This window comes from Muntiacus reevesi, chromosome 12 (genome assembly GCF_963930625.1).
Source record: "Muntiacus reevesi chromosome 12, mMunRee1.1, whole genome shotgun sequence".
Lineage (NCBI taxonomy): Eukaryota > Metazoa > Chordata > Mammalia > Artiodactyla > Cervidae > Muntiacus > Muntiacus reevesi.
Window position 1 is genome coordinate 58,630,211 of NC_089260.1, and position 71,606 is coordinate 58,701,816.

Sequence of the window (71,606 nt, forward strand, 5' to 3'; positions counted from 1 at the left end):
AGAGACACACGGGAGGAATTCAGGTGTAAAACCAATGACTAGACACCAGCACTCACGTCTACAGTCACGAGGGTGTTTACTCCGCGTGCAGTCACTCCCGCCTCCCACCCTGCATCTTCCTGCCACCACCGCCGCCCACCCTGCCCACTGTGAGAAGTGGTCCCCAGAGGAGGCTGAAATACCCACAGGGGCCGGGGGGCTAGAGAGGAGAGACTCTGCACACAGAACCCTCCTGGGAGTCAGTGCAGGCTCAGGGGTCACAGCCCACGTGGGCCAGGCACTGGAAGAAAGCCGGCATGGGGACAGAGGCACTCGAGGGATTCCTAGAGCCCCCGCACCTCATGTCTGATGGTTCCCCTGGGGATTCTATGGTAATAAGATGGAGATGCAGGGCGCCCTAGGTCAGCCTCCCCTGCACTCGTCACTGGTGAGGACATGAACCCCTCCAACCTGGGAATCCCCAGATGTTAACCACAAGATCAGAGATCAGGCCAGCAGTGTTCACGCAGGACAGGCTCGAACAGGAAAGCAGGTGCCTGGGCGGGCCCCCTACAGGGTGTGACCCTCTGGGCATGTGGTCACCACCAGGTGTGTGGTCACCACCAGGCTGATCAGGCTGAGAGCAGGGGTCCGTCTCCGTGCCCAGGAGCATAAGGGATGGGGATAGGGGCGTCCCCGCAAAGAAACCCACTCTCACTCACAGACTCACAGTAGGGTCCCAGAGAGGCTGTGTGACCTCCAGCAGAATGCCTGACTCCCCTGAGCGAACCCATGGTGGAGAACAGCCCCATAATAAAGAGCAGACGCCAGCACTCCCCTCCATCTGCAGGAGGGACCCAGACACCGGCATTCCTGCCCTCTGTTTCCTCTGCCTCCACTGCAATGTTTTGGGAACCTCTCCGCTGGCCACAAGTTTATATAACCTCTCATCTGCCAATTCTCGGAGAGAAAAACGCTTGAGGTTTTACAGAGCAGTTACGTTCACATAAAAACAACATCAAATCCTGCACTGTAATATGCGAAATAAATCCAATTTTCATCACTAATGATAATAGAAGGAAACACCATTGGAAAAAAGGCTGTTTCGTGCCTATAACCATAAAGAGCCTGGTAACTGTCAGAGAGCCTCTTGATGAAAGTGAAAGAGGAGAGTGAAAAAGCTGGCTTAAAATTCAACATTCAAAAAACAATGATCATGGCCTCTGGTCCCATCATGGCAAATAGATGGGGAAACAATGGAAACAGTGACAAACTTTATTTCCTTAGGCTCCAAAGTTACTGCAGATGGTGACTGCAGCCATGAAGTTAAAAGACATGTGCTCCTTGGAAGAAAAGCTATGACCAACCTAGATGGCATATTAAAAAGCAGAGACATTACTTTGCCAACAAAGGTCAGTCTAGTCAAAGCTATGGTTTTTCCAGTAGTCATGTATGAATGTGAGAGTTGGACCATAAAGAAAGCTGAGTGCTGGAAAATTGATGCTTTTGAACTGTGGTGTTGGAGAAGACACTTGAGAGTCCCTTGGACTGCAAGGAGATCAAACCTTGCAGTTCAATCTGCAGATCAAACCTGCAGCATGCCAGGCTTCCCTGTCCATTACCAACTCCTGTAGCTTGTTCAAACTCATGGCAATCGAGTTGGTGATGCAGTTCAAACATCTCATCCTCTGTCATCCCCTTCTCCTCCCACCTTCAATCTTTCCCAGAATCAGGGGCTCTAGTCAATCAAACCTCTAGTCAATCCTAGAGGAGATCAGTCCTGAATGTTCATTGGAAGAACAGACACTGAAGCTGAAGCTCTAATACTTGGGCCACCTGATGCAAAAAACTGACTCCTTAGAAAAGCCCCTGATTCTGGGAAAGACTGAAGGTGGGAGGAGAAGGGGATGACAGAGGATGAGATGTTTGAACTGCATCACCAACTCGATTGCCTTGAGTTTGAACAAGCTACAGGAGTTGGTAATGGACAGAGAAGCCTGGCGTGCTGCAGTCCATGGGGTCGCAAATAGTCGGACACAACTGAGGGATTGAACTGAACTGAACCGTCAAAGAACCTCCAGGGAGGACCAAGTAATATTCCTTTTCCAGTTGCCTTCCCATTAATTACCGTGTTGAACACGAGTCTGACTCTGGACCTCACACACTCCTGTTCCCCGGGCACCCTGTCCTGGAACGGCTCATGTGACTGCAGGGCCAGCACCCACATGTACAGGTGGATGCAGGGTGAGCACATGGCTGGTGCAGCTGAAGCCTGGGGTCAGCTGGTGAAAGACTGAGGCAGTGACAGTGGGAAATCTCCTGATAGAGCAAACACAGGAGCCCATGGGCTGCTGGTCACCCAACCTCAGCACCCAGGCTTCTTGAAGTGGGTGAGGGACCCGACCTGAAGTGGTGGGAAGAGTGTTTCAGGCAGAGGCAAATATTCATGTATACCAGCCTGTGTGCATGTGCATGCTCAGTCACATCCAACTCTGAGACCCCACGGACTGTAGCCCACCAGGTTCCTCTGTCCACAGGATCTTCCAGGCAAGAATACTGGAGCGGATTGTGATTTCCTCCTCCAGGAGATCTTCCTGACCCCTGCATCTCTTGCATTGGTAGATGGATAGTGTACCAGTAGCATCACCTGGGAAGGCCCAAGAAATGTGAGCACAAAGCATTGGCTGGGAATTAAACCCAGGTCTCCCAAGTAGGAGGCAAGATTTCTACCACTGAACCACTAATGCCACTCATTTCAAGCAGATGGAGCAGCAAACGTAAACCCTCAAAGTGAGGAGAGCATTTGTGGAAATGCACAGTGACCCAGGCCATGGTTGGAGAGGCGGGCAGTCAGGAGGCACGCAGAGGCCTCTGGACCCTATCTTCTCAAGGGCAATGGTGTCCCATCGACATGTGGCTGAACCACAGCGTGCAGGGTCCAGGAAACAAGGCAGGCAAGGGTCAGCACCTCCCAAGGCCACCGGAGGTCAAGCAGCAAAGCGAGCAGCTCCGGCCACTCGACAGACACCAGCAGAGTCACTGGACACGGTCAGGCAGCATCCGGCTCACCCCGTGCCCGAGCAGGCGCCCAGGAGCAGCCGCCCTTGCTGTGGTTCCTGAGGAGGAGGGCGCTTCCTCATGACAAGTGGTTTTAAGGTGCCTTCGAATCTCTGGGTTTGGAGAAGATTCTGCACAAGGGAGGCCACGGTAGCCTGTGACGGCCGCTGGCCAGGCTTCCAGGCTGGGTGACCAGCTCTCAGGCTGAGAAGCCACATTTATTTCTCTCAAGAGAAAGCAAAATGATTTCTAGAAATGTCACTGGTGTTCAAAACCCACCATGAGCAGGTAGAGGGAGCAAAAGGAAGCCCCGTGGTAGCTGAGGGCAGTCCACCTCCTCGGGTCTCTGGAAGAAGTTTCTCCCCCAGCACGTGCGGGCATCACAAAGGACTTACAGGGGGTCCTGGGTGAAGTCCGTTAGGTCTGGCTTGGTGGGGATTTTATTGTTGCTTTTGGTTGTGGGCTTTTAATCTAGTTGAACAAATAGAAGCACTTAAAGTGTAAGTGTATTATCGTAGGAAGAATTGTGACCAAGTCACTTTACATCTCTACAATCTCCAGGTCAGAAAATTGTAAAGATGAGAGATGATTTCCGAATGACAAAAACAGTAAAATTTCCAATTTATGTCGTCTAACTTAAAGATGATGATTATGCTGCATGTTGCAGGGAGGGTCGGGGCGAGGAGGGATGAGAGTGCTTGTGTTTTTTTAATCTAGGTAAAGTTTCAAAAACTAATGTAGATTAAGTGGGTCTGAGTGCAATTAAATTTATGAATACAGAGAAAAATATGAAGTTTTATTAACTGTGGAAGGAATGTGGGTCCTTAGCTGCCCAGCCAGTTCATGAAGACCAAGGAGATCAGCTTACAGGGGTTAAATAAACACACTACTTTTTATTATAGCTCAAATGAATCCGATTGCAGCAAAGCACCGAGTCTACAGTTGGCTTATGAGGTTTTCGTCTCCGGGGGCTCTGCATCTGCCCAGAGAGCAGGACCCACTCTGTTTGGGGCCTCAGGCTGGATTTTTCACATCCCTGGATGGCACTCGTCCTATGTCCTAAATGGAAACCACTGCATAAGAAGCAGGGAGCATGAAAGGACACATGTATGCAAAGAAAAAAAGTGCAGGGGGTGGATGGTGGGACCTGGTTGGGCCTCGAAGTTCTGTGCTCAGAGAGTAGAGAGTGCCCGGATGTGAGCTGACACGTGACATGTGATCATGGACAGAGCAACTTTCAGAAATCTTAGCAAATGCACTCGGGCTGATCCTGGAGACCAGGCAGAGTGGGACCAAGGCTGGGGGGAGGCCACCCTCCCAGTGGCTCAGCTGACCCCCACCCCCAGGACCTCCCCTCCTCAAGGCTGTGTGGCCAACCAGGAGCTTGTTAATTGTGCCAATGATTGGCTTGCCAGCAGCTCTTACAGATTAATATTTCAGGAGTTAGAGACCCAGCTGAGCGTGAAAAGAGCATCCACTCTGGGTTGGGAATCACATTTCAATTCTGCAGAGAAAGAGAAAAAAGTGTTTCTTGAGTGAAGAGGACGAGACTCATTCACCTCCTGCGGCTGCAGACTCCGGCCTAAATTGGCTCCGGAGCTCAGAGCAGGGCACTCATCTGTCTGCCAGGGCCCAGCGCCACGGGGTCCAACCCCACAGGGCCCAGCACCGGACCAGCCAGGGTTGCCTTGTTTAGAGAACTGCCCCCTGCACTTCAAGTATCTCTTAGTTTTTCTGCGGGAAAATGGCACATTGCTTAAACTTCCTGTGGTTAAAAAGTGCTTTTCAAGAATGTGTTTCCGAAACTAAAAAAAATGAGCTGAGACTGTGTGATGTTTTTCTTACAGGGACCAGAAAGGCCTGGATTCTCTGTGTCCACGATGGGCTGGTTCCGAGCTCACAGTGAGGGCAGGCTGGGGGCGCTGGGGGCTGCAAACACCCTACCCGGGGTCCCATCCAGACCTCCCTGGAGTCCAGGCCTCCCAAGTTCCCCTCAACCCTCGTTTCTCTCCGTACCCCACTCCCCCACCAGATCTCTGGCCCCCTCACCCACCCTGGCTCCCTCCCCCTCCCCGGGTGCCCTTCCCCCACCCGGGCCTCCCTCCCAGACCCCAGCTCCTTACACCCCAGGACGGTTCCGCACCCCACGGGCTCCCCCGGCACCCCTCCCCTGCAGGCTCCTCCTCCCTGGAGCGTTCTCGGGCCTGCCTATCATCTTCTCTAATTGTTTCCAGATTCGTGTGGGAGGTCAGGCCGCGAGCGCTGCTCCATGCCAAGTTTATAAACAGAGCAGTGTTTCCAGATGTCCGCTGGCTCCAGCCTGGCGAGCAGGTTGATTGGGACCAGAGCAGCAACAGGTGGAGCGCAGACAATGAATTCCTTGACACTTACTTACTCCCTCAACTCTCCTCCCCCCGGCCCTCAGCCCCATCTGCCACTGTCCCCACAGATCCCCAAACGTTCAAATGAACTCGGAGCCTGGAATGCAAGGAAAACAGTCATTTCCCTAATGAAGGCGGGGGTTGGTGGAGGGGGGCAGCATCCCCGTGGACATTAGAGCCCGGCTGGGCCCGCAGGAGGAGGGGTCCAGCGGGGTGCCCAGCCCCTCCCTTGCCCAGGCCTCCAAAGCTCTGCCCCCAGCTCATGGCCGCCCAAGTGGGGCAGCTCCTCTCAACAAGTGTTCTGGGAAACGCCCGGGCTTCTCAGGAAGAGGACAGACAACAGGGTCCAGGCCCGCTGCATGCTCAGGGATTCTGGAGTCTGGACCTTCAAACTGGACAAAGTGCACCCTGGGGACCCTGGGACCACAGCACAGTGTCCGGTCCATGGTGAAGTGGCTGGGCCAGGGGCTCAGTGAAGGCAGCACGTCAGACGCCTCTGCCCAGAGGGCCCAGCTCACAGGCCCTGCAGCAGCTCCCACAAGGATCCAAGTCGAGGGTCCTGGCCGTGGACCCAGAGCCCCTGAGGGCGGGAGGCCAAGCCTGTGACCGGATGGAATCCAGGCTGGCTCAGGCGAGAACCCTCCCAGGTTTAAGTCCCAACCTACAGAAAATGTTGTGAAAATACAGCACATAAATATCAAAAGCACGTCTGTGAGTGTCTCTGAGTTAAGACTAGATTATCTTCTGCCAGTCTTTGAATCTGACTTTCTTCTTATAAAACGTAACCCGACCCTGGGCTTTGAAGAGCCAGGATCTGGGCCCAGGACTGAGCAGTTCATCTGAACTGACAGGACACCGGTGCGGGGGTCCATCCACCCACCCAGGCCCAGCCCAGGCCCGACACCCTGAAGGCCCTGCAGCGCCACCGCTTACATCCCGCGTCACAGCCGAGCACACAGATCTAGAGCAGGGCCTGCAGGCCTCAGTCTTCAAAGGAAAGAGCACACACTCGTGTGTCTTTAATTACCTCCACTCCATTTCTACAGGGCGTCTCTGACTGCTGCTTTATCCAGAAAGCTCCAAGTACTATAGAAGGAATTCCTAAGGAAACAAATCATGCCTGAAATGAAAGAGCAAGAAAATGAGTTAGAGAGAATAAACTCCTGAATGGGAGGGTGAGGGGAAAAGGAGCGGGAGGGGAGGGAGGGGGAGGGAAAAGAGAGGGAGAGGAATATCAGAAGGAACCGGATTTGTCACAACTAACAATCCTGCCTGGCACCACCCACCCACCAGGGAGCAGGTTCTACTCCAAACTCAAAGGGCCAGTGGCTGGAGAGGACCCCCAACACAGCCGGGTTCACCCCAGCACCATGTCCCTGGGGACCACCCCCATGACAGGGAGAACGTCTCCACTTGTGCTCTGAGACCAGGTGTGGAGCTGTGTTCCCACCACAGCACAGAGACCCACGACCATGGCACCCCCCGAGCCCACCAGAACAGGGCACACAGCACTTCCTCTAACTGCAAGAACCTGGCTAAACCAAGAGCAACTTCTACAGCTTAAAATCTCAACATCCTCGCTAGGTGGTTAGTGGAGACTGGAACTTGTCCTGTCTACACGATTATAAATGTGCAGCAAAAAAAAAAAAAAAGTGAGCTAGTGAGAACATTAGAAAGTGTCATGGAATTTCCTAATTTCACTGATGAATGAAAACCCCTAACTATCAGATGCAGAGTGCCACACCACATGGGCAAGCTGGAGAGCCACGTGCCCACGTGACTGAGCCTCTCTTGAGGCCAAAGTGCAGAACCTACAGGAAAAGAAGCACCTTAGAGAACTTGAGTTTTCAAACTGGAATTTATTACACCTTTTCAAAATGTACACCAGGATATTCCAGCAAACACAATGTGTTTGTGATTTTTATAAACTGATGGTTCTTAGGCGGAACAATGAGCCTACGTGTGCGGAGGGCCCTTAAAGCAGGGTGTTTACTAGGGGTGCAGTCCTGGGGAGCGAGCTTAAATGCTTCCTGAGACGAAACCCAGGCAGAACTGAGCCAGTTAACCAGCCAAGTGCCTCTTTATGTAACGTTTGAAACACTTCTAACCAGAATTAAGGGATTTTTTTTTCCCCTTCGACTTGGCAAGCAACTGAAAAGACCAGTGCGGAGGAGGTGAGAAATGCCATTTCCAAGTCCTGAAGCCGAGTCAGCTGCCTGGGTGACTTAACCCAATCCTGGCACAATGGGCTGTTTGTCAGCCCCCGACTCAGACGCACGGATGCAGTCTGTACTGTGAGGGGGGCTGACAAGCACACCCTTCCTCCACATTTGGTCCTGAGCGCCTGCCTGCCACGCACTCCTTCTCTGCTCTGTCCAGCACGAATGGTGCAGTCACGCCCATCACTGTGTCCTCCCAGACAGAAGTCCCAGCCGCACCCGCCCGGCCGTCCTCAGGTTTCCGGGTGCCAGCCCCGCCCAGAGAGCCACTGGCCACCAATGGGGGACAGCGCCTTGGGTAGCCAGGTTGGCCTCTCTTGGGCTTTCTTCCCCTGGGCAGGGCACAGCCCAGGAGGTTCAGCCTCTGGTTCCCAGGGCGGGGGCAGGGGTGCCTCTCGATGGGAAGAGACCACGGCAGATCCCAGCACCCAGCATCATCAGACTTCCAACTCCGTGCTTTTGTGGCTCAGTTGGTAAAGAATCTGCCTGTAATGTTGGAGACCTGGGTTCAATCCCTGGGTTGGGAAGATCCCCTGGAGAAGGGAAAGGCTACCCACTCCATTATTCTGGCCTGGAGAATTTCATGGACTGCATAGTCCACGGGGTCGCAAAGAGTCAGACATGTCTGAGGGACTTTCAGTTTCACTGCCAAGGCTGCTCAGTCTCACTGCGTCTGACCCCATTCGTGTGCTGATGAAACAACTCTGCTGAGAGCCCCTCTGATCCCACGCGCCTGCTGATGAACCAGCCTCTGCTCTCAGCGGGGCATGTGGGGTGTGAGAGTCATGTTAAGTCCATTTAAATTTGCTGGGATGACCGCACACTTGGCGGTTAGTGCAAAGGCCCTATTGTTGGAGATTTCTAGCCAAGGATTTGGCCAGACACCAAATCTAATCTCCCAGGGGTGGGAGGAAAGCAGACAGGCCTCTGACCCTACCCTAAAGGGGTGAGCCCTGGGCACAGCAGGCCTGGGGGTTCTGCATCCTCCAACCCAGCTACGTAACTCAAGGTAGAAAGAATGTGCTTGTCAGGATAAGGGGCTTCCCAGGAGGCTCATGCCAACGCAGGAGGTACAAGAGGTGTGGATTCAATCCCTGGGTGGGGAAGATCCCCTGGAGTAGGAAATGGCAGCCCACTCCAGTACGCTTTCCTGGAGAATCCCATGAGTAGTAGATTCTTTAAAAGTCTATCAAATGCTATTTTGTTCTGTAACAAGGAAACTAGAACTCCTGGATCTGAAATGAAGATTCTTAGAAATTCTACAGAAATCAAAGCAATGATACCATGAACTGGCAGAACAGGATCCAGAGAAAACCACTAATTTTAAAAAATAAAGTTAATTACATCACAAAGAACAACCAGAACCAAAATGTTTAGATGATATCATGCAAGACATTATTTGGATGAAATATATTTCAGTTTCAGATTTTTAAAGAATGTTTATTCTCTTTCAATGTTGCAGGGCTTCTGTAACTTAGGATGTTCCCAAAACAAAGATGTGCTTTCGCTGGGTGGATGCACCCTCTGCGATGTAAGGTCACACCTGGTTTTACTCAAAGGGCCCCGAATCGCACCCCCTGGAGCCCAGTGAGGACCAATGGGGACACCCCATCTCCAAACTCTTGACTCTGACACCCAGAGTGTGGAAATCACCTCTGTCCCGAAACATGGGGACGTTTTCCATACATGACTTAGCAATACACCCCTCCCAGCCATCACTTGCAAATAAGTGAATCGTAAATAACACAATGAAAACTTGTTCTGATATTAAAATAAATTCTTGCTACACCTGGACAAAGTTATTTTATTTAGAAAAGACCAAAAGTTACCGGTGCCCACTTGCTTCTGATGAATCTTCTGATGAAGATTCTTAAATATCCAGAAGGATTAGGAAAGCAGTACTTAGCAGTAATAACTTATTCCCAATAAAAGTGATCTCTGGCCAAGACCCAACGAAAAGTTATGTGACCCAGATGAGCCTCTGGACAATTGAGAAGGGCCTGCTTTCCTAAGACTCAGATGTCCTTGAGCAGAGTTCCCGATAACTGCCTCCAGGGCACACAGCTCTGGAAGCAAGGACACAGAGATGAACGGGGAGACAGAGACAGACAGAAAGACAGAGACAGAGAGACAGAGAGAGGCAGGAAGGGCACGTGGATGCCTTCACGGTTGTAAGAAAGGCCACTTGAGTGGGAGCTGAATGTGTTTCCCGAAACCAGGTCACCTCAGGTGGACACCCAGGATCCCAGTCCTCCGTCCCCGGGGGATCCAGAGGAACCAGCAGAGGTTCTCTGGCACCAAAATGTAGCATTTCCCTAAGAGAAGCCACGAGGAGAAGCACTGGGCGACCTCACTGAGAACCTCCTGAGGGAAACTTCCTGACTCCAGGCTAGGGTGGACAGGACACCTGCACACCCTGCCTGAGGCCACCCACCCGAGAAAGGGCCGCAGCCCTGGTGCTTCCTGAGAAACCCTCGCGAAGCCTGAGAACGCTCACAAAGAGGAGAGGGTGCCCTCCCTCCCTTCGGGGGCTGAGGCTCACAGCCTGTCACTGCCACCAGCAAGACGGGGCGCCAGCAATAGGGCCGTTGGAGACCAGGAGAGGAGACCCCGACCGGTCCACAGAGATTCTGACTGCCTAGGGCTGGCAGCCCATGGCCCCTGGAGACCTGGGCCCGGAACGCGTCTGTGGAGGAGGCAGAGGAGACGGGAGGGCTGGCCCGTCCTGTCCAGGGAGGCCTTTGTCTGGAGGGCGGGTGTCCAGGTACGACTGAAGACAACACCCTGTCAGGGGCCGTGAGGACTACAGACCATGAGGGATTCATCCGTCAGTGGTCAGTCAATGGCCAGAGGTTACTTCTTAGAAAACAGGATAGGTGTATGTTGAACTTTGAAAAAAAATGCTGCACTTACTTTAGAAGGAGCTCGGGAAGCTGGAATATTTTCAAATATATAAATCTTAATCCAGAACTGAAACAACAGTTTAAGATGTAAAACGCAAAATGCAAACTTTTTCAGATTCTAGATCTTGCAACTTCTCTGAACCACCCAGCATGTGGAGAGTACAACAAACCTGCTTCAAATGCCACAGACTCAACAGGCAGACAGACTGGAGCTGAGGTTGGGGGATCAGGGCCGGTGAGGACCCTGACTGCACAGCCCAGAGAACCCGACTTTTCAGTGAGCAATGCTTGACTCTTGGGTATGAGTGTGGACACCACGGAAGTTCCTGGGAAGAACAGTCAGGCCATTTGCTTGAGCAAGACTTTCCTAGAAAAATAAAATCAGAAGGAGCACAAAGTCGTGCCGGCTCCAGCTCTGTGTCTGGGCAGAGCTCAGGCAAGGGTTCTCAAGGAAAAGCTGGTTGTAAGTAATTTACAAATAATATTATAGGTGAGATGGCTGAATGGCATCACCAATGCAATGGACATGAACTTGGGCAAACTCCGGGAGATGGTGGGGGACAGGGAAGCCTGGCATGCTGCAGTCCATGGGGTCACAAAGAGTTGGACACGACTGGGCAACTGAACAACAATACAATAGATAAAGATGATAAACATACTATTTATTAGGAATTCAGAATTGAATTTCTAGAAGAACTCACATCAACACTAGGCATTGGCAAAGTCAAAAAAAATTAATTCATTTTCATTGAGCACTTGCTCAGTGCCAGATAATTTCAAAAATTTCCCCCCTAATTCCTTATTTCGGTGACTGAGGCTGGAGTTTGCGAGGTGGGACTCAGGCAGTGAGGGGCTCGGTTCACACCCAGGACTCGTGCTCACCAGGCTCTAGTCCCTGTCTCAGCTATTGTTGTTGTTGCTCAGTCACTAAGTCATGTCCAACCCTTTGCGACCCCATGGACTGCAGCATGCTAGGCTCCTCTCTTCTCCACTGTCTCCAGGAGTTTGTTCAAATTCATGTTCATTGAGTTAGCGATGCTATCTAAGCATCTCACACTCTGCCACCCGCTTCTTCTTTTGCCTTCAGTCTTTCCCAATGTCAATCCCCTCCACACACGAGGAAACGGCAGAGAGAAGGGCCGAGCATGCAGGGCAGGGTTCACTAGAAAGGACACCCAAGCAGATGGCCACAGCTGGACCTTGGTCCCCGAGTTTAAATCAAGGGTTGCCTTGCTGTGTCCGCCCTCCTCCCAGACAGACACAGGGTTCTGCCTGCCCCGCCAGCCCAGGCACCCCCACTCTCCCATCAGCCCTCAGCCCAAGGTCACCAGGTCCAGAAACCACGGCTGTGTGTCCTTCACACCAGGAGCAGCATCTCTGACCACAGGCTGGGCTGCAGCCCAAAGGGGAGAAGCACTTCCTCATCGGGTTTGACCCCAAGCCTTGGGGGGACACATGGAAACAGGGGTGTTGCCAACTCCCCAGGGACACCCCGAGGACCAGCTGCCCTTCTGCCTCCCCCCAAGCTCGCCAAGCCAGGCCAGGGGATGAGTGGGCGGCTTGTTCTCAGTCGCCCAGGGCTTCTCCGAGCTTGGCCACGAGACTCTACCCTGAGTCCTGTGGACACAGGGAAGCCAGGGTTGCCCCACTCACCTTTCCACCAGCCTGAAGGCCCTGAATGCTCTGCTCAGTCTCCTTAGGAAGAGTCTGAAATGAAACCGACATGTCACCTCATCGTGACAACAAGGGAGGCTCCAGGAGTCACACGCTCCCCCATCTCTTGGGCTGCAGGAGTGTTTACAAGGCTTCGGTCACCAACAGGCAGGCCACATCTTCCTCCAGTGAATGGTCCCGAACAGACCCCCAAGGGCCCTTTCCCGTCCCCCACTCAGGCGCAGCGGGGCACCCGCAGGAGGGGCGGGATGAGCGTCCTCTCTCCTCCCGGCCGCAGGGCCCGTGGGAAGCCGCTGAGTCACCAGTAACAACAGTAATCGGGAGGCCCTGACATCATCTACCGGGCATCTCATGTCCGAGCTTTACATCTGTTGCCTTGTTTAGTTCTCACTGGTGCTTAGGAAACACATTCTGAATCCTCACCAGAGGGGCAAAACATGCCCCGCTTTCAGAGATGACCCATCTGACCTGTCTTTATCGAGCTGCCAGTTGCCCAGACTCGTGGCTTGTTGGCAGCAAAGCCAGGTGTGAAGTCCCTTCCTCCTCTGTAGGCATCCACCTCCCTCACCGTCCACATGGGCCAGCAGGACGCAGTTCTGAGAGGAGGCAGGAAGACTCTGCAATCAGAAGGCGAGTGAAAAGATGCTGCGGCCCATTCTCGTCTTCTGCAGGATGTGATGTTGTGACTATTTTACCTACTGCTGTTACTTTCTTTTATCTACTTCTTTGTTACTTTCTGAGTGGTGGATTCTGATTTTCCTGCACCAGGCAGGATTCATTCAGTAACTCACGGGGCTTGAAAGAGTCTCGCTGGCAGAGCGATAAAATGGCATAACTGAGAACGGAATGCCCACTCCACTGTAACTCACATTCCAATGTAATATGTATATTCACTTGTTTGGTTTGTTCCCAGGGAACTGAAGGATGGCACGAGCAAGACTTTTGTCTTGTGCTCCTTCTCTGGTTCAGTTCACTCTTTTGGAGGGGTGGGGGGGTGGCAGTGATGACTGTAGAGCAGCAGAAGGAACCCAGACAGGAAAGGGAAAAATGTCCTTTGATGACAATGTTGCAAGTCCACAGCAACTCCCCCCAAAACAGCCTGACTTTTCACCTGGCTTGCTGTCAGCCAGCTATTTTACATCTCTTCATAAACTGCGGAGAAGGATGGGTATGCAAACTGCAGTTGTCCTGTGGAATTTCAGTAGAGTTCACTGTTCCTGTAGAAAAATCAGGTTTGCCTACACAAACTTACTCCAAGTAAACTTGTGCTTTTCACCATTCCTTTGGACCATTTTTAACACCTGCCTGGTCCCCTCAGTGGTTAAAGAGTAAGACAAAATCTTCAACACTGGTACATGTTTACATCACTATGAGAATCTCGCTTTCACCTTTTCATGAAAAATATCTTTTGACAGAGATACACCCAGAAATTGACCCATGGGACTTCTTCCTCATTGTCTGGGGCCTCAAGTCCAAGGTAACACACATCTTCCATCTCTAATCTGACCTTAGGCCTCTTGTCTGGCCGACTAAGCCTCTCACAACAGCCCCCATCCAGAATCATTAGACGGCCAGCTCTAAATCACTTTTCTTGGTTCTCCTGGGTCCCTTTGAAATTCACGGCAGTGTGTCGGCACCATTGGGATAGAATGTCCAGGTCATGGGCGTGTCCCACCTGGATGAAAGGAGCACAAGTGCACTTTTTTTGTGCCTCAAAGGAAGATACTACTTTTTTTTTTACAAATTGAAGATTCATAGCCACTCTATATTGTCAACTGATGGTGAGCATTTTTTAGTAAGAAGGTATGTTTAAATTAAGCTACACACATTGTTCTTTCAGATGTACTAGTGTTGCACAGTTAATAGACTATAATATAGAATAAACAACTTTTATTTTCACTGGGAAACCGAAACACATGCGTGCCTCATTGTATTGTGGTATTTGCTTCATTGCGATCCCTGGAACCAAACCGATGAGATCTCTGAGGTGTCTCTCTATAGGATCAATGGCCTTGATTTTTCTAGGGGGAAAAAAAGGCAGGTAAAGAAATATTGTAAAATATTTTGAGTTATTTGGGAAGTTATCTAAATTAGTAATATAGTTCCAGCATTAGTTTTCCAAGAAATGCCTTACTCTGAATTTTCTTTAAATAATAACATAGAAACAACTCCATAAGTGAAATAGTCTCCAGCTTTTTAAAAATAAAACATGTTTATAGAGACAGTGTCTGGAGTCTTGTGCATGCGAGCAGAATATCACATTGTGGATGCCAGTTGAGGGTTTTAAGGCAGGTTCAATTCACATGAGTAAAAAAGCAACATTCATTTACAGCAATTTTAAATCTGATAGTTCAGAGAAGAACTAACTGGTTTAAATAGCCTTCTCAGAATAGGTAGAAATGTTACTGAAGTAACCGAAGATTCAAAGACAAATTACTTAACAGGTTACTGACCCACAAATTGCTTAACAGAAAGCATCATCTACTTCAATAGTCTTGTATAAATGAAAATTAATACTAAAGTAAAAACTGGGGAGGCAAAATGAATTCTATCCTAAAAGCTGTTCAGTAGACACCGCAAAGGGTAATTCTTAACACAATATACTAATTTTTCTTCAGTTCTTTCCCTGAATGGCAAAGAGGAGTTTCCTCAGTGACTTTTTAAAAGCAATTTGCTGTAAACATGTATTTCTTTTGAAACAAAAGATTGACACTCACAGCAAATTTCCAGTTAATCTTCTCTGAACATCGATATTGTTGGGAAGTACAGGTAACACAGCCAGCAGAATCCCAGGGTGTTGGGTCATTAAATTAAAACAAAACTGTAATATGAAAGTGAAGGAACCCACCCAGAAGCATGTTTTTGCCACCATGAAAAATGCCTGGATGCTAAACAAGCAAGCATGGTACCAAGTTCAAACAAACTTCACAGAAAGGGAAACATTCACGAATCAGTTAATAGCAGTCCGTGGGGTCGAAAAGAGTCAGACATGACTTAGCAACTGAACCTCAGGCCTACCCTTAAAGATCTTCTAAACAAGTTCCTTCAAGCAGACAGGGAATGATAGAAGAAAGAACTGGGAAGGAAGAAGGAGCAACAGAAAGATTAGAACTGGGAACACACAACAGACTATCCTTTTCTCAAGTTTTATCAATTATATTCAATGATAAAACAAAAATCATAACATGTTCTAATTCATAAGAAAAAATTATTTAAAAGCAAGGAAGGAAAAAGCAACTAAATGGATGTGAAGTTTTCACTCCTGAAAATAGTAAAATATTGATACCAGTTAAGTGTTACAAGTCACATATGTCCATCTGGGTACCCAGAGCAGCCACTACAAAACCTGTACACAGAGACACACTAAAATAATGATAAATCACTTTGGGAATCCTAAAATAGTGCTAATGTACCAGGAAAAATGCAAAGAAATACAGGATCAAGAGTTGGAGAAAACAAATAATAAAACAGTCCTTTTAAGCACTAACATACCTGGAAATCACCTTAAATACAAATTGTCCAAATACACTAATCAAAAGATACTGATTAACAGGCTGGAAAAATAAACATGCTCCAAATGTACACTGCTTTTACCAAAACAACCTCTCTTCTTATGTAATGACACAAACAGGTTGAAAGCAAAAAATATGGAAATAAATATATAAACATGATTTTTTTTAAAAAGCAGTAATAACTCTATTAATAGCTAATAATGTAGACTTCAGAGCAAAGAAAATTATAAGAGAAAAGTTTAAAACTAATCTTATATAATCTCTTCCAGATAATGAAAAAGGAAGAAACACTTTCCAACTCATTTTCTGATGGCAGTATTATCCTGAAACCAAAACTAGACAAAGACAATAAAAGAAAACTATAGATCAATATAACTAATGAACCTACACACAAAATCCTCATAAAATATCAGCAAATTGAATCCAATAGCGTATAGAAAGAATGGTACAAAGTGACCAACTGGGACTATTCCAAATATGCAAAGCTACTCAGTATGAAAATCAATCAATATATTCTACCTTATCAACAAGCAAAAGAAAGCAATCCTATTATTTGATGCAGAGAAAGCATTTGACAAAACATAACACTCGTTTAGGGCTTCCCTGGTGGCTCAGATGGTAAAAAATCTGCCTGCAATGCAGGAGACCCACTTCTGATCCCTGGCTCGGGAAGATCCCCTGGAGAAGGGAATGGCAACCCACTCCAGTATCTTTGCCTGGAGAAGCCCATGGACAGAGGAGTTTGGTAGGCTACAGTCCATGGCATCACAAAGAGCTAGACACAACAAAGCAACTAACACACTACACTCATTTATGATTTTTAAAAAAGGGGGGGGGAATCAGCAAGAGAGGGAAATGATCTCAATTTGACAAAGAGCATCTAGCATCTACAGCTACAATCATTCTTCATGGTGAAAGAATGTGTGCTTTCCCACTAAAATCAAGAATAAGGCAAGGTTCTACCCTTGTCATTCAATATGGCACTGAAAGTTCTGCCACTGCAGTGACAAGAAAAAAAAAAGATATTAGGAAGAAGTTAAACTATATTTGTAGCTGACATGATTGTCTGTTGTAAAAGTCCAAGAGGATCTACAAACGAAAATCCTAGAAATAAAAAGTAAGTATAGCAAGGTCACAAGATACAAGATCAGCTCACAAAAATCAATAACATTTCTACATACAACAATGAACATGAAATTACTAAATTTAAAACAAATAATCATTTGTAATCACTGCAAAGAAAACACAATACTTTGATATACACATAACAAAACATGTACAGAAAGTGTACGCTAAAAATTACAAAGTCAATGCTAATGAAACAAAGTGCTAATGAAAGAAGACAAACATTGAGGCATACCACATTCATGCATTGGAAAATTCAACATCATAAAAATGTCAAGTCCCAAATGAATCTATAGGTTTAATTCAATTCCTATCCAAATTTAGCAACACTTTTTGTAGATAGACAAGTTAATTCTAAAATTGTTATGGAAAGACACAGGCAAAGGTAAAATCACTTGAAAAAGAAGAGTAAGGTGGGAGGAAACAGTCTGATGACAAGTTATATAACACTGCTACAGTAATCACAAAGAGTTGTAGTGGGAGACAGTGGGACAGATACACGGATCTAAGGAACAGAAGAGCCCAGAAGCAGAGCCAGATAAATATTCTCAGCGGAGGTCTGACAAAGGTGCAGAAGTGACTCTGAGAAGGAAAGCTAGCCTTCTCCAGAAGCGGTTCTGATGAAACTGGGCAGGAGGGGAGGGGACTCACCCTACACATCTTATATATATAAGTTCATTCAAACTAGATCATAGACTTGAGTGTAAAATGTACAACTACAAACCTTTTATAAAAAGGACGCAGGAGAAATCCTCAGGCTCTAAGGTGAAACGACGAGTTCTTAGACTTGACACCAAAAGCACTGCCATACAAGAAAAATTCAATACACTGGACCTCATCAAAATCTAAAACCTTTTGCTCTGTGAAAGTTCATGTGAAGAGAATGAAAAGATGGAGAAGAGGTGTTGGCGAATCCAGCATGTGACAAAGGACCAGTATCTAGAATACGGAAAGAACTTTCAAAACTTAACAGTAAAAAAAAAAAAAATATCAATGCAATCGGAAAATGAGCACAAAGCATAGTGATATTTCACTGAAGAACACACATACATGGCAAACGAGCGCGAGGGGAAAATAGTTAACATCATTAAGCATTAGGGAAATGAACATTTAAGCCTCAATGAGGCCACTACACACTTATCAGAACACTTAAGGGTTGGCCAGGGTGCGGAGAAACTGGGTCATTCATACATCGCTGGTTGGAAGGTAAAATGGCACAGCCAGTCTTGAGGACAATTGGGCAGTTTCTTTGAAACTAAGCATTAAACTACCATACAAATCATCAATGGTCCTTTTGGACATTTATACCAGAGAAGTGAAAACTAACATTCACACAGAAACCTGTGTACAAATATTATGGCAGTTTTACTTGTAATAGCCTAAAACTAGAATCAGCCCAGATATCATTCAGCATGGATAAAACTTAACAGTAATGGATAAAAACTACAAACAGTCATACCACGGAATATTTTTCAGCAATAAAAAGGAACAAACTACTAATACATGTAACAATTTGGATGAATCTCCAAAGAATTATGCTAAGCAAGAAAAACAGTCCCCAAAGGATCTACGCAGAGCGTAGAATTTTAGAAACAGGACAGATTGGTGGTTGCCAAGAACTGGGACAGGAGGAGGGGGGCATGTGGTCACAAAAGGCCACAGAGAGACCCTGTGTCGGTGGAACTGTTTTAGTTAGGGTCTGGACTGCAGTGGTGTCCACACGACCCACAATGGATACAGCTATGTGGAACAAATAGACACACGCTGAGTGCAAGTCACCGGAGTGAGGTGAGTGAGTTGTGTCAATATCAATGTCCTGGCTGAGCATCCTTCTGTGGCTTTGCGAAATGTTACCGTCGGGGGAAAGTGGGTAAAGAGTACACAGCCCTCTCAACCACATGTGAATCTGCAGCCTCCTTAATAAAAGTTTCAATTACAGTTAAACAGCTGTGATAGGGCCAGTGTTGAGCACACACACACACACACACACACACACTCAGGTTCCTGCTGGACCCTGAGCACAGCAGGAAAATGTGGTGAGCTCCTGATTTCAAATGCTTTGTCCCATCATTAAATCAAGGAGCTCCTGGAAAACACAAGGTGAGTGTGTGGAATGGAGGGCATGATGTCAGAACTATCCTTGTGTCTGTAATAGATAGGAACTAACAAAAATTCAGAACCACTAAACCCAACTGCAGCATAAACCCCTGTGTAGTAACCCTGGTTAACAGGCGGTGACCTCACACGCATCACCAGGTGTAACGTCCGCTAACCTGGAGAAGGAGAGTTTCTTATCCGTTAGAGATGAGCAAACTGAGGCTGGAATAAGTAAGCAAGGGGCCATGCTGGTCTGGTCTCTTTGGAACCTCCTGCTTGTCCCCTGAAACTTTGGTAAAAATCTAACGGTGTGAAAAGGGAGACGCGATTGTTTTATGAATAAACTGAGAGGTCCCGCACTTGAGGCCAGACCTCTTGAAAGGCAGGACCCCTCCATCACAGGAAGCCACTGCAGAATCCTGCCATCAACGTTTCAACAGGTAAAGAGAGCACAGGGTGGGGGGAATCAGGCGAACCTTACGTCTGCCTTTGGCGGCTCTAAAGGAACCTCATTTTCACTCTGGGTTTTGGCTCCCTCTTCTTAACCAAACCACCAAGCGGAGCCACTAACAGCCAACTCGCCAAATTGGACCTCGGTCCTCTCTGTGAGTCTTGGCCCAATTTCTGGCAAATTCATCAAGATACAGTCTGTGGGAGGAAACAGTGCCCTGGTAGCCTATTCAAAGCACTGTGATGCATCCGAGGCTCCTCAACATTCCAGCGCCCTGACGTCCAGCCACCGCCTGGGCCCATTGACCTCAAACGTTTAGACAAAACTCCCCAGGAAGCTGATCAGCGGAAACGCTACCGGCCCCAGTCAGCCTGCCCCATCCCCACCGCCAAGCCTGCCCTCAGACAAGCGCAGCTCCTTCTCAGTTCCACTTAAGGACTTTTGCAAAAAAAAAAAAAAAGCAAGTCCCGAGTTCGGGTTCGGGGCCAGGGAACCCTGGCCAGGACAACGCCCCCGGCCAGATCTCCAGACCGGGCGGCTGAAACACTTTGGGACTGAGGTGGAAACCGCCTACACTTCGTGTTAATTGGTGAAGACAACCCAAGCTCCGCCATCATTTTCTATTGTCCCTCTTTACCATCTTTTCCAAATGACTTTGTCATGGTTTATAGCTGGATGTTTCTAGCTAATGAATATTCAGACCCCAAATCCTTAAGCTCTCATCCCCTGCCAGAGGAGAGAAGGAACCACCAGCTCCAGGGAAAGACGGGGGCCAGCCAGGCACCCGGGCGCAGACGACGGGGCCAGAACCGGCCAAGGAAGCACATACACCCGCCGAGCGGGGTCGGAGGTCTACCCTCCAGCCCCGGCCTGGGCCCCCCGGGAACCCAGGAAGGAAAGGCGCTCCTGGCCGGCGCTCCGTGACAGAGAGCGATGCGGCCCTCTCAGAAACGTGGCAGGAGGCTTCCGGCTGCGAGAATCAGCGTCATAACGCGCTTTGAGAGCGGTGGGGGCGGCTGGGGGCGGCGGGGGCGGGTGGTAGGTTCTACCCACTGCACAGAAACTCACACACGCCGTCAGCACCATTAGCAGAAACAGCATCTTGTTCCCAATTCGGCTGCAGATAATGAAATTAGCCCCCAAATTACCATAAAGTGGAACAAGTAGGCACAAAAGCGGGAGGTGGGTCTGGAGGCCTTCGCCCTCCCCCCTGCAGGACCAGTCTCGGCTCTGGCTCTTAGCTGTTTAAATTCAAAGCAACGCTTCTGTTTTTCTAAGTCGCCGTCTTGACCCCAAGCAGATAAAGAGCGCCGCGTGACACATTCAGCAGAGTTGCAGTGTTCTTGCTCTGTTTACATCAGGAAATCCAGCGGGTGGGGACTGGCTGGGCGCCGGCCCGGGCGCTGGGCCTGACTCCATCCAGATGTGCGCCGGCTCCAGAGTGGCTGCCGCGCGCAGTAAACGGGCACCGAGGCGGCCCCGCGGGCGCACAGAGGCGGCGAGAGGAGGAGGGACCGCGGGCGCGCGGAGGAGGGACCGCGGGGGCGCACGGGGAGGGGCGCTTGGAGGGAGCCGCACGGGGAGGGGGCGCACGGGGAGGGGGCGCTAGGAGGTGGTTGCATGGGGAAGGAGAGCGCGGGGAGGGGCCGTGGGGGAGAGGTCGCAGGACAGGGGCTGCGCAGAAAGGGGGAGCTGGGGGAGGCACAGGGAGGGGGCGCGAAGGGAGGGGCTGTGAGCGGAGGGGGCGCACCCAGGGGGCGTAGAGCAGGGACCTCGAGCGCAGCGCCAGCGACCCCGGGAGTGGGCCCCCGCGCCGTGTGCATTTCCCTGTAAATGTGCTACACTTTAAAGAACAGGGAGCGCAGTATATCACTGGGAATGTTGGCCGTCTATTGGTCCCTGTGGATACTGCTGGGTTAGTACGACTTGTAACCAGAGCAAGAGAAACATAAAAAAAAGCCGGGAAACACTGCCAATTAGTCATTACAGGGAGATTGTAAAAACAAGAGAAAGAAAGAGGGGAAACAGAAGGAATAAAAGAATAAAATGCCCCAGGAAAGAAAAAGAAACTAGGTGCGCTTTTGTTCTGGAATACAGTGAACAGGCAGCAAGAGAGGCTTCTGGCTAACCAGGGGTCCTGCAAACCAGCAGGTTCCCAGGGTAGCCCTGGAGGGACCCCACAGCCATCTCCGGTCCGCACCCCTCTGCTGTGCTTGCAGGACTCGGGCTAGCCAGTGGGCAGGCAGTGTGCTGTGGAGCAGGGCCCAATTGTGCAAAATCCAAGTTATACATTTATTTCTGCTCGCCGGAGGCCTACATGGTCCTCGCTGGTGAGTTATAAGAAAAAGAAGACAGGAACCAGTTTCTTTTTCTCCTAAGTTTCCTACCAGCCACCGACTTCAAGTACACTGTGGCCATACTTGCTGAACATTGTTTTTAACTTGATGGTAATTCTGATTGAAATCTCTTCCCCCACCCTGACTTTTGCTGGATTCATGGCTCCAAGAACGTGGGATATCACAGCTGAGATGGGTCTGCGGGTGCCTCCCCGGCCTCCGTCAGTCCTTTTGTCCCTTCTCCAGATTGAAGCCCCAGTGTTTTTTGCAGCAGAAGCCCAGGGTGGACAAGAGCTTCTTCCAGGGGACAGCCTTCAAGCAACGGGGCGGAGGAGGGGGGCTGCTGGAGAGGAAGTTGGGCCCCCTCCCCAGGGACTAGGGACACATGTTGCCAGTCAGAGAGGAACTGCTTATCTCAGCAGCGGAGAGTCGGCATCCCGCCAGCCCCTCCGCCCACAAGCGTCGAGTCCCACCTCCTCTGAGTCATGAGGATGGCCACATGGCCTGAGATCCAGGCCCTGGCAAGGGTGCAACTTTGCTCATCAGCTGGGGTCCTTCTTGGTGCCTGGCCCCAAGTCAGCAGATACACAGCTCAGCTTCACCAGCACAAAATGTCTTGCATAAGATCTGTTTCAAAAACAATTACATGAGCAAATTATCTTGGCTCCTAGCAGCAGATTTTTAAATCTGGTAGCAAGATCTCAAGAAAAAGAATGATTAAACCACAAGCACTATTTTAAAATAACATTAAACTAGACAAGAAATGAAGAATTCTCGTAGAATCATGAAGAACATGTTCTCCCCCGCCTCAGTTCAGAGCATCCCCCATGTGGGTGTACAGGAGCACCCAGAGACTTCCCCAGAAGTTAAAGTAAGAAACTTGCTTCTACCTATGCCTTGATGGAAACCAAAGGAGTAAAGATCATTCAGCAGGACTTTCCCTTCCTATCCCAGAGCTCTGACATCCATCAGCGGAAAGGTTACAGGAGAGCCTATGGGAGAAGCCATGAGCTGGGCTCTGCCTGCCCTGCCATCTCAGCTGGCTTTGCCCACAGCCCGTGGTCCCTAGGGGATGACTGCATCCTCTTTGATCTCAGGACTCAAATGTGACACCAGCTATGGCTGGAAGCCCGTGCCAGCTCCTGTTGTGTCTCCCTGTGTGTCTGTGTGTGGAACTCGCTGTCACCCCACCTTTGTCTCTGCCCGACAGCCCTTCATTTAAAGCACTGCGTCCCCCTCTTTGCGGATGTTGGTGAGACGGTGTCTTGAGACCTCGGCCTCTACCCCCTCACACTGCCCTATTCCACGTCATCATGTGTAATGGCTCGTACTGGAGATTTTAAACAAGAAGCTGTGCTCTTGGCGTTTCTTCCGGCCCGAGTGCTTTCCTCCAGCTGCAGAGACAGGCTCATCATCACTGGAAACGCAGGGCTTCGACAGCCCTCTCCTTGGACGCAGGCCCGAGGCTCAGAGCCACTTGCCTCCTTCCTGTTCTCAGGGGTCTGCCCTGACTTCCACCACAGACCTCTGGGCGGCAGCCCTGCCCACACTTGAGACGCGGCCACCGCAGCCCCAGTACCACGCCGACCCGCAGCCTGCTGCCCCTCCAGGGGAGACTCTGTCAGGGGTCAACCGGGGGCTGTGTGTCCTAGCGGGGACTCTGTGTCCTGGGGGACTCTGGGTTCTGGGCAGACTCTGTGTCCTGGGGGACTCTATATCCTGGTAGGGGGACTCTGTGATCTAGGGGGGAGACTCTGTGATCTGGGGGGGGGGGGGGTGCTCTGTGTCCTGGGGGTGGACTGTGTGATCTGGGGAAGTACTCTGTGTCCTGGCTGGGGGGGGACTCTGTGTCCTGGGGGAGAATCTCTCTGTCCTGGGGGGAGGACTCTGTGTCCTGGGAGGGGGAGGGAAATCTGTGTCCTGTGGGGGACTCTGTGATCTAGGCGGGAGACTGTGATCTGGGGGGTCCTCTGTGTCCTGGGGAGGACTCTGTGATCTAGGGGGAGACTATGATCTGGGAGGGGCCTCTGTGTCCTGGGGGGCACTCTGTGATCTAGGGGGGAGACTGTATTCTGGGGGGGGCTCTGTGTCCTGGGGATGGACTCTGTGTCCTGGGGGGAGTCTCAGTGTCCTGTGTCCTGAGGGGGTGACTCTTTTTTCCTGGGGGGGGGGGGGGCTCTGTGTCCTGGGGGTGGACTCTGTGTCCTGGGGGAGAGGTATCTGTGTCCTGGGAGGGGGAGGGAAATCTGTGTCCTGGGGGGGACTCTGTGATCTAGGGGGGAGACTGTGATCTGGGGAGGCGCCTCTGTGTCCTGGGGATGGACTCTGTGTCGTGGGGGGAGTCTCTGTGTCCTGGGGGGAGGACTGTGTCCTGGGAGGAGAACTCTTGTGTCCTGAGGGGGTGACTCTTGTGTCCTGCGTTGGGGCAGGACTCTGTGTCCTGGGGGAGAGGTCTCTGTGTCCTGGGGGGAAATTTGTGTCCTAGGGGACTCTGTGTCCTTGGGGGAATCTCTGTGTCCTGGGGGGAGGACTCTGTGTCCTGAGGGGTACTCTATCCCCTGGGGTGGGAGGACTCTGTGCTCTGAGGACAGCCTCTCTGAGGTCTTGTCCTGCATGGTGATCCTTCTGTGGATGCTGACTCCCAGATGGAAGCTTAAGCTCCTCCTTGGTCTCTGGTTGGTAAATTCTAGGCAAGCTTTAAAATCCAAGCAAATTTATTACTCTTCCCAGGAACCGCCCGCCCCCACTGCCAGCCTCTCCAAGGATGCCTAGCATCCAGAGACCCCTAGGCTCCCCAGAGGTACCCGGCCCACTCCCAATCATTGGTGAGCAGCTGGTCTTCATTCCAAGGACCCCAGCCTCATCCTGCTGCCAGAGCTCTTGTATCTCGGGGGCTCTGCATAGTCCAGATCTGCCCTCAGGCTCTCTGCCCTTGTCTCTGCCATCACTTTTAGTCTCTTCTCAGCCCAGTGAAACCCATGGACACCCCTGCAGACTCTTCTCCTTTCCCTCCCACCTCCTCTGCCTCCAGGGTCACCAGGGCAGGACCACACTAGCCAGTGTGCGTCTCCAGGATGGTCACCCCACTCCCCTGACCAGAGTGTGTTCCAAAGGCACCCCCCAACTCCCAGAGCCAGGCCTTGTCCTCCCACCAGCGGGGGAGCTGCAGATGAGGGTCATCTTCCCCTTCCTCCCGTGGCCCCCATCATTGCTTGCTGCTCTCACAACAGGCCCAACCGTGCAAACAGTCCTTGCTGGACGCTGCTTGGCCTCTCAGGCAGAGAGAGAAGACTTTCTACTTGGAAAACAAACGAACAGGTTCCCAGAGCCCCCAGGTCTTGGCATTGTGTGTCCTCAGGGCTGTGACTACCAGCTCCAGGCCCGGGGGCGGCTGACGCCCGGCATCAGATATATGAGGGGCCACACAATGTCAGGCATGGAGGAGTACACACGTGACTTTGTCACAGACTGCATGGTGTTCAGAGAGGACCTCTCAGGGACCATGGTGTGCTCCGTACAGGAGCCCAGCAGCTGTCCCTTAAATAAAGCTGAGCTCTCAGCAGGTTGAGCACCATCTCTTCTGCTGGATGAGGCTGGAAAATAGGAGTCAGGGAGAAAGAGGAGACAGAGGATGCACTCTGGTTGGACTTCGCGTTGTCATCCGGAGTGTGGGCTTGTGTTCTGAAGTCCTCCCCGCCCCACCCCAGGTCCACCATGCCCGGTACTCTGGCCAGTCTCCATAGCTCTTGAAACAGACAGTCAGAAGCAGTCAGGACGGCTCTCTCTCCAGAGGGACTCATCCTCGTTTGTTTCTTCACTCTTCTCAACAGAACTTCACAAGCACGTCTTCCAGTCTGTCATCAGTGTTGAGAACTGTGTGTGGAGGTACAGCCCAGGGAGTCACGAATCCAGGAGGTCGTGCTGAGGGGAGGACGGTGTGCCCTTCCTGTAGCAAAACGGCCTGAGACCCAGACGGCCTCCCAGACCAACTTCCCTTACATCCTTGCTTTAGCCACCTCCGATGCCGATGCTGGGCCACTAAAATCAAGCCCCATCCACAGTGATGGGAAGAGGCCTATCATCCATGGGGTGGACCAGGCCGGGATGGGGGTGGGAGGAGGCTCTCACAGTGGACAGAGACCTTCTGCACCCCGCCCCTGCTGCACCCCCGTGGGCTCAGAAAGTCTTTAGAACCATAGCGATGAGCCAGGTCACTGAGTTCCTGCTGTACCCACCCCCCCCAACCGCCGCTGCCACCCCCAGACAATGTGGATGTGTCTGCAATCGGAAGGAGACATTCCCTTTTAGTGTGAAAATAAATTCGTGTTATCAGTGTGAGAAGCAGTCATGGAGGGCTGCCTTGGGTGCAAGGGCTGCTAAATAAAGAAGAACTGTCCAGGGAGTTGAAGCTCAATGCGGAGCCCCAGCCCAGGCCGAGAGCAGAGCCAGGAAGCTGGTGGGAGGGGTTTCCTGGAGCCAGAAGTGTGTCTGGCAGAAAGCATACCCACAGCCCTTTTTTGGTTTTAATTCACATGACATCACAATCTATGAATTTGCTGTGATTGGATCTGAATGAACTTGTAGATTCAAAACAACCCATTTGAAATGAGCTTCCCAAAGCAGCTCCATCTCTCTCCAGAGGCCGTTACATTTTGTGTGGTTCCCTAATGCTGTCTCTCTTCTGGATCCCAGAGGCCACGGGAGGAGGGAGGAGGGAGGAGGGAGGGGAGGGAGGAGGGAGGAGGGAGGAGGGAGGAGGGAGGACGGAGGGCCCACCCAGGACCCACCCAGGACCCACCCAGGACCCACCCAGGACCAACACAACCAAGTCCAGACCATGCACACGCGCATACACACATGGAGACACACATGGACATGGACACACAGAACCGCAGGTACACACATGAACATGCAGGCACACACATAGACACAGACACACGTGGACACAGACACATGGAATCACAGACAGACACATGGAACACGTACACACACGTGGACACACAGACACACACACAGACACAGACACACAGAACCACAGACACACACATGAACATGCAGACACATGGACACAGACACACATGGACACACAGACACATGGAACCACAGACATACATGGACACAGACACATGGAACACAGACACACATGTGGACACACAGACACACACATGGACACAGACACACGGAACACATACACACGTGGACACAGACACACACACAGACACACAGAACCGCAGACACACACATGAACATGCAGACACATGGACACAGACACACACGACACACAGATACATGGAACCACATACACACATGGACACAGATACATGGAACACATACACACACGGACACAGATACATGGAACACATACACACACGTGGACACACAGACACACACATGAACACATACACACAGAACCGCAGACACACACATGAACATGCAGACACATGGACACAGACACACACAGACACACATATATGGACACAGACACACAGAACCACATACATGCACATGGACACAGACACGTGGACACAGACACACATGTGAACACAGACACACACATGGACACAGACACACACATGGACACAGACATACGGAATCACAGACACACACGTGGACACACAGACATACGCATGGACACGTCATCCTCTTCTTTCTTTCTGGGGGTTGGGGGCGACTCGGGAAGGGATTTACCCACATTTGTACACACCAGGGAAAACAGCGTCCCACAGGCCTGTGTGTACACAAGATCACTGTCGAAGCACTGGGTTAGCTGTCTTTCAGACGTGGACAACCGTGCAATCAGCACAGGGCCATGGATTCTGTTTGTGATAAAATACAGGCCTGCGCCCTCCCCACCCCTGCACACATAAACTGGCCCCAACCCCAAACCTGGAGATGCCAAGGACCCCAGACTCTGGACACAGGCTCTCAGTTGTGGATGACTTGGCCCTGGGCATGTTAGCGAAGCATGGGGATGTCTGTGGTCCCACCAGGGCTGGGGTGCTGCCAGCACCCGGCAGGCCAAGACCAGGGTGCTCCCAGCACAGGGACGAGCCGCCCATCCCTCCTCACCTTCCCTGGCCTCACAGCTCCCGGGGTGGGACCAGTGTGGTGGCCAAGACTGCAAGACCAAGAACCAGCCACTGGGCCATCTGACTGGGACAGGAGCCTGGTGCTCCCTCATTGCGGGGGCCAGGCCCTCCAGACAGGAGCCCAGGAAACTGTGAACTCACCCTCAGACCACGGTCACCTCTGCCAGTGCTCATTGAGAGTTACAGGTGTGTGATTTTCATAGATGTGTTTTATCTTGATGGGAGGGGGTGGTTTATGTGGGGGAGGAAAGGAAGTGTTTCTCCTGTCACCAAGTCCATCTGTGTTTGCATTGCACTTGCAGGGCAAGGTGGTGGGGGCCCAGGGCTGCGTCTGCCTCTGAGCTCAAGGTTACAGACCAGAGCACAGCCCCCAAGCCCTTTGGGCACCAAGAAGGAAGGCAGACCTGACCATCCTCTCCCCACCCCAACCCCCAATCCTGGGCCCACTTAGGCTCCCGGGGAGGGTCCCAGCTCTGCTATCAGCATTGACTGCCCAGCCATGCTCCCCCCAAGCAGAGCCTCCACATGGGTCTCAGGTCCACGGCTGGCCTTGCAGGGTTAGCAAGGAGATCAGTGCTGGAAGGGCCACTGAGGGGCCACAGTGATCCTGCCCTCCCCCAGCCCTGTTGAACTTTGGTCTCTCCCAAAGCTGAGACCCTCACCAAGCCCAGTCAGACCCCAACTGCCACCATCTGGCCTCCTCTACAGGACTCCCACCCAGCCTGCCCAGCCCTCCAGTCATGCAGTGGCCTCTCTGAGGCTGGGCTTGCCCCCTCCCTTCATCTCTAACCACGTTTCTGCTCAAAGGGGATGAAGGCTGAGACTGGAGCCGGGTGGGCCAGCACCCCCTGGGACACGGGGGCTCCTGAGCCGGCCCTTGGGCAGAAGCACGTGTGCCCTGCCCAGCCCCTCCCCCAGTGTGTCCACGATGCCAGATCCTCCAGGACCCCCCGCAGACACACTGCTGTCACCTGGGTCAGAGGACAGCCTCCCAGCATGAACCGCGGGGGAGGTGTGGAGGTCCATGCCTCCCTATGAGCTGGCCCTGATCCTCAGGCAGTCTGAGCCCGGCAGAGTGGCCAGTCCTGGCCGTACCCCAGTACGTGCAGGGCAGCCTCACAGGATCAGCATCAGCCTTCTGATCACCAATACTTTCTATCCGCTGACCGCTATGTTGTTTGGCAGCAAGAACACAGAAACTCACAACTGAGAGGAATATTCTTAAAGGTTGTATTTATAAATGAAACTTCCTCTGCACATATCGTGTGTGTGCTGGGGGGTTGGGGCTCCCCTTGGGCTTGAAGTATGTGAGATGAAGCAGGAAATTCTAGTGCAAAGCTCCCGCTATGTGACTTCAGGAACATTCTTTTAGTCTCTCCCTGACTCACTGCCCCATTTATAATAGTTTCATAGGAATGCAACTTGCTACCCACACTTCAGGGGGCTTGAGATGGTCAGTTGGAATAAGGTTGCATTGCATATAAAAACCTTTCAAAGATACAATATTGGGTTTTTTTTCTTTTGGTTCAACATAGCACTTCTGAGCACTTTACAATCGTGGTAAATAAGATAGCTAGGTGAATTCCTGGGAGCAATGTTTTAATCACCACCCTTCGAGAGAAAGAAGTCATATTTTTTTACATTGTTTACAAGCAGCTTAACAGTATCAAATTCCTTCATTGTTGATTGAGAACATATCTGTTGAATTTGAGGCCTGGAATTATATTAAAACATTCTTCATTTTCAAGGACCACGAAATGAAAATATTGAACATGGAAGAAATTGCTTCATGAGCTGTGAATGAAGGCTGTGCCAGGTAGGGCTCAGGCATCAGATGGCCTCAGCCATGAATGGGGGTCCCCAGTTTCCCCCCGTCTCTGCAGAGAAGAGGGCTGGTATCCGGCCAAGATAAATATGGGAGGAAGCAGGCTCAGAACTCTCATGAACTGGGCTGTTTTCCTGCAATGGGGCTTGGGAACAGGACTTCATGCTAGAATCTCCTGTTCATTTTCCTTTCATCTCAGCCTCTCCCAGCCCCGCATCACCCATGCTCATCCCATGAAGCCTGAGCTCTGTATCTCCCGAGAGTTGAGGAACTGAGGGTGCGAGTCGTTTTCAATGAAATGTAGTTGATGTGCAATATTATGCAAGTTACAGGTGTACAAGATAGTGATTCACAATGTTTAATGATTTTACTCCATTTATAGTTATTATAAAATACTGGCTGTATTCCCCATGTTGTACCACTTGTCCATGTAGCTCGTTTATGGTATTCACAGTTGTCTGTACTTCTTAATCCCCCACCCTTGGATCACCCAGCCCAACCTCCCTGCTGAGAACCACGAGTTTATTCTCTGTGTCTGAGAGTCTGCTTGTTTTGTTATGTTGTCTTGTTTGCTGTATGTTTTAGAGTCCATGTACATGTGAGATCACACGGTGCTTTTTTTCTCTGATTGACTTTGCACATGCAGAGTCAGTGCTCACGGCCAGCAGGCACCTCGGGGCTGTTATCCTTGGGAGGGGGGACCTTAGTAGGGACACCCCTGGGTTTTCCAGGAAATCATGAGAGATCTAAGCATCTCACGTGTGTGATGGATCCACAGGGACAAGGGGCGTGAGAAGGATTCAGGGCTCAGCTACTTTCTGAATCTGGAAGCTTCCTCCCTACGTTCTCCCCTTCTCCCTTTCTTTCTTTCTTTCCTTGCTTCTTCCTCTCTCTTTCACTCTAAGATGCTTCCCCATCTGCACAATATAAAGCAGCAAGGACACACGCTGAGTGACCTGGAGATCCTTCTGGCGAAGGAAACCAGAGTGAGTAACAACAACCCAAGAGGGCACCAGGGAACAGCTGCTTTGTTTTTAAGTCATTCAAGACAGAAAGGTAAATTCTGTAGATATTATGTGTAAACACTAAAAGAAAAAGATTGTGTATCTCATTTCTGTTTAAAAAAAAAAAAGGAAGAAAGAAAAAGGAACTGAGCAGATGCCCAGGCTGAAGGTGGATGGGGGCTAAGGAAGCCAGGGGTAGGGGGAGCAGCCAGGTGTCACCCCCATAAACGGGGCTGTGACCATCAAGGCCCCTCCTGGGCCCCCAGTCCTCCGGCTGCAAGAGGCCCATCAGGTTGACCCGGTGTGTGTTCACACCAACAGGTGCCTAGGACTCGGGAATGGTCAGAGGGCAGAGGCAGGCATCAGGGACCATCTTGGACTCGGAGGGACATGGGAGTCACAGGGAAGGAACATTGCTCGTTTTAATTCCCTGTGTAAATCCTTACTTGTGCTTCCCTGAGGTGTCTTCCTGCCTGAGATGCTGCCAGAGATGGTTTAGGGACCTGGTCTCAAGTTTAGGGTCCAAACAAGCGGGTGCCCCGACATCCTTGGGTTTGCACCTTCATGTCCTTTATCGTTGCTTTGTTCCCCAGAACACCCCCACTGGATCCACGTTCTCGGACACATTCTCTCCCCGAGAACTTCCCAGCACCTATGCCCCGGTCAACTCAGTTACTCACAGGCCAGAGGCGGGTGGGAGGCCATGAGGGGAGGGGAGACTCCCAAACAGGGGCCAAAATGAGCTGCAAGCCCACCCAGTCCCAAACCATGGCTTGAGCTCTGGTTGTTCCTCAAGACCTCGTGACAGGCCTCTTGTGACCTGGAGTCCACACGTCCAGGGACCCGAGATCTGGAGAGGCATAAGGCAGACCCAAGGGACTCTCCCTCATCCTTCCAGCAGATACCTGACTCGGTCACTCTACAGCTGTCTGTCTGTCTCCAGGTGTTTCTCTAAGAATCAGATCATAAAGTCAGAATACCAACTACAGAGGGGACGTCAGGCCTGAAGGGTCTCTCCATGATTTCTAAGCTAGAAATCTTTGACAACTAACATGATTTCAGTTCACAGATTTAGTCCAGGAAGAAATAGTTGTCATTGACACCATCTAGCAGTTGGATCAAATACACACCTGAAAAAATGAAGCCTATGGCATCTGTGAATTTCAGAGACCACTCCTCTTGAAACTATTCTTCTTCCCCCATCTTATCAAACTCCCCCAGGTGCACTGACGAAGGTAAATGAGAACAACCCACAGTCAGAGGCTCGCCCACCCAGTCCCTCCTCCTGGGATGTGGGCACCATGGAGACCCACTTTAATGCATTATTTAAAGCAAACTCATTTACCATAGAATAAACTATAAAACTCATTTATCATAGAATATTCAAAATCCCTTCTTGTTTCTCAAAGACTATTCTTTTTCTCCCTCTTCTATTTTAAAACATGAAGTCACCACCTCACTCTTCTCAGTTCTTTCCTTTGGTCTGGCCATCTCCAAAAGTGATAGGAGAGTCCTGTGGATTTCTCTGACCCTTGTCAAGTGCCCCTCCCCTAAAACCCAGGCTGACTCCAGCCACTGTGAGAGCTGAGTCGTCCTCAGTCCAGGCCCTCGTCCCCAGATTAGACAGTTCGAATCCTTTTATTCATTGGAGAGTCTGTATCCTTTGAGATAGGCTGGGCCTGACATGCTACTCTCAGCAAAAGAAACCCTCCCTGCAGCCCAGCCTGGACGGGAGCCCCAGCCAGCAAGCTAACCCTCCTGGTCACATTCCGTTCCCAGGCTGCTGATGAGGTGGTCTGGGAAGCCTGGCTGGGCGAGCTCACATTGCTCAGCGGGACCGAAAAGGAATGTGGTTTCCGGAAGGTTTCCAGCGAGGACATGGGAACGGGCTCTGAAGCCGGGCTGGAAGCACTTCCCTTCTGAGAAGCACTTCCAATCCCCCACGGAGCCCCGTGTAATAACAGGCTGACGTTTTCATCACAGAAGAAGAATCGGTCACTCAGACGTGGCTATCACTGGGGTGTTAATAAGCCCCGCCTACTTTGCAACCCTAAAGCTGCATGGTTTAAAACGGGGAGCCCCCAGGAAAGAGGGGTCTCCACCAAAGCCACAAGCAATTTCTGCTCAGTCTCTCCAAGGGTCAGGAACAGCTAGAGACTCATTAAGTGAACTGAGACACTTCTTAAAAATTGGCCTCTCTCTCCCTACGTTCAATCTCTATCCTCAAAGATTTAACAAAATTTTCCCCCATTGACCACAAGACAGAGTTCCAGACATGGGCAAAGGACTCTCGTAATAGGAGCTCAGAGTTCGGGGGAACTTAATACAATAATCGTGTGTTCAGGAAAATTTTCTGCCATTGCAGCTCATTTTTTCCCCTGAGTGAATCTGCTTTATTTAGAACAGCCGGCGGTTCCAAAAGCCTGGGGCCTCCCCCAGCCCGAGTGCCCAGCTCCATGCGGACCCACTTCCCAGCAGTCCTGCAGTTCCCATGCAGGGACAAGACAATTTCTTTCTAATTGTGGTGAAATACACATCACATCAGACTTACGGTTTCTAAGTGCACAGCTCGGTGGTATCAGGCATATTCACACTGGTGCAGCCATCCCTGCCATCCTTGGCAGAACTTCCTCAGCTTCCCAAACTGAAGCTCTTTCCCTGTTAAACACAAGCTCCCCACTTCCTTCTCTAGCCTCGGGCATTCACCCTGCACTTTCTATCTTTGGAGTTTTTCTTTCCTACATATCTCCTGTGTGTGTTAGTTGTGTCCGACTCTTGTGACCCCATGGACTGTAGCCTCCCAGGCTTCTCTGTCCATGAAATTCTCCAAGCAAGAATACTGGAGTGGATTTTCATTCCCTCCTCACTTATCTCCTATAAATGAAGTCATATAATACTTGTGCTTTTATACAAGTATCAGTTTATTTCATCCAACAAAATGTCTTCAAGCTTCATCTATGGCATAGTACAGGTCAGGATTTCATTACTTTTTATGGCTATATAATAGTTTAGCAAATATATAAACCACATTTTGTTTCTTCATTCTGCAAAGTTGTTAAGAGTTTGAAGAGATTGCATTATATACTTTGGGTAGAATTGACATATTTTATTCAACTGGTTAATAATAAATTGCTACTATAATAATATTGTCTCCTGATTCATGAACATAGAATCTTTCCACTTATTTCCAACTTCTTTAACTTCCACCAGTGATATTTTGTAGTTTTCAAAGGACAAATCTTTCATCCCCTTGGTTAAGTTTTTCCACAAGTAGTTGTATTCTTGCTGATGCTTTTATACATGGAACTTCCTTAACTTCCTTTTCAGATTGTTTATTGTTAGTGTACAGAGACACAGTTGAATTTTGTGTGATGGGAATGCTTTTTAGCATGTGTTGAGAGGTTAGGAAATACCCATAAAAAGAGAAGGTTCCAAAGCTTTGTTACATTCATCTTCTTTTTTCTGATTTTAGGACTGACATGCAACACTCAATTAACTAAGGTTAAGGTACACAGTGTAATGACATGAGGAACATATATTATGAAACAATTGACAATTGTTTAATGTCTGTCATTTCATATAGATACAAAGAGAAAGAAGAAATACTTTCTCCTTGTGACTAGCACCCTCAGGATGCACTCTTACCTTTCCTGTAAACCCCAGAGCAGCGTTAACTGCAGTCTCTAGATCACATGCCTAGTCCTTATTCTTCTCATAACTGGAAGCTTATACTTTTTGACCACTTTCCTCCACCTCCACACCCCCCACCCACCTCTGATAACCACAAATCTCAGCTCTTTTTCTATCAGCTTGGTTTTTCGGGTTTTTTATTTATTTGCGGGGGATTGGAGTTTGTTTTTGATATCTTTTAGATTCCACATGTAAGTGAAGTCATACAGTCTTTGTCTTTCTCTGACCTATTTCACTGAGCACAATGCCTTCCTAGTCCAACCATGTTGTTGCAAATAGCAAGGTTTCACAATTTTTTTGTGGCTGAGTACTATCCCATTGCTTACATATCACATTTTCTGTATTGACACACCACCTGTGACACACCTATGGCACTTAGGCTGTTTCCTGGTCTCGACTTTTAATTGATGCTACAATGACCGTGGAGGTACTGATACAGTTACAAGTGTTTTCATTTCCTTTGGGTAGATACCCATGAGTGGAATTGCTGGGTCACATGTGGCTCTAGTTTTAGTTTTGGAGGATCCTCCATAGTCTGCACAGGGGCTGTACCAGTTGCATCCTCACCAGCTGCGCACAGGGCTTCCCTCTCCAGCTCGCTGACTCTTATCTCTGAGATAACAGCACTCTGACTCCTGCGCTCCCCTTCTTTGCTGGTGAACTGAGATCAAAGGCCTACTAAAAGTCAAAGAAAGAAGAGACAAAGACTACATAGGAAGCTAATCTCTAGGGGAAAAGCCTGGAGGTTTGCTTTTTTCTTTAAAAAAAAAAAAAAAAGAAAAGAGGCTTTGGTCTCTGGTTTAGAGGAATTGCCATTCCAGATAATTCATTTAAATGCGGACACTTTGTAAGTAAGTGCTGGGCACTGCCTAGAGCCTGGGGATGGAGCAGTGAACAGGACAAGAATTCTGCCCTTGGATGGTGACACATGCCGTGACACTGAAGAAGCAAAGAGAGGAAGGCAGAGACCCCAGAGGGTGGGGGTACAGTCAGAGGCCGCCTGGAACAGACGACCCTGTGGGGCCAAAGCCCGAGAGGGGCCGAGCGCAGCACAGCCACCACGGGTGACCCAGAGGGCCCCTGGCTCCAGAACGTTGTAAAATAGCAGACTGTTTAACATCAGAGTCTGTAGGCATAAAAGTGCCTCCGGGTTCCTTGTGCCCAAAGCACTGCCTTTAGCGCACCCTCCTCAGGGCCAAATTTGAGTCTGAAATGTTAATGAAATAAGACAAAGAGGAAATTGCCTCCAATTTAGTTTCATAGCTCAGAAAATGTTCACTTTGTGTGGGCAGGGTAACCAAAATCAGCATGGTTAAATTAACTCATGACTTTTGCGAAGTTGCTGACTCACAGACACCCCATGTTTCCAGAGAACATGTGACTTACGGGGGAAGCAGCCTGCTTCTGACAAGGAAGACCCTTCTGGTCCTGACAAATGCCCCTCTAGGCCCAGCGCAGTGCTTTTCCACAAAGTCCAGGGTTCTGTTTGTAAAGCTAACAGGAGCTCCAAGTCAGGGCCTGAATAGCCAGCAAGTTTCAGAAGACCTGGGGTGAAGGTTCTCCAGGAGAAAATAATTCATGACCTCATATTCCTCAAGCGCCCTTCCGCTTTCAAATTCCAGTTTCACATTCAAATAGCTGTTACCCGAGATCAGGGGCTGGACATGCTGAGGGCCTGCCCACGTGAGCATTGCCAGCCTGTCCTAACCAGGGCCCCGCGGTGTCGGGTGAGCACACAGGGGCTCAGCAAAGATCTCGTCACCACGTCCCAGGAATTTTCTCAGCCCCCAGATGTAGGAGGTGAGGTCAAGAATCCAGAATTGGACATCGAGCACCCAAACTGAGTGTTAGTCATCTTATCATTCAATAAGGAAAATTCCCCGTAAACAAAGACGACATAGAATAAGTGGCTCATGTTAAGGACAATTATTTATATGTTATGAAATGTCTGAACTCCATCCCCTGAGAGCAAACTATCTTGATGTATTTCTTCAGCTTCGCTGAGAAAAATTCCACAATAATAAACATGAGATGTCGGCCCTTTTTATTCTCTGGCAAAAAAGAAGTGAGACTCTGCTCTGGCTGCCTTAGCACAGACCCGTGTGTGAAACTAAACAAAAGGCTTTAGAAAGCGAGGGGGTTCAGGCAGTGCCATTCCAACCCAGCCACCCCCAACCTGTGGACCCCAGCAACGTGGGAATGACAAGCAGGTCCAGGCTCACCCATTTAACCACAGACTCAAAATGAGACAGGCTGTGAGTCCATGTCAACAAGAGTCAGATGTCGTTCACCCTGACAGACAGTTATCCACCAAAACCTGTGGAGGGCCGTCCCCGGTGCCTCAACGGGAAAGAATCCGCCTGCCAAGGCAGGAGATGCCCGTTCAATCCCTGGGTCAGGAAGATCCCTTGGAGAAGGAGATGGCAACCCACTCCAGTATTCTTGCCTGGACAATCCCATGGCCAGAGGAGCCTGGCGGACTATGGTCCCTGGGGTCACAGAGTCGGACACGAGTGAGCCACTAAACAACAACAACCACCATCTCCAATGTGCCACAGCCCTGGCTCCGGACATTGTAACCTATCCTCGGGCAGGAAATGCTTCTCAGATCCACCTTCTATCCATAGCCAGGAACCCAGGACTGTGGGAAAGCCAGTGTCCCCCAGGAGGCAGTGAAGACCCCTGCCTCTGGTGCACCCCAGGTCCCCCCACATGCAGCGGGAACATGCCACCTGCCCTCCGCAGCAGCGCCATGCCTTCTAGAAGGCCAGCAGGCCCCTCTGGGGGCACCTGAGAAGGACCGGACCAGGCAGGGAAGACTCCAGGGAAATCTTTCCAAATTGCTTTATCTGATGCTGTATTAGAATGAGTGATACAAAGGCAGCACTGAGGACACCCAAGAAACAGCCAGAGGGCCTGCTGACCAGTTCTTGTCAACCATGAAAATCAGGGGAAGGTGAGGACAGGAAACAGGCAGGGACCCACCACAGGGCACAGAGCAAGCTCGTGGAAGAGAAAACAGGACAGGGGTCAGTTCACCCGAAGCCCTGTCCCTCTCGGTTCTCAGGGGCAGGAGGCCGAGCCCAGTGGAGCTTCTCTTCCTGGGGTCGCTTGCTCCCCTTCTGTAGTCCCCTGTCCCATGCATGGAACCAGGAGCTGGGACAGGGCCCAGGCAGAGCTGGTTGGGCCTGCGGTCAGTGGCCGGACACGCCGTCCTCTCTAGCTGTCCAGAGGTGCTGGGTCTCCAGGGAATCCACCTGGGTCCTGGGCCAGCCCTGTCACCCCTCACCTCCTAGAGAAGGGCCCCCAGCACCAATCTGGGAGCCACAACCAGGCCAAGCTTTCCCTTTCTCAGAATGAAAATAATCACTCAGAGATGGGAAGCAAAGGCACCCCCCCTCAACCAGCCCAGCCAGGAGCTTCAGGCCTGAGCTCCGACTTCCTCTCCAGAGCACCCCAGCTCCTGCACCAAGCACAGCCTCAGGACACAAGACAATAGGAAGTGAGCTTCATGACTTTTGCATCTTGGACTCAGACTTGGAAACATTAATCTGCGCTGACTCTTCCAGGAAGCGCCGAAAGCCTCAGGAGACAGGGAGCTGCTCAAGGTTCCCAGCCCAACCTAACCAGCCGTTTGAGACATTTTAGGCAGGTTTCAACCAAAGAGGCAAACGTGTGGGTGCTTATCTGAACCGAACCCAAACCTTTGGAATTTTACACCTCACTCTGGAAACCCTCGCTGCGTGCTGTGACCTGCAGGTCCCGGACAGGCCCTGTCTGCTGGGAGGCGGAGCCACCTATACATACACCTGTTCATTCAGCACGTTAGGCAGCCAACACAGCCAGGCAGCCTTCCTCCGACTTGGCCTGTGATCTTCTGAGCCCCTCTGTATGGTCTATGCAACCACCGAGCTTAAAGGCAAGGCCCGTGGAATGCCTCGCAGTTGGAGAATCACAGGACGGCTTTATCCTAAATCCACCTGGAGCGACTCAGAACAGGTATCAGCTAGAAGGACAATTAGGGGGCGTGTGATGCCAGGAACTTCTGCCAGTTTTTACCTGTTGGAGCTGTTGGGAAATAGACCTGTCTCTGCTGAAAACTGCACTTGTACCTGCACGCAGGATGTGGGAGGGCGAGCAGGTGTTTGTAAGCCTAGTTATGCTCCTGACAATGCTCCTGTCTCACTTACAAAGAATGCTTGCTGCTCAGACGCTTCCCGCGGGGGACACGCCCGGGGCTCAGAAGCCTGAGGGGTGATCCATCTCGGGGGTGGGGACAGTGCCCACTCGTAAGCGTGGATTTCCACAGCCAACGTGATCTGAATTCTCTTTATTAGGAAGCGAGCAGTTTGGGGTTTTCACACTTAACTGCTCTGTGCTGTAAAACAGTAGAAAAGGAAATGGATCTGGGAGCCAGGCTCAGGGAACCCCCTCACCAGCTTCTCCTCCCCCAGGGGCTGGAGTCTCCTCCCTTCCCAGGGCAGTGTTCTCAATGCTGAGAAAGGACCACCCCGCAACAGGAGCAGAGGCCGCTGAGAAGTGAGGTGAACCTGACGGCTACAGAGCCCCACATCAGTGCTCCGAGGTCTCAGGGCAGGAGCGCTCTGCTTCTGCTGCGCTTGAGGGCGCCCTTCTCCAGGTGTGCCGGGCACGCAGCAGACACCGGCAGAAAGCGGGCACAGCTCCTGTGTCCTCACACCCACTCACCATCCGAACAGAAAGGAACGGAGAGGAGACACGCATTCGTGACAAAGGAACAATCACTGAAGACTTCTTTACATGCACCCAGGCTGCCTCCTTCTTCACTGGAATGGGAGCTGCACAGTGTGGGTGAGAAAGTGTTAGTCGCTCAGTCGTATCCAATTCTTTGTGACCCCCATGGTCTGCAGCCCACCAGGCTCCTCTGTCCATGGGATTTCCCAGGCAAGAATACTGGATTGAGTAGCTATTCCCTCCTCCAGGAAATCTTCCCAACCCAGGGGTCGAACCTGAGCCTCCTGCAATGACAGGCGGATTTTTTACCATCTGAGCCATCACCAGGTAGGTGAGAAGGGGCCCTGGAATCTTCCTTCTTGCTGGGTGTGCAGAAATCTGAAACCCAGGTGTCAGCAAGTGTCCTGGGCAGGCTGAGGCCTGGGCGGATCCAGTCCTCTGTCTACATCTGCCCCCTGCTTGGCCCCAGCAGTCAAACCACCCTGTCAGGAAGTGGTCGGCGCTCTATTCTCGGTCTGCGGTCGGCGGCCACTGGTGCGATCAGTGCTGTGGTTTCCCCGGAGGTTCAGTTCACAAAGGTGCTGTCCAGAACAGTGCCACCTACTCCCTTTATCCCCCATCCAAAAGACCTTTCCAGACCCCTGAGAAGACTCATAAAAACAGAGCAGCCAACGTTCCCTCTGAAACTGGCACACAGAGGCCCAAAGCCCACTTTCTGCAAAGAAGGGAGTGAAAAATGTTGAAACTAAGTCAGGTGCAGGAAGGTCTCCCTTGCTTTTCCCAAGGATGCTCAGGGTTGTAGAAGCAAGTGGCAGAAAGATGGGAAATCAAGAGCCTGAGATAGACCGGGCTCACAAAGCACCTGGGAAAGTGCAGGTATGGATGCCATGCGCATTAGCACGTTTCCCCCACCACAGGACTTCCGCCCACCTGCCTGCAGTCCCTGGTGTTGTGAGCTGCTCCACGGAACCTCCCTCACATCCTCTGCCCTCACGGATGGACCCCTCGAGTAGGTGGGGGGTGGAGGTTTGAAGCCAAGAAACCAAGTCTGAACCAAGACTGGGTTTATCTGCAGACAGCACTTAACCCTAGAAATTCAGGGTCAGATGCATTACCCTTAATTAGGGCCTTGAGATATTGACAGCACTGGGACCGGCAGATGAGTTTGCAGGGATTCTAGCCACCCACCCCCAGCAGCCACGCCACCCGCCCCAGGGGCACAGGGCTGGGCAAAGGAAAACATCAGTTGCATTGTTCCCAGGCCTCCCCTCCATGCCCCCACCCACTGCCAGTGGCAGATACCCCGCTCCCAGACACTGGTGTTCAGGGTCCTCCGGAACTCCCGCAGGCAGGCTTGCTCTCCACAAGCAGTGAGCAGACGTGGCCCTGGGTTGGGGCTTCCGTCAGCATCTCTAGCCAACCGAGCGGCACCCAGGCAGTGATGCTCCACCTGCCATGCAGTCCTCTGCTGTGTCTCAAGACATATCCCCGGTCCTGAGCCCTCCAAGGCATCCCCATTAGGCCATCTGAAAGAGGCCTTGACCCGTCAGTGGGTCCTGAATGGCCTCAAGGTGCCCCGTGTGGGTGGGCAGGTCTCCTCCCTCCCCTCAGCTGGGCCGAGCCGCTTCAGGACCACAGCCCACTGGCTCATCACTGGTACCTGTGGCTGGACTCATGGTGTCTAGGGTGGTTTGTGGGCATCACCTCCTTAAGTCCATAGGGACCTTATGGAGCAGAGGACACTGTCACTCCTGACATTACAGGTGAGGACAGAGCGATAAGGTCGAGCACAGGTCACACAGCAAGAAAATGGCCAATCTGATGGCCAGGTCAGCAGGGGCAAAGACAGCAGGGCCTGAAAGTGTGAGAATCCTCTCTGTCACAGCATCGGCAGCCCTGCCTGGCGGGTCTCACGGGGACAACAGGCACTAGATCAGTGCTGACCATCCCAAGTGGTCACAGGACAATTAGAAAGTGCAAGCTGCCATGGAAGCGTGACAGGATGGTGGCACCTGGAGACCCAAGTGGCCTCCGTACACAAGACACACACAGACCCTCCTCCCATCTGGACAATGACCCCTGACCAGAACACATTACATTTTTAATAAGGAGCTGAACAAATACATCAAACACCTAAAATTCTTCATTGTTAATTTGCTCTCATCTACAACCTAAGAAAATGCTCACACAGAATTTCAATCTTTTGAGAAATTCTGCAAAGTGACCATCATTTAAAATTTTTTCCAAGACAGTATACATTTCTATGAGTTAAGGAAAAGAAAAATTTGCCCAGGATTTAGAAACTACACTGGAAATGAATAAATGCTGCTTCTGTGTCCTGTGTACATTTTTCATTAGAATTTGACTTGCAGAGGAAACTGAGCTTTCAGCAAATATTTTCTGTCCTATGAAGTGGGGCTGGAGTGAGGAGGTGTCGATGGCGAAGCAGAAGAGGGCACTTGGCTCGTTCGCTCTTTTACGGTGATTTTTTAAAATGATTTAGCGAAGCTACTGATCACACTGAAGTACTTTAATTCCTCTGTGAGTGCTGAACCGGGTTACGTGATAGTTGGGTATTTGCCATCGTGACCGCTTCCCAGAATCTGGTCCTGAGTCTCCATGATGACGCTACGTTCAGGGAGTTCCTACCATTGTTATCTTGCATGCCGAGGGTCCTGGTGGATGTCTTCCTCTGACTGGCAGCTCAATGTCTGGATCTTGCCCCAGTTCTGGGGTAAGTCCCATGTCCCCTGACCCACGCTGGCACCGGCATCCTCCACCCCAGCCAGGTCAAGGGGTCCACTTTCCTGGTTCCGGTCCCCCTGCCCCACTTACACCTACTGCCTGGCGAGCACATTCCCTGTGCAGCTGCACCTCTGCAGCTAGAGGCTGTCCGCGGTGTCTGCTGGCCAGAGCTGTAGCTCAGCTTACATCCTCTCATTTCATCATTGGAGTCAGTGTCACCCCTGCTCGTGCCAACAGCGAGTTTTGGACACTTCACAGCTGTTCAAATGTGCCTTGATGGGAGCTGGCTGCCCTTCGCCCGAGACACCAGCAGCCCCCCCCCAAGACCCGGGATTACGAGTTGGGGGGCTACACCCACAGCCCCAGACACGAGAGTCCATCGTTCACGCATACAAGCTGCTGACTCTGTGAGAAAATCTCGTTTTTACTTTACTGACAGTGGAATTGCTTGCATTTGAGAGAAACAGAAGATATTAACTCCTGTGGGAATAGGTTTATATGGAAAACTGAGTTAGGGAGTCTGCTTTGAGAGAGTAAACTGTTGAGTAAATTTATAGGGCCGATATCCTTCAAACTGTTCAGAATACTCAAAGGCCCTGTCTCCGTTAATGGATGGTCTAGAAGAATCTCCATTTTGAGGACAAAGGCATTTCTGAGCCACAGGAATTTCGAACAGCCCATCTAACTTTCCCATACTTTGGTTTGAGTTGTTACCCATGTAAGATTTAGTAGCAAAAGTGAAATCCAAACGAGAAAGTTTTCACAGGATTTCAGCTGAGTCTCCAATGTTAAGGACGGAATGTGTGTGCCCCCCCCACAAGTCCACTATTGAAGCCTCCCACAGTGTGCTGCGTCTGGAGGGACCATCTGCAGGGGGTAGTTACGTCCACACACCATCACCCGGGAGTTAGGGTTTGAATGTGTGTGTTTGGCGCAGGGCGGGTAGGGGAAGGGGCAGGTGGAACACTGGGGGGCTTCACAGTTCTGCCCCTGCAGCACCCCAGAACAATGCTGCTGCACCCGCTCCTGAGAGAACCAACCCGAGGCTTCAGGAGCAGCTGGAGGGGGCAGAGCTCTTTTCCCTCCAGGAACTAGCCTCCTCAATCAGGGCCCCAGGAAGAAATAAAGATCAATACAAAGGGGAACAAAATGTGCATCAATTACACCCAAAATGTACTTGTTGGAAATTTGTTTTATTTGATAGAGAAGGAGGCACCAGTCAAACAAGTCACCCCTTGGCTGCCTGCAGGCCCCCCTGCCCCGTTTATTGCCTGGCCCAGGCTCAGCCCGCAGAGCCCAGCCAGACGCCGGTCAGCCCCGACGAGCCGGCTCTGCAGCCTCAGGCCATCCCATCCCTCAGCATTGGTTTCTTCATCTGCAGAACAGGGAAATTAAAAAGTACTTATTCCAGGGGTTTCCTTATGAGATTTTAACAAGATAATGGCACTTTGTAGAAGTCCAGGATCTCAGTAAGTATCAACTTTTCTCACAAGCGCACAGCCATTAAAACCAGAACACAGCGTAACCAAAACAAACAAGACAAGGACCCAAGCCCCAAAATGCTTAATTTGTTTGAGGTGGAGCACCATCCCAGGCTATTTTTCCACTAGCTTGTTGGGACTCAGTCAGCTCACACAGATAACTGCAAGCATCACAAGAAATCGGGGAACCAAGGAATTCACATGCTACAAACCAAAAGGGCTTCAGCCCACGTTAACCTGAAAAGGCATCACATTGTCTCACTTGGGTCCTTTTCCCAACTCTAGTTCAAACATAATAAGCAAATGCACCAGCACCCGAGTTCCAGCATCCCGCAGGGCCCGGCGAGGTCCCTCCATCCCACCTGCAATCCTTAGCCCAGGGCCCCCACACGGCCGAAGCCCGGTGTGCCTGGGATGGGGCATGCTGGCTAATGCTGGTGTTGTCGTCTTTCTCAGAGACGTCCCAAAGCCCCAGAATTGTGGATTCTTGAGGCAAAGTCGAGTCCTCCCCAACACATGTCAGCTCAGAGGTCCCCACAACTCAGAGCTGACCCATTGTCCCAGAGACACAAGTCTGGAAGAGAGGAAAAGCATTCCCCCAAATGGGCATTTTCCAAACACACTTCTGCACTTTAACAACAGACGCCCCACGGGCCACATGCACAGCTGGGACCACCTGGGCCGGGGCGGGGGAGTCTCATCTCAGCCTTGCTCCATCCTCCACATGATGGCCTTAGAAGGTGTGAAACACACTGCTCAGATCTGTGAGTTTATTAAACAGTCACGGAGCCCAGAGCCTCCACGGCATCCGATTCCAGGTCAAGAGATCCCGGCCTCCCCAGTGATGGCACAGCCCTCAGGAAGCGAGAGTTCACAGCCTGGCAGGTGCAGGAGCCAAATTCAACTCTGTGAACTAGTTATCCACCTGCACAGACCGGCCAGCCTCCTGGGAAACACACGGTCCACACCTGCTCACACGCTCACCCGATGAACAGGTTCCCCCACCTCCGGAGCCGCCGTCCAGGTGACGTGCACAGGGCAGGCGATGGTCCTGCCCGCCCGACACCCTGCGAGATGTTCTCACGCTGTCAACAGGCTGGAAGCTGGCATAGCCTCGCGGTCTGGGTCTGTCCTGGGAAATGACATTTATTGGGGTTCCTGCCTGATTAATTGTGGCGCATAAAAGCAAGACACATTTAATAATCTTTTGTAAAATGAAAAAATACGTAGAAGCACAACAAAAAATTTGACATTGAGACTGTTCTATTTTCTTCAGAACATTTCTTTCTTTTTGAAAAATAGGAAGCTAGGAGCAGGGGTCTAAGCCTTGATATGTTTTTGAAGTAGCCAAGTCATTCACTTAGATCTTTTGATGAGCCTCAACTGCAGAGTCCAGGGCCTGAAAGAAGCCAGTCCTGGCCACTGGGGCCAACTGACTTCTCTTGTACCCCTCGTGGGGGGCTTTTCCAGGAAGAGATATGTCAATATGAAGTATTATTTCACTACATACATGTTATAAACATACACATATATGTATACGCTATTTAAAGAGAAAGAAACTAAGGTTGGCTGCCTTAGTGCCTTGAAATCTTCCCCTAGGGCAGCGCCCAGGGGTGGGGGTGGGGAGGGGGCTGGGGACAGAGACCACCGAGGCCTGAGCACCCCCCACCCCTGCCTGCTCCCTAAGCCTCTTTTCACAAACTTTCCAACTTCTTCATCAGCTGACTGATGACAGAATGAAGTCGTCACATGTTACATCTAGTCATACTACAAATATCACTGGCTGCCTGCTGTGAAGCGGGAGCTGCAGGCTGGTGGGTGGATGATGCAGGGGCCAAGTAGGTCCCCTGAGTCCACATGCTTCCCAAAACCTTAGCATAGAAAATACTCTGTGCTTTAAATATGCATATGAAGAGTCTGTGTGTGTGTATTAGTCGCTCAGTCATGTCCAACTCTTTTTGACCCCATGGACTGAAGCTGTCCAGGCTCCTTTGTCCATGGGATTTCCCAGGCAAGAATACTGAAGTGAGTTGCCATTCCTTTCTCCAGGGGATTTTCCTGATCCAGGGACTGAACCCACATCTCCTGCATTGCAGGCAGATTCTTTACCATCTGAGCCACCATGGGAGAGTCTGTTGCCACAAAGAAGACGTAAACAGACCTAGACATGAACTGAAATACGCATCCTTGGAATCAGGCTGAGACAAGACAAGATGGGAGATTCTGTGACCACTTTGACACGTCAGTTCCACTGGGATTGGCCCTCCAGTCAGTGTTATTTACAGGGTGTCAGCAAGTTGGATTCAGAACAGTAGACAGAGGAAAAATTTTAGATGTTTCCCACATAGCTCACAATCAAAATTAATTTGAAACAAAAGCCAGCCACACAAGAAAGATCCAAGAAGTGATCTCCACTGGCGATGAAGTATCATTATTTAAGTGCAGAGGCCTTTAAGTCACATTTTAATATCATTCTAAGCCTTTTAGAGAAAAGCAAAACCAGTTTAATTTCTTTTATAAAAATTAATCAACATCTATTATTTCTGCCAACCCATGGATTACAACCAAATCATCCCAAATCTGAAACTAGGGACTCACAAAATCATCTTTATTCAAAGAACTAACGTCTAGGTTTCCAAATTTCACATTAAAGACTAAATAGTTAAAATTTAACCGTAAACATATTTTAAAGTATAAAAGTGGGTAATACAAAAGAAGACAAATTTCCTCCACCATCAGTTTTCTGGCACATGCTGATGGCCAATTTAGAAATTTATTTTTAAAGTGCACATGCATGTGTGCATACTAAGTTGCTTTAGTCGTGTCTGACTCTTTGTGACCCTGTGGACTGTAGCCCTCCAGGCTCCTCTGTCCATGGGAATCTCCAGGCAAGAATACTGGAGTGGGCTGCCCTGCCATCCTCCAGGGGATCATCCCAACCCAGGAGCAAACCCACGTCTCTTAGTCTCCTGCATTGGCAGGTTGATTCTTTACCACTAGTGTCACCTGGGAAGCCCTTTAAAGTGTTTGGTTGTCTCTAAAAGATGAACTGCCACAATGCTCTCAGAGCCCATCCATTTGTCTGTCTTAAAACATATTAAAGGTGTGATAAAAAAAACTGGACACACCCAGACTGGACAGCCCCACCTTTCTGATGATAAACTCGAGGACTGCAGAGGGCGGGTCTGGGCATCTTACTCCCCCACCAGCCCCACACCTACACTTTCCCACGCGGCTTGGGAATCCCACGGGAACCAGCCTGTGGGATCCTTTTTTATGAATCATTCTCGCATCTCACCTCTGCCACACCCCGAGATACTGGCTGTCAGCAGAGTGTTATTGCAACAAAAAGAGGGGCAGGCATGCCCTACCCCCCATCACTGGGCTGATTCGGTCCAAACAAGGCCCAGGAGCACCAGTGTTTGCACAAAGTCCTCCAGCTTTGACCAAGCCTTCAAGAAGGGATCAGGTTAAGTTGCTCCACCAAAGGCACATTTTCAGCTTTCTAACAATGATGACTAACTTCTGATTTAAGGTCTCACCAGAATGACATCCTTAGCCAGTATGGTAATTATTTATATTTTATTCTATCTTGTTCTTTGGTATTAAAAATGATTTTCAGAATTAAAACCAAGTGAGGAGGGGAAAATGTCATTTCAGAACATAAAGGATACAAACCTGGCCCATGTCAGACAGGGTGTTGCCTGGTACCTCACAGCTGCCAGTGCTCCGGCAACAAGCCTGCCTCTGGGTTGGGGTGGGGGGGCTAGGGTGCCCCCCCCCAATGCCCTGTGCAGCCAGTCAAGTCAGGATGTAGCCTGCGAGGGACCCCAAGACTGCCCTGGTCAGGTGGGGGACAGTCCCCCCACCCCATCTCTCCAGCCAACCTGCAAGGAATCAGTGCAGACCTTGAATCAACACATTGGAGTTATGTTCTTTTCCCTTGCAAAGTTATCAGCTTGGCAGCTTCCTTGAAATTCTGCTCTAAGCCTCTTCTCTTCAAAACATAAACCAGAAGGACTCTTCCTGGGTCTGGATGAACGGTGGGCAGCAGCCGAGTCTGAGGATGGACTACAGCCCTCACAACGGCCCAGCCTCCCAGCTCACAGCCCATCCATGTAAATTGAGTGTCAGGTGAGACCACAGGCTTCTGGCTCCTCCCTGGATGGCTGCGGACCACCTGAGACACAGGCCTGGGACACTTGCTCAAAGATGAATCCCAGAGCATCTCAGCAGACAGTGGGGTCCAGAGTCCCACGGTGGGGTCTGGGACCATGTTTCCAACAAGGCTCCCTGTGGGTCTTGTGCACTGATGTCTAGGGACAGAGGGAGGGGCCCTTAAGCCCTTCCCACATCCCAGGTGTTTGCTCTACTCTTCAGAAGAGCTAAGGTTCCCCACCCACAAACACATCCCAGAACATCCTCATCCTGAGTCAGGGACTCACCCTCTGATTGCAGTCTGCCTTGGTTTTACTAACTCTACAGGGTGTTAGAACTAGGGATAGGCCACCTCCTGCGTCTTTGTCCTCAGTTGCTGTGAAATGATTGGGGTGGTGGTTGGAATAGGGAGACCAGAGTCCTTGTGTTTGGGATCAGAGGTCACAGGGGAGGGGCGATTTTCTTCCTTCTCAGTGCCACCCCTCCCCTATGACCTCTGACCCCAAAGACATGGACAGAAGAGCCTGGCAGGCTACAGTCCATGGGGTCGCAAAGAGTCAGACACAACTGAGCATGCACACAGGCACATACTCAGAAATCTGCCCAGAAATTATCACCTGAACAGAATGGCTAGAGGTATAGATACCATAACTGATGTCACATTATTTCTATGCATTTATATATTACTTTTTCTAGCAGAAACTAGTTTCCATGGTTGGATTTTTGCCCAAAACCTCATCCAACAGGGAAAGAAAGCCCAGCTTTATATGTATTATCCCACTGCTCCTAAGAGACAAGGATGGCTTTCCTTTGAGAACAGTGATGTTCTCAGAGATGTTACACTATGATGCCCCAAGGTCACACAACTAGTGATGGGAAATGAAATTTAAATATGTCTGAGGGTGAAACTGGTAGATCCCAATGTCACAGTCCTGTATTTCTCACGGTCACAGACATCTGCTTCCAGGATGGACGGTGCCTTTAGCCTTCCTGCCCAAGACCCTTCCCCAGAGGGTTCTCCACCTCACCGTGGACTCTGCTCTGGTTCTTATGGAGCTGTGTTAAGCCACCACTAAGTACAGAACTTAAAAACAGACAGCTGACTCTGAAACCGCGAGACAGACCATGTGAAAACCTCTGTGGACCCACATGACCTCTGTGGATGCATCAGCTCTAACATTCCACATGTGCCTCTGTTCACTGGAGAACATCATAGAATGTGACCATTGCTTCTGATGTCTTAGGTTGTTATTTTTCTCATGTTATCATCTTGCCTCTTCAAGTCAGATCGATATTCTTCACCCTCCCACGTCCTAGTTTAGTATCCAGGTCATGGATGACTGCAGCTCCCAGGGACAACCTGCTTGTATGCTTGTTCCGTACCTGGAACCAGTTATTAGCATCTCTGCTCAGAACAACACGATGACTCACAGTGAGCAAGCACTGCCCCCACAGAGGAGGTATCCATCCTGCAATTTGCTAACAGATCTCATTTGTAGTTATAAGAACTGGGTGAAAAGATGGTGCAGGAGAACAGAGCAGAGTTTTCAGATTTGTTTATTTTCAATATGTGAAAAACTTCTGCAACAAAATTTAAATGGAAGCCCAGTTCATTAAACAGATAAAACAGGATTGCTTTAAGTCAAACGCTTTGGATGAAGGCCTGGAGGCTTCCTTGGCCATCCTACCTCCCGAAAGGAAAGTCATTTATAAACTTCCTGCAGACCTCCCAGGCCTTCAACAAACCCCAGTTAAACTATCGTCCTGGTGGAAGCAATCCTGGAAAGGCAGACAGGAATCTCCCAGACTCACTCTTTCATAAAAGCCACAGGAACACTGGGGGAAAGTGCAAACTAAGCCTTTTTAGAACTCTGAAGGTTGTCCAGAGGATCACAGCAACCCACGGCCTGTTTATTCAAGAAAGACGCCTGACTTTAAGGGACAACAGTGAGCTCTGAGGGGTTCTACCTCAGCCCATTCCAGTCTCCCATGAATCAGCTTCTTACTGCTGCTGTAACACGTTACCACATACCTGGTGCCTTAAAACTGCACAGATTTATCATCTTGTGTTTCTGCAGGTCAGGGATTTGATGTGGGTCTCACCGGTTGACATCCAGATGGTGGCAGAACTGATTGCACTTCTCTCTAGATCTGGGACCACCTGTGTCCTCCCTGCTGAAGCCTCTGCAGACTGCCCTCCTCCTCAGCTCTCAACCCCTCACCCTCACAGGTAGCAAGCAGTGTAGGGCTGGGTCCTTCCTACATCACATCACACAACCTTCGCCTTAGCCCTCATCCATCTTTAGCGACCATTCTGACTACACGAGGCCCACACAGACATTCCTGGGTCAGGAAGATCCCCTGGAGATGGGGATGGCTAACAATTCTAGTATTCTTGCCTGGAGAATTCCACAGACAGAGGAGCCTAGCGGGCTACAACCCATGGGGCAGCAAAAAGTTAAACACATCTGAGCAACTAACACAGAGAGACAATTCGTAACAATCCTTTATAAGATCCGCTAACTGGAAATTCCACCTGCAAAATTATTCTTCAAAAATGAAAGAGAAATTAAGACATCCCAGATAACTGATAACTGAGAGAATTTGGCACTAGGAGTCATCCTTACAAGAAATACTGAGAGAGGTGTTTCAAGCTGAAATGAAAAGACATGAAGCTGTAATTCAAAGGCATATAAGGAAAAGAGAGCACATTAAAACTCAACTACAACGGTCAATATGAAAGACAGTGCAACTTATATGTTCATTTGTAACTCATTTCTTCACCAGATGATTTAAAAGATATTGTACACATTACTAAAATATGTTGATGAGCTCATAATGTATAAAAATGTAACTTACATGACAGTGATAGCACGAAGCAGAGTGGAAGATATACAGCTATACTGGAGTACTGGAGCAAAGGTTTTGCAGTCTATTGAATTTAAGTTGGTATATTTCTGGACTACACGGTTTTAAATTATGTTAATAATTAAAACTAGTGGAGAAAAAAAGAACAGAAAGCACACAACACAGAAAGAAAATAAATAGGAAAATGGAAGCTATAAAGCCTACCTTATTACTAACTGTATTAAATGCAAATAGGTTAAACACCCCAATCATAAGAAAAACATTGGTAGAGTGAATTAAAAGGAAAACATGATCCAATAACATACTGTCTACAAGAAGACACACTTTAGATTCGAAATTACCAATCAATTTAAAGTAAAATGATAGACTTCCTGCTACATTTAACAAACTCCCAACTTGATCTTTTAAAGAAATTGACAAGTTCACCATAAAATGTATATGTCAATGCTGGGAACCCAATATAGCCAAAATAGTATGGAATGACTGTAGAACTTACTGCAAAGCTGCAGTCATGAAGCAAGTATGATATGGGCAGAGCAGACACAAAGAACAATGGGATGGAACTGAGAATGCAGAATTTAGCTCCTACATCTACGATCTGTTAGTTTCTGACACATTGCCAAGACAATTAAATGGAGGAATAAAAAGTGTTTCCGACAACTGCTGCTGGGACTGAATACACAGAAGAAACACATGCATCACAGCCCACAGAAACCGTCTCAGAATGGACTACAGACCTGCCTGTGAGAGCTAACACTGCAAATAGAATAAAATACAGGAGCTGGGGGGACATCCCTGGTGGTCCAGGGGTTACAACTCTGAGCTCCCACCGCAGAGGACCCGGGTTCAATCCCTGGCTGGAGAAGTAGATCCCAAATGCTGTAAATGAAAAGATCCCTTGACACACGGACATCTCAGGAGAAGAGGCACAGCAGAGAGTGCTTCTCTCTTTGCTCGAAGCAGAGAGGAGCTTCCAGTTCACCTCCAAGTACACTGCTGGGGACACAAGACATGCCGTCCACGGCAGGAAGGGCATTAGCCAGCCCTGGTCATGGCTACTCAGGCATGGACACACCAGCCCTGGTCTCGAGCTTCTGTGTTCACCCCGTGGGGCATGTGCACCCTCAGGGGCCACAGGTTGCTTGGGCACATGTAGTTGATGCAGGGGAATGAGGCAATGAAGGGCATTTTAAAAGTAGCCCCTCCCTTCATCACAAGCCAGATCCCCAGGTTCCCTGCTGTTGGCCACCTTCACATAAAGACAAAAACTCTCATCTTGTCTAGACCCCAGTTTTTTTGGAAATAGCATCAGCGTGGAATTGAGTGGTAGAGGCTGTGATGGGTGTGCCCCCCCAACAGACGGGTGCTGCGAGCACTCAGACGCTAGGCGTGTATTATGGATTCAGCAAGCCTGTGGATTAGATATCATAATTATCCCCATTTCACGGAGAAAAAACTTAAAGCATCAGAGGTTAAGAGGTGAAGCTGCCCAGGCCACAGCTGCCAAGGGAGCTTTGGGGTATCTGATTGAAGCCAATGACAGTCCATCCAGGCAGCCAGGTGATGGCCCAGGACAGCTTGAAGTCCAGCTTCTCCCCCAAACCCCCTGCCATGCTGCCTAATTTAGTTTAGTTCCAGAGAGTCAATAAATTTATTATTTTAAAGGAAAATGAAAACATTCCAGAAGAACATTGGAGTATAATTCCAAGCTCAAAAGAACACAAAGATCACTTTACAAAGAAGTGCTGTAATGAATGAACTCTTCGTGGGGGGTGGGGAGCAGGAGGAAAAATAAAGCTGGATTTCCTTGGGATCAACTCAGCCCTTTAATTCTGACTCTCAGTTACTAACAAAACACTCTCCTGTGCAGAGTTTCACCCCACAGCTTTATCAAACAGGAAACGGTGGGAACCTTCACCAAAATTGATTCATACATTCTTCCAATAAGTCATCAGTTTTGCCATTGTCCTTTCAATAATTTTTTAGGAAAGAAAGGAAACTACAATAAATTCTCCAGAATTCAGGACCTGCTGACGGATGCTGCTGTCTCTCCCACCTTCCTCTGTAAAGGACTTCAGAAGAATCAAAGGAAAGGTGTACTTTTAAAAGAAAGGAAAAGAGGGGAAAAAATTTAAATGAAGACTCTAAATGTATTCACAAGGAAAGAGGAATTGTCAGCTGGCCTCTGTGACAGTGGAGGTCGCGGCCGTCCTCTGGCTGGCTGCTGCTCCCAGCCTCCCCCTGGGCCCCTGGGCAGGGTCTCCTTCCTGTCCTTGCCTAGGAAACACCACACGGCTTCATTTATCTTCACATGGATGAGACCCAAGTTGGAGTCTGCAGCCCAAGCCCCACTCTCAGGTTTCGGTCTAGGAGCTCAGACAGTCTGCCTAGCAGCCCCACAGGCACCTCGCAGAGACAGCCACCCAGGAGCTCCCAAACTGGACCCCGTCCCCCACTCCTGCCCTGGCAGCTCTGCACTGCAGTCCAGCTACAGTCCGGCTCCCGCAGAACCCTGAGAGTCCTCCCTGGCAGCCGCGCCCACACCCCCTCCCAGGCCCAGCTCCACGGCGTCACTGCCCCAAGTCCCGTCAGTGCTGCCCTTTCAGCCTGGCTAATGCCCAACCCCACCGCCTTCCCTGCAGTTAGGATGCTGGGGGTCAGCCTCAAGCCCCATGAAGCAACCCCCATGCCGTGCAGGAGGCAGATGCACCTGGTGGGTCCTGCAGCCTTTCTCGGGGGCTGGGGTGGGGGGCCTGGGCACCACAGGCTGGTCTGGCCACTCAGACACACCAGGAGGGGTGGGCAGGGAGGCAGGAGGCGGTGTGCCCAGTCTGCGTGTGTGGGAGGGGCAGCCAGGCCATGAGCACAGTTCCCTAAACACTGTCTGCACCCAGTTCTGAAGTCAGCCTACCCCTAGTTATGTCCGCACCCGACCCCTCCTCTAAGGAGCTCTGGCACTCTGGGTCACTCCACTGCCCTTTTCCCCCTGGCCAGGCCCTAGACACAGACCCCACTGGAATCATCATCCCTGCCAGTCCTGAGCCTGCTTCTCTGCCTGGCCAGCTCATTCCTACAGAACCACCATGCAGGCCCTACTCCAGACTGTAAAACCCCTCCCCGCTCCTCCTCTGACCTGTCCCTGGCCTCCCCCCACCCCTGCCAAGGCCTCTGGTGAAGACAGATGGGCCCCCCCACCCCCACCAAGACCTCGGGTGAAGACAGGGCAGGCGCCTGGGGTCTGCAGAATCAGTGTCAAGATGACCGCCCCTCGCATCAGCCACCCCCGTCACAGGCTGGCCAGGCAACTTCACCTCTTGGAAGTAAGCGAACCGCCCTTGGTCTAAATAAATAAACGCCACCCTGCTTCTCTGCCCTGGCGTAACAGCGGTTGTCTGGCCCACTCACTGGGAAAGGCAGGGTTCTCTTCCTTCATCATCTCAAACTGTCATTTAAATCGGCAGTTACACTGTCCCATTTCCAGCCTCAGAGGTCTTCCTCACTGAGGCAAAGCTGCCGCCTAAAGCTGACACTGGGCCGGGGAACTCCAGCCCAGCCTCTCCCAGCCCTGGGGCTCTGCATCCTCACTTCCACCACGGAAACAATGATGCCTGATGCCGGCCCCACAGGGCCGTCTGAACCACACAAGCCCTTCAGGGAGGCCACCGGGGTGGAGCTGGCCGGGGGGGCTCCCACACCCCACCACGGCCACTTGTACCTCTGGTGGTAGCCTCTAGTTGAGGGCACTTGCTGCCCCCACCCTGCCCCCTCAGTGGATGAGAAAGTATGCTGAATAATTTCAGAGCTGCCCAGGGGTCAGGCGGTTCACAAATGCTTTCCCTTTCCAAACCTAGAATCTGCCCTCATGTCGTCCTTTCCCAGAATTCATCCTTCCATGTCTCGCTCTGTGAGTTCCTCTAATGTAAAAATATTTGGCAGCTTTTTTCAAAAAGAAAAAAAGTTCAGCTGCCTAAAATCAAGAGTTTCTATAATATAATCTGGTTATGAAATCCCTTCAGGAAAAATAATGATGAAAAGCTTTCTGGTAGGGAAGTTATATTGTGGAAAAATGACTTTGCTGCTTATGAAGTCAGGTTTACTTCTGAATTGCTAAATGTATGCCCAGAGATTTAAATATTCTGAGATGTGGTTTTCCTCTGAAGCTCTCTGAGCTGTGCTGAGTGTGGGGCCTGTGGGGTCTCTTTGGGGTGATGCAAAGCAGAACAGACTTTTGTTCCCAGGAGAAGGGCTGCCTCCAAACCTGCCATGGAATTAGGGTCCTTTCTCTCGATGCAACAACTTTCTTAATAAATGAAAATGTTGTTTCAACAGAGAAACTGCGGCTCCAGATTCAGGAGATATTTTTCCAAGTTCCGTTTCTATTCTCACATAAGAGAATTAATCACAAGTAGTTCATAGCATTGCAAAGAATTCAAGGGTCAGTGAACAAAATATGTTGAGTCCTGACTCAGCGAGGAGACAATGTCTGTTTTAACAAGTCTTCCTTTTCTAGAAGAACATGACCGTGCACGCATGTGTGAAAAAGTTGCTTCAGTCGTGTCCGACTCTTTGTGACCCCATGGGCTGTAGCCCACCAGGTTCCTCTGTCCATGGGATTTTCCAGGCAAGAATATTGGAGTGGGTTGCCATTTCCTCCTCCAGGGGATTTTTCCGACCCAGGGATCAAACCTGCAGATCCTGAGTCTTCTGCATTGCCTGCGGATTCTTTACCGCTGAGCCGCCAGGGAAGTCCAAGAATGACCAAGCCAGGTGTTGCTTCCTGAAGGCACCTGAGAGACCCCTCCTTATTTCGTGTTCCAGGACACAGATCCAGGGATCCACAATGGAATTCCAGCTCCTAATTGAAGCCACCTCACTTCGTTCCTCCCCAGGGGACTCAGTTAGACCCACTGGCCCCCCAGACCAGAGCACAAATGCCCATGTACCTCCATGGACATCCACCCCCCTCCTCCCTGCTGGCCCAGTCCAACTGAAATCATCCCCTGACTGTCCAGTGACCCTGCCCCCCAGTTTTAGCACCTCAACCTTGATCTAACCTCTTATGTCCTGAAGCCCTCACCACCCCCAAAAATGGGCTTCAGGGCTCTTTGTGTCCATTTTCCTTGCAGTAAAAACCTAGCAAATAAAAGAAATAAAAATACACCCTCAGTTCAGTTCAGTCTCTCAGGTGTGTCCGACTCTTAGCAATCCCATGGACTGCAGCACTCCAGGCTTCCTTGTCCATCACCAACTCCCAGAGCTTGCTCAGACTCATGTACATCAAGTCGGTGATGCCATCCAACCATCTCATCTTCTGTCATCCTCTTCTCCTCCTGCCTTCAAACCTTCCCAGAATCAGGGTCTTTTCCAATGAGTCAGTTCTTCGCATCAGGAGGCCAAAATACTGATGTTTCAGCTTCAGCATCAGTCCTTCCAATGAATATTCAGGACTGATTTCCTTTAGGATTGACAGGTTTGATCTCCTTGCAGTCCAAGGGACTCTCAAGAGTCTTCTCCAACACCACAGTTCAAAAGCATCAATTTTCCAGCACTCAGCTTTCTTTATGGTCCAACTCGCACATCCATACATGACTACTGGAAAAACCATAGCTTTGACTAGACAGATCTTTGTCTGCAAAGGAATGCCTCTGCTTTTTAATATGCTGTCTAGGTTGGTCATAGCTTTTCTTCCAAGGAGCATGTGTCTTTTAATTTCATGACTGCAGTCACCATCTGCAGTGATTTTGGAGTCCAAGAAAATAAAGTCTGTCACTGTTTCCATTGTTTCCCCATCTATTTGCCATGAAGTGATGGGACCAGATGCCATGATCTTAGTTTTTTGAATGTTGAGTTTTAAGTCAGCTTTTTCACTCTCCTCTTTCACTTTCATCAAGAGGCTCTTTAGTTCCTCTTCACTTTCTGCCATAAAGATGGTATCGTCTGCGTATCTGAGGTTATTGATAATTCTTCTGGCAATCTTGATTCCAGCTTGTGCTTCATCCAGCCCGGCATTTCGCATGATGTACTCTGCATATAAGTTAAATAAGCAGGGTGACAATATACAGCCTTGACGTACTCCTTTCCCAATTTGAAACCAGTCTATTATTCCATGTATGGTTCTAACTGTTGCTTCTTGACCCGCATACAGGTTTCTCAGGAGCCAGGTAAGATGATCTGGTATTCTCATCTCTTGAAGAACTTTCCACAGTTTGTTGTGATCCACACAGTCAAAGGCTTTGGCATAGTCAATAAAGCAGAAGTAGATGTTTTCCTGGCATTCTCTTGCTTTTTGGTATGATCCAGTGGATGTTGGCAATTTGATCTTTGGTTCCTCTGCCTTTTCTAAATCCAGCTTGAATATCTGGAAGTTCATGATTGACATACTATTGAAGCCTCACTTGGAGAATTTTGAGCGTTACTTTGCCAGTGTGTGAAATGAATGCAATTGTGTGGTTGTTTGAACATTCTTTGGCATTGCCCTTCTTTGGGATTGGAATGAAAACTGACCTTTTCCAGTCTTGTGGCCACTGCTGAGTTTTCCAAATTTGCTGACATATTGAGTGCAGCACTTTCACAGCATCATCTTTTAGGATATGAAATAGCTCAACTGGAATTCCATCACCTCCACTAGCTTTGTTCATTGTGATGCTTCCTAAGGCCCACTTAACTTCTCATTCCAGGATGTCTTGGTACACCCTGGTGGTCAGCTATTTTGGCAAGAAACACCAATTAGTGAGGCATGAGACCTTAGACAGTCTCAAGGGCACCTTCACAACCCTTATTGATATAGAGACAAGCTGAAGAGGCTTAATGGTGGAGGAAGCAAGCACAGAACTTCTTAATCATGTGGTCAAATTCAGTAACAAGAAAAGTCAACATCGATTGCCACCTGATAAGATCATTGCTTTGATATTCTGGCCAAAACATGTACAGACCAGGTTTAATCATGAGCAAACTCTGGATCATCTCAAATGGAGTAGTATTCTGGAAAATTACTAGCATTGGTTTTTTCTTAATGTTTACAGTCACAAAAGTCAAGGAAACACAGAGACGCTGTTCTAGATGGAAGGCGGGTAAGGAGCCGGGAGAAGGGTGCGATGGGCCCTGATGAAGGCTGTTGTTGCAACACTTGGACATGTTTGAATGGGGCCTTGGTGCAACCCTGGCAAGTTTCCTGTAAGTTCCAAATCGTTCTTCAAAAGTTTACTTTAAAATGTCTTTCGCTCTTTCTCATTTTTGCCTGTGACTGGTGACATAGTTTGATTGTATTTAAATGGATGAAAATTATACTTTACAAACGTGTTTGAGTGTGTCTGTGAGACAGATGGACAAACACACAGATACAGTCTTAGATTTCAGTTAAGTGCATATGCACATGACATCACAAAACTTTGGACACAAATGCAAATGCTTTCATACTTAAACATACACCAACTTAAATCTTTGTCACCAACACAGCGTTCCAAGCTCTACCATGGAGAAGAAATTAGAAATGCAAACCCACCAGTGTTTCAAGAAGCCCGGAGTCACCATGTCTGGGGAAGCAGGGCCTCTGTGAGCGGCGACAGGCTCTGTATGGACTTCTGAAAGGATGCTCTCTAATTCTAAAGCATGGACCAGAAAAGCTCCTATTCTCTAATTTCATTTCAAGGACAGAACCCCCAGCTGCTAATGTCACCAGCCCAGTGGGCTCTGACTCCAGGGCCCTCCTCTGAGAGTGATGGGGCCAGAAGCCCTCCTCTCTTGCCACATCCCACTTGAGGCTGGGCTGCTGCCAGACCACTCCAGCCCCCTGCCCTCCCACCCCCCCCACCCCAGCCCTGGGAGCAGCACAGGACACGGATCTACAGGGGAAAGGTGGGGGGTCCCGCCATCCACAGAGGCCCGGGAGGCGTCAGCACCTGCAAGGGGTCCCTGGGTGGAGCACACATGTGCTGTACATTGGATGACAGACACATTTTATGGGCCCTTTTCCAGAACCATTTCTTTCCCACCCGTCACCTTTGACAAAGTCATTCCTGGGACACTGATGCCAACCAAGTCCTCAGAACAGAACTTGTTCTTATGATTAAATCCCAAGCAAACACAGCCACTCTACCCAAGATGCTAAAACCATCACTTTTCTTTTCTGCTGCTCAGTCCTCAAACTTCTGCTCCTCATCTCTAAGATTTGCCCAAACTCTCAGAATCTGCGAGTCTTGGTCTCTAGCATCTGCTCAGCAAAGCATCTCAAACAGTAGTGTCTCAGAGGGTCTCTGGAAACCCCTGGTGGACTGGACACACCATTCCAGACTCTGAACCGGGTCAGAGAGGACTGCGGTCATGGGTGAGTAGATGGCCGACACCCCCAGCCCTCGGGACAGGCTGGGGGGCCGCCGCGTCACCTCCAACCAATCACTACCGAAACCTGCCTCTCCAGGACTATTACAATCCGTGCTTCTCATCCTTCCCCAAACATCTTGTTCTGAACTCTGGACGTTGATGTGGACTGAGGATGAATCAAAGCCAGTGGGCAGGCTGGCGGAGGGCGCGGGCCCCATAATGTCCAGGGTTTTGTTTACTGGACTCTCTTAGCGACGTTGCCGACTCAGGGGTTTTGCAATCTTGTCCTGAAAGGCTTCAATGAAGCCTTTATATGGAACTCAGTCATCTCAGGGCTGGGCTGGCCCGTGGGCCTGGATATTTATTTACACTTGTTGACCTGAGCTTAGCTCATTCCGTGGCTGTAACTGTGATCTGGCCCTTGGGGCTGCCTCTGTGCCACGGGAGCACACCCTGGACGTAGACACACATTCGCAAGAAAACCGAAAGCAGCTTCTTACACAGCACCTTTGCACAGAATCCTCCCCTCATCGTCTTAGCAAAAGGCAGTTCATTTCCTTGCACTCGGTGATGAGCAGGAGGGCTTCCGAGGAGGGCTGCCGGCTGGGCCGGTCAAGCGGCCGAAGGTTCGGGGTCTGGCTCCAGACCCTGCTAAGTGGGCAGCGCCCCTCCCTAGCAGGAGGACAGTGGGGGAAGAGAGTCTGGCTCATGGAGGAGTCGCTGCAGAGGCTGAACCCAGCCAGGTCGCATTCTCCCTCATCCTTTCCTTTTCAGTCCACCTTGGCGTTCACTGCCAGACCTTGTTCTGTTCTGTTTTTTTCCTGGTTCTCAGTTTTAAGGCAGATTTAAAGGGCACAGACGCTGTGCAGGCAGGAGGGTCCGCCTGTCAAACCCTGGTTGACTCCCCGGCTGGTTGGTGAAGTTACCCCGTATGGCGGTGTCCCTTGAGTGGGTCTGTGGGAGCAGGGGCGTTCCGTATTGTCACTGTGGTCGAGCCCCTAAAGTCCTCATACTAAACAGGGGTACTTCTTTCAAGGGGCTCACCTGCAAGGCTGGCGCCTGTGGAGGCTATCTGCTCCCTGGGCCCCCCGGGGCGCCGTACATGTGGAATGATTCCTTGCGTGTTTTACTTCAGGGCTTTTCCTTCTGCATTTTGGAGTATTCGTGGATAAACGTTGTTATTTCAATAACACGAGTAGCCGAGAAAGAAGTGCTGCAGCTGAGAAACGGCCGAAGGAAACTTGCAGACAAAGTGGATCGAATGGCCAGTTCTCTTTCATACTTTCTCAAGCTCAGTAATGAATGAAAGATAAACAAAGAGTGTGCAAACAGTGAAAACCAAATTAGATTTGAGGTTCCTGCCCCCTCTGATTTAATAATAAATAATCCAAACAGTTATCGTTTGGGGGAGTAAGGAAGTGATGCTACAAAAATAAACGCTCTCTCTGCCAGAGCCCTTCAGCCCCAAGCCACCATGGTGAGAGCAGGGCTGCGACCCCACAACTCCCCAGCAGGAAAGGAGGTCCTTTCAGCCCCACATTCCACCCACACCCCGCCCCCGCTCCATGAGGATGAGAAACTCAGGAAGCATTAGACGTTCTGTGTTCCTAGAGGCTGGGAGTCTGTGTCTTTTTTTTTTTTTTTTTTTTTAGGTCTTTTGAAAGTGAAAGATAGATTTGCTTTTAATTTTCACTTATTAATACTTTTGTCTATGAAAGTAACTTTCTGAATAAAGGAAGATTCCGTGTTAAGCATGTATAGTCAGGAGTCAAATTTCACATCATCACCTGTGGTCAGCATAACCTACAAGATTCAGGCCACTCTGGAACAGGACGAAGCCGCTGGACCCAGGCTTGCTTGCTCCTCCCCAGGTCCCACTCCAGACCCAGCATCCAGGCCAGGAAACTGCTGATGGCGCCGTAGGAAGCCCAGGGGATTCAGCTGAGCCTCCAGCCCCAAACTCCAGCCTGGAGAGCTGAGCCCAGAAGGAACCCCGCTGTCTGGAAGGATAACTGCCCGTGTGGAGGAAATAGCAGAAGAGTACGGCCAGCCCATCGGGGGAGGGCCCCCATGGCAGAGGTCACTCCTGCTCAGCACGGAGCGCCAGGCCCCGGGCACTCTGATGGGAATGTAACCTTAACCTCCCAAGAGCTGCTTCTCTTTGGTGGGGGCAGGCGAGGGCCCTCCAGGGAGGTGGCCACCTGGCAGGGGGCCCATCTCCAGATGAACCTAAAGGTGTGATGACCAGGAGCCAGGGAGGAGACATGAGTCCCTGTGAGCTCGGCAGGGCACCCCCCGCCCCCTCCCCAGATGCTCGTCCAGGAGGCTCCCAGACAGATGGCCCCTGGCCCCCCGTGGGGAGGAGTGTGTGGAGGGGCACCCGCCTGGCGCATGGGAGCGGGGGCTGAACCATCCTCTGGCAGGAAGACGTTCAAAGGCAACTTTTCCTACAATTGTAACAGGGAGCTGCTAAAAATGAGGCCTGGCTTGACAGGGAATCTACTGGAAACAGGCTATTAATAGGTTTGGGTAGGACGGCTGCCCAGCGGGCAGCCTGCTGGGAGGGGCAGGGAGGGAGCCCTCCTCCGACTGGCATCGTGAGGGGACACAGGGGAGCCTACAGTCCCGTCTCTGCCCACCCATGACTGCACTGGAACAGACGGCCAGCTGGACACTCAGGGCAAGCCAAGACGAGAGGTCCCCTGCCTGTCAGAGACGGTCCAGGGTCACATCAAAGGGCCACAGGACACACACACACCCCTGCACCTTAAACTTAGGGAGACAGTTCACTTCACTAGTGACCGCGAGCCAGCCAACACTGCCCTCGAGGGACCCTGACCCGCCTCCGTCCAGCTCACGCCATGGAGCAGGGCACGGATCCTTCCAGCCCAGTTCTGCCATCACATGCGTGTTGGGGGTGGAGCCCAGGGTCCCCTCTTCAGCACTGCCTGGCCACGCAGGAGCCGCGTCACCGGGCAGGGTCGGGAGGAGAGAACAGTCACATGGCGTGCATGAGAGCGGGTGAAAGCAACCCGATTCTCTCACAGGCAAAGCCCTGAACTCTTGCATGTGCTGTGGCTCCCCAGGGGGGCGTTCTGGAGAACCACAAAGTATGGAGAATCCCACCCACTCCCACTCTCAGGTGACCTCAAGCAGCTGACCTGACCTTTTTGAGCCTCGGTTCCCTTAATTACCTGGTGGCTCAGTCAGTAAAGAATCTGCCTGCAATGCAAGAGACCTGGGTTGGATCCCTGGGTCGGGAATATTCCCTGGAGGAAGACACAGCAACCCACTCCAGTATTCTTGCCTGGAAAATCCCATGGACAGAGGAGTCTGGCAGGCTACAGTCCATGGGGTTGCAAAGAGTCGGACACGACTGAGTGACTAACACTTCCCTTAATTCCAGCGCTAACAGGAGGGAGCACCACAGGTGTCAGCCTAGGGAGCTCTCAGTTGGGACCCCAGACCCACATTTTTCAGGCAAAGGCAGGGGGGCAGCACCCCACATGGAAGGCACAGCGGCCTCTGTCCCAGCAGGTCATCCTCTGTGCTGACACAGCCATGCAGGAATCCTCAGCAGAACCTGTGTATCTTGCTAATGAACAGAAATTGCCTTTTAATCTTGTAGGTTTGTCGCATCCTCTCAGTCAAGTAAGGACCCCGAGCCAGTTGTGGGGGGCCCCCTTGGATGCCAAGACCAGGAAACCCTTCAAGGTGGCGGATCTCCCACTGCTGCTCCGCTTCAACTGCATGACCCGTCAAACCGAGGAGCTCCTTGCCAGGGTAGCCCTGCGCCTGGTTCAGCCTCTGGGCGGTGGTGCTTTAGTCGCTCAGTTGTGTCCTGACTCTTACGCCCCATGGACTGGAGCCCCCCAGGCTCCTCTGTCCATGGGATTCAGCCTCTGGGAAAAGGATTCAAGTCTCTCATAAAACCCACCGGCTCTCAAATCCACTGAGCAAGCAGCAGAGGCCCGAATCGGCTCCTCTTGTTGGGAGGAAGTGAGTGGACGGCCCCTGCTTTGACCTTGACGCCCAACGTTTGCCTGTTCCGCCGCGTCCAGCATCCAGCCCACAGCTACGGCCCCCGCTCAGCCCAGCAGCTGTGAGAACAGGCGGAAGCGGGTCCTGAATGCAGCGTAAGGGGGTGCGTTCTGGGGGGCCTCCTCCCTGCAGACACGCGAGCTCAGGAATTTCCTGACCCGAGGATCTGGCCCAGTTAGTGATTGTATCTGTTTGTCTTCCAAGCAACTTTGCATAATATTGACAAAGGGAAAGGAGATGGCCGGGGTTTTCAGCCTTCTGCTCACAGGGTGCCCACAGGACAGATGCTGGTGGAGGGCAGGTCTATGGGCCCGGCCAGGCTGCGAGGCAGCAGAGGGGCCGAGGCGGGGCAGGAGGCTGTCCTCGGTCCAGGGCACTCCCCGGACGTGGTCCACTCCTGGTGCGGGGCTGGGTGAGGGGGGCCATCCTCATCCAGTCTGGCGCTTCTCTGAACTTCCCAGAACACTGCTCCTCAGTTTAACCCAGACTGGCAATTCTCCAGTCGAACTCCGAGAACTGAAGTCTCAGGTGATGAAGGCCAGGTCATCAGAATTGTTCCCAAGACTTTTCAGAGAAAGCAGCTTCTTTTCTATCCCTTTTAGATAATTAGAGTTTATCCCTTTCAGACACACTCTGGGCAGCGTGACTGAGTTGGGGCCATGGGCCTCTACATCCGGCAGGTGCGGCGGCACCCCTGCCCGACCCATAGCCCACACTTGGTGACAGAACCTCCTGGAACCTGAATCCAGCGGATCAATCGCTAGTGTCTATCCCTTGAGCTCCCCCCCAAGGATTATGCACCCTAGCCCCTCTGAGGTCGCCACCCAGACCCTGACCCGGCACCACACGCAGCGACTTCTCACTGATACAGGTTCATTTCCATCTTCCCAGACATTAGAAATGGTTCTAACTTCGCTTTAAGAAATTCTGCTCATGTCTATCACTTAACTGCACCGTCTCGTCAAGCCTTTTCCTTCCTCCCTCCCTCCCCCATGCCTTCCAGCCCTCAGAGGACAGGTGGCCCGGAGGCCTTCTGGGGCTCGGAGCCCAGTGCTGCAGGGCCCTTGCAGGGTGGCCCCTCTCGCTCCAAGCAAGTGCAGCAGAGTGTCTGAGCTGCACCACCATCCTCCCGTGTGCTCACAGACCACCGTCCACCGCAGGCCTCCGCCTGGCCCCTGGGTTCACCTGGGAAAGTGAATGGCCAGCTAGGTGATGTTTGAGGAAGCAGGACAGAGTCCGGGGAGTGGGCAGAGATTGCGTCCAGAAGACTCACAAGGGAAAGAGTCAAAAATGCACCAGGATCTGGGGTTGAGCCTCCCTCCGAGCATCTCCTGACTTCCCAAAGCTAGTGGAAATGCTCTGAACGTATTAATAGGACGCAGATGTTAGGCAAGGCGCTTAGAATTCTGCTGCACAAACGAACCGACTGGGAGGTCGCCGGATCCCCGGGGACATTCCACAGGGGCCCAGCTGATGGCCCCGCAATGAAATGGAACGTCAGAGACACTCCAGCCGGAAGAGACTGCAACTGGGCTCCTCTGACCACGTATAAATCACAAGGCAAAGGGCACCCCCCCACCCGGCCACCCACTCCCCAAGGAAAACACGGCCAGGACGGGCTGCCAAGCCAAGCCAAGCCGCCCAGGCGCCAGCCGCCCCGCAGCACGGATGGCGCCCCGGACGCCTGGCCTTGGGGCTGCAGCCAGTGTCTTCACTTCGCTGCAATTTGTTCCTGATTTTCAGTCCAACCCCTACAAGGCTGGGGTCCCCAGAGAGTTTATACTCTGACCTCGTGACGGTTAACATTGAGGCTGAGGGAAGATCGATATGAGGGCAAGTCTGTCGGTGAGAGGTGGGCGGTGGGGGCTGGGTGGGGTCTCGGGGCTAAAGTAAAAGTGCTATTTGTGAAGTTATTTCCCGTCCATAAAAAGAGCACAGTGTCTTTAAAGAGACAAGTTGCCAAGAGGGAAAGAAAGTCTTCTTTCAAAAACTGCCAGGACTGGCGGTCCTCCGTTACCGTGTGTGCTAGGAAAAGGACACAGAGTAGCCGCGGCTGAAGGCCTTCTGCGGCTCACGGGGCGCTGCACTCCTGCTCTGGCTGCAGACGAGGGCCCCGAGCCTCGGCCAGGGCAGAGTCCCCGGCCACCCCGCCTGCAGCGGGTGATAGGAGGACACGGCGGGGCGAGCGCCACTTGCTCTCACCTCTCAGACCTGGCACAGGGTCTCTGGGGTGGAGGGCACGGGCCATGCGCCCCTAGAAGATGGGGACCGTGGCCTCTGGCCCCTCAACACAGTCTTGTGTGTCCCCGGGTTCACCCAGAGATGCGTACAAGGTAACAGAGCCCCCAGGCAGCCCAGTGAGCGCCCAACATGGAGGCGAGTATGTCACAGCAGAGCCCCTCCCATGCAGGCAGGCACAGCCTCGCCCCAGCCCCGCCGGGCCCACGCGGGCAAAGGCAGGCAGGGACAGAACTCCTGCTGATAGAAACTTGGCCTCCTGTTAGCTTTCTGTGTCCTCCTCCAGGACAGTCCCTGGGGACTGGGGGCGGTGGTGGGGGGTGGCCCCCATGTGTAGGGGAAGGAGGAGGAGGCGGATGCGGTGCCCACGGGTCCATGGAAAACACAGCCGCCTCTCCTGGACGCTTCTGCGGAAGAGGCCCCGGAGGGCTGCGGACTGTTCTCTACAAACCCCCTGGCCGGGGAGCCCAGCACAGAACATGACAGATGTGAAATGGACCCACCCACACGGAGCAGCAAGGCCAAACAGAGGCTAGTTTTCAAAAGAAATTCCAAGTTGAAAAAAAAAACCAGCCAAAATTATTTCTTTTCCCCTGAGAATTTACCAGAAAGCAAGATAATTATCATCCTAAGCAACTTCCTCAGAAAACAGAACATCCCTCTGATGGAGGAGGCCTGCAGGCTGCCCACAGGGAGCGGGGGAGTTGGGGGGCAGGGGAGCGACTTTGGGGTGCCGGCCCGGGCGGGGTGTGCGTGGTCCCCAGTTAGGGGAGAGGATGGGGGTCTGCAGGGCTGCGGGGAGCACAACATGCACTCAGAGAGGGGGCAGGGGCAGGGGGCGGGGGGTGAGGGGCAGGGCAGGGGGCGGGGGGCGGGGAGGGGTCTGCAGGAGCTGTGACCACGTGCCATCAGCAGAGCAGTGAAGCCTGTCGGGGATCGGTTTTCTCAGTCAAAATCTTTAGAGTGGTAACACACAGAAGACATGGAACTGACCGTTTTAGCCGGGCTACATGCACAGTTCCTCAGGCTTAAGCTCATGCACACACCACACCATCATCTCCAGAACTTTCTCATCTTCCCAAAGTGAGGCTCTCTGCCCCACGGAACACAGCCCCCTTCTCCACCATGCCCACCCCCTCCCGGCCCTGGGCTTGGACTCCAGGGACCTCCCGTAAGCGGAATCCCACAGTAATGTTCCTCGGAGTCCACTGTATTCACACACACATCCCCAGGGCACATCCATGGTGCAGCACAGGTCAGAACCCCTCCTTTCCAGGCAGGATCCTACTCCCTCGATCATGGTGACCACATCCTGCTCATCCAGTTGTCCTCCTCCTCCCATCCCTCAGCTCCTGTAAACAGTGTTGTAGTGGACACGGCGGGATTGGGGAGTTGCAAGCCTCTGTGCTAGACCAGCCTTCAGTTCTTCAGGGCAAACTTTCGGGAGTGGGGTGGCTGGATCCACAGAAACAACAGCTCTGCTTTAATTTTGAGCAGCATCTGCCCTGTTCTCCACAGCAGCTGCATCGTTTTACACTCCCACCGACAGTGTGCCAGGGTTCCAGCTTCTCCACACTCTCGCCAGCACCTGCTGTAAGGATTACATTCCCAGGAGAAAAGTCCCAGAGGATTTTTCCAGGGACCACTGCAGAGGGTGGAGCCGGTCGTGTTCCTGTTCTTGGCACATTGGGGCCCTGGGTCCACGCGAGGCCTGTGGCTGGAATTACTCAGTCCCACTGTATCCCTTGCCCACTGCCAGCCCCTTCCCTCCAAAGGTCGTGTCTATAAAACAAATCTCTTCTTACTTGAATGTGTTCTTAAGTGCATTTTGTTATGCACACTTGCTCTTTTCTGAAAGACTATGCCTTCTTTAATTTTTTAAATTTATTTATTTGGCTGCACTGGGTCTTCATTGCTAAACAGGCTTTTCTCTAATTGAGGTGCACAGGCTTCTCATTGCAGTGGCTTCTCTTATTGCAGAGCACAGGCTCTAGGGCCCTGCAGCTTCAGTAGTTGCAATTTGAGGGCTCAGTAGTTGCAGCTCCTGGGCTCTACAGGCTTAGCTGCCCTGTGGCATGCAGCATCTTCCTGGACCAGGGATTGAACCTGTGTCTCCTGCATCGGCAGTCAGATTCTTCACCATTGAGCCACCAGAGAAGCCCTGCACATCTATTCTTGATTTAGATACGTGGATGTGGGATGTATCTCATTGCACTTCCTGTTTTCTAAGCAAATACTGTGCTTCCAGTGGTCCCTGTCACCACACACAGTCCCCACCCGTCCCGGTGGCTCCAATCTCTGCCCCCCCACACACACACACCTGCAGACCGACACCTCAGGGATCTGCCTGGAGACCCCACAGGGCCCATCCCTGGTCGGGGCAGCCTTCACTTGAACTGGTAGGAGGGCACCCAGCCCAACTAGAACGCAAGTGCAGGAGGGCTCCCAGGTGGAGGAAGCTGCAGGGAGAGATGGTGCCCGAGAGCTGAGCCTGCGAACAGGTCAGACCTCAGTGTGGAAGAATGGAGCCCGAGGAAAGCCATCCCACCTATCGGGTCTAACACCACGTGTGTCTCCTGTCTGTCTCCTGTCGCTCTCCTATCCCAGGACCAAGGCACCTGAGACTGACCCCAGACTCTATGTCAGATGCAATTTTCTCATAAGAAACTGTAGTAGACGTGAGAATCGGGGGGTTTGGTCACACGAGTCCGCTATCTCAGTCTGTTATGGCCACTGCCTGTATGATGATGGGAGTGGGGTGAGAGAAGGAGAGGAGTCAGGAAGTCTGGAAGGCGTGAGTCTCCCAAGTGGAGGCTGAGTCACTTTGGAACAGAAGGTTGGGGTCAGCCTCCAGGACCCCCTCCTCTCCACCATCCCTTCCTCCGTGGATAAGCAGAAGGCACCTGACCCAGTGCCCCCAGGTAGCCTTGAGCCTCCCCCCTCTCCACAGCCACTTTTGGCTTTCTGTCTCAGAAATGGCACATTGAGGCGGGCAGGCCAGGCCCCACTCATCCTGACACTCCTGCACCCCTGCCCACATCTCAAGGACTTGATGAGAACCGCCTGATCTGCATAACCACCCCACCCCCCAAACGCTGGGCCTCCAGCCCCTAGCTGGCCAGTGCACAGCCAACAAGGAGGCTCTGAGGACACGTGTGCATGCCCACCCAGGCCTGAGACACTCCACCATTTCCAGGACAGAGACAAAAGTCCAGGTCCTCTCAGGACCTGCCCCAAATCCCTTCATCTGTCCGAGATGCTCTCTCCTCCTTCTTTTCCTACCTTCTTCCCATCACCCAGATGTGACCTCAAAGCATCAAAGTCCCCTCCATGTACTCGGACTGCACAGACGTCCTGCTTCTTTCAGTCCCACACATGTTGTTCTGTATCCGTAAACCACCACTCTACAGTCTAAACCCACCTGTCATCACCTTTGTAAGGATAATTTCACTGGACAGGGTTGGCTGTCCTGTGTGTTGTGCAGGTGTCCACACTGGCCCCAGGAAGTCTGGGCATGAGGCCACAGAGCCCTGGATGGAGGACTGGGCCAGTCTGGTTTTCTGTGAGATCCTCAAGCTCTGGTCTGATGCGGGCAGGAACAAGGTCAGTGTTGGTCAGACACTGACCATCAGCATACGCCTCCCCCGGCCCTGGGTGGAGCCCTGTGGGCACCGCGTCTGTCCTCCAAATTTGTGAATGGGAACCCGCTGAGCAGGATGCTCCAGGGACCCAGTGCAGCCACCCGACATGTTCTCAGTGCTAGGTGTGTGATGGACAAGACATCACTCAGACCCGACGCACCTGCCTGAGCTGGTCATGGTCCTACATCACCCCCACTGCCCCGAATGACCACCCGAGGATATTCAGCAAATGAAGCTGGAGACCTACTCAGTTTTCTCTGACTGCCTGCTCTGTGCTCGACCCCGTTCGAGGCCTGACCCAGGAGTTCCACCATGAATGCCACGTCCCCATCACTAACAGGTTGATGGTTTTCTGGAAAATTGGGAGACAAACTCATAGAGCAGACCCAGTATTTGGGTGCCCCATCCAAGCATACAACCCCACAGTAAGGTTAGAACAGCCAGAGGTATTCACAGGGCGCCAGGCACTGTGGGGCAGTGGCAAGGCCAGAGGGGCCGTCCAGGTGTGGACTGTAGAAGGTCTGGGGGTCAACCAGGGGTCCCAACTTTGGCCTGTGGGTAAAGAAAGCTGTGGATGAGTTTTAAGACTTTTGTTCCTAAATTGATGAGATTTTGTTTAGGATGAAGATTCAGTCTGGAGAAAGTACCATGAAGGAAAAATTCTCTATTTTAAGACACTGAAATGAAGTTGCAATTCCTAAAGTAGTATTTTTGATTTTCAACCAGGCTTCACCCTGAGATTGGATGGAGCTCCCAGCCCCTGGCAGGTGACGCTGCAGTCCTAGCAAGACTCTGGGGCACCACCTCCTCGAATTCCCTCCAACCTGCTCTCGCTGGCAGGGCAGAGGGCAAGAATGAAAGAAGCACCTCCCCCCGCCATGCCCATCTCCCCTCTGCAGGCACAGAGCACGTGCCCCAGCCGCCGAGGCCCCGCGCCGGCCGCCTGTCCCACCGGCCGCAGGAAGCAGGACAAAGCCGGGAAGGAAGAGGAGGGAATCCTCACCCTCGGGCGGAGCCAGGCCGTGGGCCAGGGACCCTGGACAGCTTGAGACGAAAACATTCTTGGAAGTTGACGAGGCCACAAGTGAAAACAAAAGATTCTATCTGGTAGGAAATCAGGCAAAATGGAGAGAAATTTGTTTGGTTTGGGGAGATAAAATAAGCAACAGGGCAGTGAACTCGGGTCAGGAGGGCAAAGTAGCCTTCCCCAGAGCTGAGCGTGAAAAAGAACACCATCCTCAGCCTAGCACAGCTCCTTTCTGCACGGAGGGGTGTTGTGTGTGAGCAGAGGAGCCAGATCCAGGTGAACACGCCCAGGAGACCCAGCCTTCCCACCCCAGATCCAGGTGAACATGGCCAAGAGACATGGGCCTTCCCACCCGAGTCTCAGCAGAGAGGGAGCTATCTGATGTCTCCTACAGATTCCTGCCTGAAGCTAAACCCTGACCAGGTCCCCAGAGGGAACCCCCTTCCCCTCGCGGCCAACATCCAAGTCAGTCGGATACTGAGTTCCCATCTGGTCCGGTGCCCTGTGGACCAAGGTCTGGAGGCCAAAGTCCAGACCAGAGTGACCTCACAAGCAAGAGGGGACGCCCTGAAGACCTAGGAGCCCCGGCCTCATAGAGTGGTTGTGCTTGAAAAGGACAGGCTTTGGGCCATTTACCACATGCTTTGGAGTCACTGTTTACACGGGAGCATCCTGCCTGCAGTGATTCACTGACAGCACACTGAGTGACTGTACTTACCAATGACAGACAGAGCTGACAACCATTAAGGGCCAGGAGGCCAGGGCTCCTGCATCTGGTGGCCAGGAGCTGGGTGGCCCCTCACGGTCCCCCCTCACTCCTGGCCCCCGTCTGAGCTCTTCAGGGACCCTTTCTGAGTCCAGACACACAGACCGCCAGGCCCCACTACATGTCAACCCCACATCTCCTGCCCACAAGACCAGAGTCTACACTGTAAGTGGAAGCCTGGCTATCACTAGTATTCTGGAACGTTGCATCAGGGATCTAAGCAGGGGGCATCAGATTCTGTAAGAGGGAAGAAGAGCCAGAGTTTAGAGAACAATGGACGGCCAAGCCCTCCTCTGTTCTCCAGAGGGGTGACTCTGCCTCCCAGGTGCAGCCATCGTCCCCAGTTAGAACAGTTAGAACTCCGGAAGGGGTCCAAACCCAGACACAGGCTCCAGACACAGGCAGGCAGCGGAACCCCGAGAGCCATCTCAGAAGAGGTTAGGCGTGTCAGCTCCCAGGGGTGCGGGCGCCCTCAGATGAGCCCACAAGCATAGAAGCAGTTTGGATGTGTGCTTCCACACTTAATAGAAGTTATCGTGCAAAAACATAAGCCTGCCAAGTATGTCATGACAGCAGCCAGGCGTCTGCTGTGACAGCAAGCAGATTTCCTAACTCCGCTGCACACAGGAAAGCGCAGTAAATCTTCGCTCAGACCAGTGCCCCGGTGAAGTGACCAGTGGCCAGAAATAGCTCCTTTACTGCAGACGACTGGAGATTGCAGCCGAGATAGGCCCGAGGAGGGGGCGTGGGCGGAGGGGGAGGCCCGGCCTGCGAGCCCTTGGAAAGGTCTCTCATATGGGGGGGCCGCGGCGCCCGCGGGAAGCGGAGGCAGCTCTGGCACACGTGGCCGCGGTGCTAAATTAACTGTTAACACAAATAATCAAAGTGCAAGACCCATCAGCGGCTGGCGCCAGCGGAGCGCGAAGGCAGTGGTCAGGGTCGGCGGGAGGCAGGTGGAGGGAGGCCGGCGAGTGGGACCGGATGGGGGTCGGTCGCCGGAGGATCAGGACCTGCGCAGGGGGATGGGCCGGGGATGGGGGCGGGGACTCACTCAGGACCCGGGGAGGGGTTACCGCAGACCCGCAGGCGGTGGGGGAGGGGAGGCTCGCACCTGGACCCTCGCACGCGTGAACTTAAGGTGCGCAGTCGCCCTGGAACCCCCGAGCCTGGTGGCACAGGTGTGGGGCTTAAGAGGCCGCATCTCGGGTGGGCCGCAGCTGGGAAGCTGTGGGGACGCGGGGAGCCCGGCCTTACCGCGGACCCCAGT

The 71,606-nt window shown here is 51.3% G+C and overlaps 2 long non-coding RNA genes across 3 annotated transcripts; both read right to left on the bottom strand.

Moving 5' to 3' along the window:
- Positions 1 to 3,900: 3,900 nt before the first annotated feature.
- LOC136145104 (uncharacterized) lies at positions 3,901 to 12,771 on the bottom strand. 2 transcript variants are annotated; one of them, XR_010658689.1, is made up of 5 exons: positions 12,193 to 12,771; positions 10,710 to 10,906; positions 6,445 to 6,537; positions 4,462 to 4,540; positions 3,901 to 4,095 (listed from the first exon to the last, which is right to left on the bottom strand). It is a non-coding gene; the product is annotated as an uncharacterized lncRNA (long non-coding RNA). The 2 variants fall into 2 exon arrangements; XR_010658688.1 differs by having other exon boundaries at positions 3,901 to 4,540.
- Positions 12,772 to 12,785: 14 nt separating this feature from the next.
- On the bottom strand, positions 12,786 to 20,868 carry LOC136145106 (uncharacterized). The gene is made up of 3 exons (XR_010658690.1): positions 20,547 to 20,868; positions 15,232 to 15,289; positions 12,786 to 14,234 (listed from the first exon to the last, which is right to left on the bottom strand). It is a non-coding gene; the product is annotated as an uncharacterized lncRNA (long non-coding RNA).
- Between the last annotated feature and the right edge of the window lie 50,738 nt (positions 20,869 to 71,606).